Source organism: Manihot esculenta, chromosome 17 (genome assembly GCF_001659605.2).
Source record: "Manihot esculenta cultivar AM560-2 chromosome 17, M.esculenta_v8, whole genome shotgun sequence".
NCBI lineage: Eukaryota > Viridiplantae > Streptophyta > Magnoliopsida > Malpighiales > Euphorbiaceae > Manihot > Manihot esculenta.
In genome coordinates this window covers 19,458,297-19,530,385 of record NC_035177.2, presented here as the reverse complement: position 1 = coordinate 19,530,385, position 72,089 = coordinate 19,458,297, and the positions used below count along the sequence as shown (strand labels likewise).

General features: G+C 34.9%; 4 protein-coding genes and 1 long non-coding RNA gene across 7 annotated transcripts in view; all 5 read right to left on the bottom strand.

Annotated features, from left to right (window-relative positions):
• The window catches only part of LOC110605480 (plant UBX domain-containing protein 4), a 3,461-nt gene extending 1,508 nt beyond the window's left edge, over positions 1–1,953 (bottom strand). The window contains exons 1-2 of the mRNA XM_021744075.2: positions 1,702–1,953; positions 101–386 (exon numbers count right to left, since the gene is read on the bottom strand). Coding sequence (XP_021599767.1) covers positions 101–386; positions 1,702–1,850 — 435 coding nt within the window. The 5' untranslated portion in view covers positions 1,851–1,953. The remainder of the gene's footprint in view (positions 1–100; positions 387–1,701) is intronic.
• An 11,539-nt stretch (positions 1,954–13,492) lies between these two features.
• On the bottom strand, positions 13,493–17,580 carry LOC122722185. 3 transcript variants are annotated; one of them, XM_043952286.1, is made up of 4 exons: positions 17,312–17,580; positions 17,137–17,206; positions 15,941–16,014; positions 13,493–15,428 (listed from the first exon to the last, which is right to left on the bottom strand). In XM_043952286.1, exon 4 carries the CDS (start codon positions 14,864–14,866, stop codon positions 14,009–14,011), a length of 858 nt encoding a protein of 285 aa, XP_043808221.1. In that variant the 5' UTR covers positions 14,867–15,428; positions 15,941–16,014; positions 17,137–17,206; positions 17,312–17,580; the 3' UTR covers positions 13,493–14,008. The 3 variants fall into 3 exon arrangements, with proteins under 3 accessions (XP_043808221.1, XP_043808223.1, XP_043808222.1); XM_043952288.1 differs by having other exon boundaries at positions 13,493–15,389; XM_043952287.1 differs by having other exon boundaries at positions 13,493–16,014; positions 17,137–17,203.
• Positions 17,581–40,884: 23,304 nt separating this feature from the next.
• On the bottom strand, positions 40,885–44,906 carry LOC110604838. The gene is made up of 4 exons (XM_043952416.1): positions 43,938–44,906; positions 41,656–41,727; positions 41,080–41,250; positions 40,885–41,007 (listed from the first exon to the last, which is right to left on the bottom strand). The coding sequence occupies exons 1-4, from the start codon at positions 44,826–44,828 to the stop codon at positions 40,885–40,887; spliced, it is 1,257 nt and encodes a 418-aa protein (XP_043808351.1). The 5' UTR covers positions 44,829–44,906.
• A 15,167-nt stretch (positions 44,907–60,073) lies between these two features.
• LOC110605072 lies at positions 60,074–60,889 on the bottom strand. The gene is made up of 2 exons (XR_002486315.2): positions 60,487–60,889; positions 60,074–60,361 (listed from the first exon to the last, which is right to left on the bottom strand). It is a non-coding gene; the product is annotated as an uncharacterized LOC110605072 (long non-coding RNA).
• A 1,821-nt stretch (positions 60,890–62,710) lies between these two features.
• Positions 62,711–67,030, bottom strand: LOC110605071 (pyrophosphate--fructose 6-phosphate 1-phosphotransferase subunit beta). The gene is made up of 8 exons (XM_021743372.2): positions 66,509–67,030; positions 66,122–66,283; positions 65,892–66,013; positions 65,542–65,595; positions 65,353–65,459; positions 64,199–64,304; positions 63,482–63,545; positions 62,711–63,020 (listed from the first exon to the last, which is right to left on the bottom strand). The coding sequence occupies exons 1-8, from the start codon at positions 66,696–66,698 to the stop codon at positions 62,869–62,871; spliced, it is 957 nt and encodes a 318-aa protein (XP_021599064.1). The 5' UTR covers positions 66,699–67,030; the 3' UTR covers positions 62,711–62,868.
• Between the last annotated feature and the right edge of the window lie 5,059 nt (positions 67,031–72,089).

The window sequence follows — 72,089 nt, the reverse complement described above, 5'->3', positions numbered from 1 at the left end:
CTAGCTCCACTACACAAATCCAAATTATGTTTTTTGTTTTCTTTTGTTTCCCCTATAAAAATATTTCATTTTCCCTTCATTAAAACTAAAATCCATGTACCTCTAAGAAAGATGCATTTTCTGGATCATCCAATCTCCTCAAAGGGCCATCATTTACAGTGAAACCATTGGTCCAGAATACAATATTGTGAATCACAGCCTCAGGTTGCTGAGGAGCAGATGGTACAGTTTCCCCTGAGAGTAATCTACCAGTTCCAGTAAAGCTTCTTGAGCTTGAAGATGGTGGAAATTGATCAAGGGGACCTTCAACAGCTCCCAATTGCCTAGCTTGATTGAAAATAGCATCCACATCATTAGCTTTTGAAGGATCTTGAACAAGCATACCACTGCCATTACAAGTGTAAGCCCTTATTAATAAGTTAGTTTCCAAAGAATATTGAAAACATGAAAGAATGGTCAGGATCATCAAGTCAAGAATATATAGATTAACGATAGAAATATAGATAAGAAAATAATCTCCACCCAATCAAGTACATGTGACAGAAAATTGCACAAATATCAGGTACTGCAATTAAACTTGACATTTCTCATATGTGGCTAAGCAAATTGTAATAAGTGATGTTAATTGCTACAAGCAGTGTGCCATCACAATTTACAAATGCACATAATTTAACACTTGATTTCCGTTGATGCTTCACAACAACCTTAACTTATGCATTGCAACAGAGTTACTGAGGAAATATAAAGCACAAAGTATAACCATCTTTTTTCCCCTTTTTCCAGAGTTGGAAACAACTGCATCAGAGACACAATTTTCTCTTTTAGACAATAACTGATACAACAACTAACATGAAATTAAGGATCAACCACAAACTCCTTAGCTCCATAAAATTTAGAAAGGCAATCTTGAGATTTAATAAAAACTGCCCAAACTGTGAACATGCCCTGAAATATAAAACTCGACATCAAAATATGAAATTATGATGAGAAAGCAGCATATAAAGTTAACAATTTAAAGGTAAATAAAAATTTAACAGTGCACCAAAGAGCAGCCAAGCTTATTCATTGATCCTAAACCTTAACAGAATACCAGTCTGAGTCCCATTCCAAACTGTTATCTAGATTGCACATAGTCCCTTATCTCCAATTATCCAACTCCAATTTACATTACCTAATAATTGGGTCTTCAAAAGCACCGTAGCTTCCATATCCATTCACAGACGAGAGATAAAGTAAATTCAGCTTACCACCATACCACATAATTCAGACCTATCCAAGAACTCTTAAAGCAACTCTCCACCACCTCAAACGCTATTTCCTCCAACCTGTCAAGTGATAGAAATCTAATAGCCCATGCTAACACTAGCTTGCCTAGGAATATTGCACCCACAATTTCAAAATTAACGTCAATTCAAGAGCCTGTCCCTTTTGGATAAAATCGCCGTTTATTTCCTTTCAAAACTGCTCTCCGTTCAACTTCAATATCCTCAAATTTTTATCAACACCAAAAAGTCAACAAAATTGATGACATCGTGCCTTTGAACCTCTCTCTCTTTCTCTGTGTCTTTCCCTTTCCCATCAATACTAAAAAATAATCAATTAAATCCCAAATCAAATAATGAAATTGGCACTAATTTAAAACAAAAGAGCGGATATATAAAACATGAAAAGGAATTTAGAGCATAAAAAAAAAGAATGGACCTCTTCTCGCCACCGGCATAGTATTCTTGAGTAGTCTCATCATCGCTGTCGGGATCGGGGCCAGCGTGCCTGTTTAGATCGGAAAGAGTTCGAATACCCCCGGTGCGACTGGTGGATGGTTTGGCTGGTTTCTTGTCTCGCGATGCCATTAGATTCCTCAGATTGGATTGAAGGAGGAATAAGAAGAAAATGAAATACGCGAGCTCCAGCAGTACACTGTTCCTTTTTGTTTTTTTTTTAATGGATGCTATTTCCTTTGCAAGTATTAATTTATGAGAACTATGAGCACTGTAAAAGCGTGTCACCGGATTGTCATCATTTCCCACGCCAAAAATTATATAGGATTCAATTTCCGATTATTGAACAAAAATTCAAATAAATTTTTATAAAATTGTAAATTATTTTTTAAATTAAAAAATGAGTATTTTATTTTCAATAAAAAATTAACGAAAAAATAATTGAATTGAATTTTTTAGAATTATTAATTAAAATAAATAAGAGAATAGTGTTAATTAATGAAAATGTATTTTGCAAAATAAGTATTCCAATGAATTTTTTTATAATTATGAATAATTTATATTTTTAAAATATATAATTAAATTCTTTTATTTTATAAAACAAAATTAATAAAAATAATTAAATTAAAACTTTATTTTATATAATCATATAGTATTCCATGTAGAATAATATGTATGAAATAATAAATTAATAATTGGGTGCATTTTATCGGTTCGATTCAAAATTAATTTAATCTGAATGAATCGAAAATTTCTCAATTTAATCACTTAATTTTAATTTTTTAAAAATTTTAAATTTTAAGTTATTTTCATTAAACTTTTTTTACCTGTTATTACATATTTTTAAATTAACATAAATAAAAAATATATTTTTTTCTTTTTTATCATTCATTTTTTATTTTTCCCTCTCATTTATTTTTCATTTTATTTCTTTTTTTATATATTTTTCCACACAATTCATTAATCTATTATTTTATTTTATTAATTTAATTAATATTTTTATATTCTATTTTTAATCACACTAAAAAAATTATTAATAATAAAAATATTAATGAATAACTTTTAGATATTAATTTAAATAATTTTACAAGAAATTTTAGGTAACTATTATTATATTTTATATAAGATAAAATTTTAGTATTTAAGCAACTGTATTGTGTATATTATTTTTAATTTATTTTAAATATATAACATTTTTATATTTAAAATTATAATATAAAATTTTATTAAAAATAAATTATTTATTAATTATTATTTTATTTTAAAGGTTAATGAAAAAATTTCTAAATATTTATTTACATAATTTTATACATATTTATAACAAAATTAATTTTAGATAATTATTATTATATTCTTGTGGAAAAAGATTTTAATATTAAAAATATTAAAAATACTTTAAAATAATAAATTATAAAAAAATTAGAATAAAATAGAATCTATATATTATATATTTCTTTGATTCTATTAAAAAAATATAATAAATGATGATTATTAGAAATGTGATGTTATTTTACGCTTTTTTGTTTTTCATTAATGCATAAAGAGTATTGTTTTAAGAATAAAAAAAGTTATTATGATTATTTTTAATATTTTTGCTTTTTTATTATGGGTATCGGTAATAATTTTAGATAATTTTAATTTTTTTTTATATGTTGCAAAATAAATTTATGTAATCTTAAAAAAAAAAAAAAAAGAAGAGAATAGAAAAAATATATAATTTTTTTTAGAGAAAACGAAAATATAAAATAAATATAATAGAAGAAAGAGATTTTTTTAAAAATTCATATTAACCTAAAATTCTGCAATTATATGTAACAAAAAGTTTAATAAAAGTAAATTAAAATTGGACGAATTTTATGAAAAATATTAAAATTTAGTAACTAAATTGAAAAAAAATCGAGTATGGGGAGAATAATTTGATTTAACTATATAATATTTTTTCTTTTTGTGGGTTACACGTAGAATTATGAGATACTTCTTTATTACCTCAGACATGAAACTTAATGCATGATCTTATAATAACTTTATGTTTTTAATAAAATAAGGATTAAATAAACATAAACTGATAAAATATAAACAAAATATAAATTAAATACGTTAAAGATGATTTAATTGTAGAAAATATTTTTCTCATTTAATTTTCAGATGTGCAATTGTTGAAGTAGTTACGTTATCAAATGGCAATCAGGTAAGTACATAAATGAAATACATGATGAACCTAGGCCTAATCTTTTTGTAGCCAGCTGAGGATCTCTTTGGGTGGAAAGTAAAGCTTGTGGCTTCCTTTCGGGAACTGGGGACCTAAGCTTGCTATGCAGTTAGCACAAATGGTTTGCTTCTCTGAAGATGTGTGAGAACTGGAGAGACCAATCTTTTCTTCTCATTTCATTGATGGCACAAATGATAGGTTGTATGCTAACAGGGAGGTCGTTGGAACCATTTAAGCATCAGATAATTATATATCTCGTTGTCACTTTCTATGCAGATTGTCATAAGCCAGCTTACTAAGCTAGCTTGATGCCTTCGAGGATAGCTCAGCCTTTAACATTAAGGATGGATGTAGAGCCCAGGTTCATCACAAAACCTGCAATCCATAAACCTTTATCATCTCGAATACCTCTACAAAAGGCAGCTTCAGAATTTAGGTTCACCGCTCCATCTTTGTTCAGTTTGTACCAGCCGCTTCCAATTTATCATTAGTCTCCTTGAGGAATGGTCACCATGCACAATATCTCTATGCTTAACAAGGGTCAAGATGTAATTGATAGTGCGTTCAGCATGATATATCTCCTCCTGAAAAATTAACTTGTACCCATATTGTCCAGCATATTGTGCCAAAGATGGCATTCCACTCCAAAGCCTCCTGTGTAGACCTCAGTTGTAGAGATATTCTCCTCTAGCTAATCCTGCAAATGGGTATAATTATAGCGTGCACTTGCAGATACCACAAGAGAAGATACATGTGGAGGCGCTTTTTGCCGCGGATAGGGGCGGTCCTACACACATTTCCGGCGGTATCCAAAACTGCTTCAAAATCGCTTTTTTGACAGCGGCTCTACAATTTAACCACCCCTACGCACATCATGGACCCCTCCCCGCAGCAGAAGAAGGCAATTTGTAATGACGGTTAAAACACCCCTATAGCATCTAGCAGATTGTAAGGGCGATTTAAACCATTCCTATAATGTTTACCGCCAAAAGCAGTTGAGTGTAATCGCATACTGTAGGCGCAAATTAAACCATTTTATAATATTTACCACCAAAAGTAATTGAGTGTAATGGCATACTGTAGGAGTGATTATAACCGTGCTTATTTTATTTACGCTGTAGACGATTCATAGGGAAATTTCAAATACTAATATAAAGCATTTAAAACTTGGAAAAAAAACTGCAATCAAAATATTTACGATTAATCTGTAAAACATTTCATAATCCAATACTAATATCAAGTGGCTAATCTAAAAATAGAATAAGAAATTATAATGAGAATTACAATCCAACAAAATTATATGTCAAAATGTCTTGCTAACGTATTAGAAAACTTGAAATAATTCTCAATTTATCTGATCATTCTCTCGATCTGATTCATGGTTTGAATAATAAGAATAATTGTATAGAGAATGATAACCATCTTAATTTGCATTGTTGCTTATTTATTCAAAAAATAATCAAATTTAAAAAGTCATTACACAGACTCAAAACATAATTATATATTAGTACCAATAATTTCAAAATCACATGATAAAGCGTTATATATATATATATATATATATATGTAATTGTCAATCTTTAACTTTTCTTTGTAAATATAATTTATCTTCTCATAATAAAAGTAAATTTATACTTTAAGTACAAAAAAAATATTAATGAGTTACCTGAAATAGATTACAAAATTTGTTTGCAGCTGTTTAAGATATTTTTGAGATAAAAAGCCAAATAACATTTTCAATACTTCTTTTAGTTGAGTATTATCATTATTCAGTGTCTGCAAATTCACTTTCAACTCCTCTGTGTCTTGTGACTGATTCTCACCCATACCATAAACTCGACCATTATGCTCTGGACCATTATTTCTTGAAAAAAATGTTCACGTAATTATGATAAATGTATTTCAGAACTTTGATTTTGCTTCGCTATAAGAGTACGAGTTTTTTCTATAAATATTTAGAATATTTATAAATAAATATTGAATATAAAATTCATAAAGAATTAATAAATTAAGAGATAAGAATAAATATCATCAACTTCTTAATCTTATCATCAACGTATGTGCCATCTTTTCTTTTATGAGTTGCTTCAAAAAATTCAAGTTTATTCGGTACTTTTCTATTTGCCTTTTCTTATATGAGTATACATATTTATTATTTAATAAAAAAAAAGATGCACTTAGCTAATAAACATATACTATAACAAAAATCATACCATCTCCTTTCTTAATCTTGCATAACTTTTCCAGCCTAAAGTATGTGCATTCTTTTATTTTTTTTGCATTTGCAGTATTTATAGAATTCATTTTCTATAAAAATATCCAGACAATAAAAGAATTAATAATAAACCATCAAAATTTCAATCATGCATAATTACTGTCATTTAATAAATAATACCTAATTTTTCTCTGTGAACTATTCATCCACTGAGGAGCCAACACATCTTTTGGCACATTTCGCACTATTTGTTCCTTTATCTTTGATTGATCATAATATTTTGCTTTTAAATCGCTTTTATAATCTCTCCATTTCTTATTTATGGATTTTAAAATCCACGCTTCTGTTTCAGGTGGATAAACAAATTTTTTCTGCAGAACTTACAAATAATTATATATTTAAGATATTTGAAACAATTGCATTAACTATATAATTTATTAGGAAATAAAAAAAAATAGAGAGATGTACCTCAAGAAGTCTCAATATCTGGCTTTTGAATGTATTAAACTCTTTTTTATCCCATTTGGTAATATTCAAAGGTGCATAATTACCATTTATAGCAATGGTTCCAAGAAATTATCCAAGTGTGACTCCTTCTCTGGAACATGGGACCCCAAATTCATGAACTTCTACATATATCCTTTTATTGCTTTCCATATTCCAAATTGCAGCCATTGTAAAAAGATAACTCAATTTTAGGTTTACCAATCATTTCAGTCACATATTCATTGACTTGATGAGTTTGATTTTCAGGTTCAGATGACCTCCTTGCTTGGCATTGTTTTTGTTAACCTTTTGCTACAGATTGAGAACCATTACTCACAGCCCTCAAGTCTTGTAAACTTCGAGATCTTTGAGTCATACTTTCAACTATGTAATAATAAACTCATTAATGCAAAATTACCTTTCCAACAAACATAATTAAATAAATTAATGAAATATTAATATTTGAAAAACTATGATATAATTAAAAATAACTTAGTATACAAAATGAGCTTTAATTTGATCATTTTATGTTAAGACAACAAATAAAAAGTCAAATGCTTTAATTGTATAAAATATTTAATAGTTCAACATAGAGATAAATAAAATTAAACATAAATAATATCATCTTCACAAACATCTGACCTCATCCAATTAGGATAGTTATCTATCTGAGAAATATCGATACTAATTGACACTGTAAAATTTTCATAAGTTAGTACCTCATCATTAACCATATCAAATGAGTCTCAAGGTTTAACCTTTACAAATACATGCCAATTTACATTTTTGAGATCTGATACATAAAATATATGCTCCACTTGAGAAGAGAATACACATGGATCATCATCTACTTTCTCACCAGTGTGTATTAAGTGAGAAAAGTTTACTAGAGTGAATCCATATTCATCTTACGTAACACCAACATTATGATACACATCAAACCAATCACATTTAAAAATCACAACTTTAAAAGCATCATAGTAATTTAATTAAATGATATCTTCTACTCTTCCATAGTAGTTGACTCCTTCCAGTTCTAAAATATTCACCACATCACTGTTTTATGTCAATTTTTGTTCCTCTCGAACTATGGTATGTAATCAAATTCTGTTAATAACAAATCCATAAAATCTCTTAGCCACCTTATTAGGACCTATTCCAAGATTGACAATATTACTAGATACATTTGTCCTGTCCATCGTCATTACCTATTATAAGATAAATAGTCAACGAAATAAATAATAAACATATTTAAAAAACTCAAAATGGTGAAAATTTATGCTACTTACTCTGTCTTGAAACCAATTATGAGATTTTTCATTAATTAGTTTATTAATGTTATTATCATTAAGTCGAGCATGACGACGACATTTTCTTCTCTTTACTTCAATGAATTCTTTACGGTGCATGATATAATTATTCTGTTAATAATAATTTTTTAATAATAAATAAAAAATACAAATAACATATTATACTCACTAACGAAAACTCTCAATTTCATCACAATGGCGTAACACATATTGATGTGCTTGTATTAAATATTTTTCATCTAAAACAACACCTTCAGTTTTGCCAATAGGATGACCACTTGTACGAAATAAATGTCTAATGCATGCAGATGATGATGGTTCAGGATTTCGTAAAGGCCGATTAAACCGTGTCTCAACACATTCAAGATATCTTGAGCAGAATGTGAGACACCCATCAACTATATATTCTTCTAATATTAATCCTTCAGGATGTGCTCTATTACGTACTAATGACTTATAACAAACTAAAGACCTATTGAGATATAAAATAAAAACAATGAATTGAACGGATAATAAATAAATATTTGATAGTGATAGTGAATTAACTCAAATAACTTAGTTCATACCTTTCTACTGGATACATCCATCTATAATGTACTAAATGTAACACCCCCTACCCAGTTATTTAATTAATCGAGCAGGAGACATCACATTTTAAAATAATTCTCTTATTTTTACTTTAATATCATGCAAATCATGACCTTTTTTTTTTTTACTGAAAATCCGGCAGAGTTTCCTCTGAAATATGGACTTAATTCCACCTGTGAATAGTAATATCACACTTCTATAAACTTCAACCTTAACCCCCAAACTTCTTTTAACATCAACACAAATTCAATTCAGATCAAACACTTCATAACCATCTCATTAATCTCAACATAAAAACTTATACTAATAACCCATATTTACACCAAAATTAAAGTTTTCAAATATATTTAATTCAAATCATCTACAACTAAAACTTTATGTACATGCCAAAATTTACAAAATATACCCCAAAGATAGATAATGATATAACTCTGACTGGGTTGATGCAGATCTTGATCTACTGCTACTTGGGTCTACAACCTGCGCGAGGAAAAAAATAAATTCCTACGCACTAAGCAAATTGCTTAGTGGTGCTCAACCTTTTTTTTTATATATAAAATAACACATTTAAATAAAAATTCATTTAACCACAACAAGAAACTATATAGCAAATAATTTAAAATAAAACTAACTCATATTATTATTTCACATATATACATATTTTCATTTCATAGTCTTTTTCTTTTTCTTCATCATGTAAAAAGTTTTATTTTCTCTTAATACTTTTATTTATTTATTATTTTTCTGTTGGCCCCTATAAATTTAAATGGGACTGTTAAGTCAGATAAGGAAACTGTAACTGTAGGGCACAAAGTGCCAAATAACTGTATGGCTCAAAAGCCGAGCCTATAACTGTAGGATACCTCATTGTAACAAAAAAAAAAAATCAGTGTAACTGTAGTGCAGTACTGCAAGATCTGTATATGGCATGCCACACCCTTAAACTAACTCACAATTCCCACCAAACTTACTAGGGCCAGACTTTAAATAATTTATACATTTAATTATGGGAACAAAAACTTTCAATACAGCGTAACTTTCAATTGTGCAAACTATAATATTTTACCATATTACAATTCTGCTTTTAAACATTGTCATATCATGTAAATCTATTAATTTAATATAAGATATATATATTTTTTTCTACTTATCACAATATACCTTATTTCAATTTTCTTTTTCTTTGAATTTCTATTTTTATCTTATATTATTATTATTATTGTTAAACATCATATTTACACTGTATCTCCCTTTTCTTATTCCTTTCATTTCTTTTTTTTTTTTCATCTAATCTCATATCTCTCCTTTTTTTTTTTTGTTAGTCTACTAAATTTTTTTTATTGTCACTATGTCTAACCAAATTATATTTCTATTAGAGTCATTTCATTAGATCCATAACTTACATTTTGGTTAAATTACATATTAATTTTAAAATTTTCTATCTATTAAATCTATTAATTCTCACACTTTGATTAAACATTATAATTAAACTATTCTTCTCTTGGTCTATTTTTACTAGAGTAGTAAAATGTTCAAATAAAACATAATGAACAAATTCTTAAATTTATTCAAACAAAGTTGAGCACAAACCTTAAAATTTTCTAATCTTCCTTTTCTCTTCCTTTTCCTTTAGAACTTCCACTCTTCCCTTCCATTTCTTCTTCATGAAAAATAAACAAATAAATCACATTAATACAATATTTCTCATAGATATGATACATAAAAATGATAAGAAATATATTCCTACATCAAAACCCCTCACTTACCTTTAACTTTCCAAACCCTTGGTTACTATTCACTCTCCCTCAACCTTGAAATTTCTCTTTGATTTCCCTTCTTTTCTTCAAATTCTTCTTTGGAAAGGTGTTGGGAGAAGATGGGGAATTGAGTGGAGGTGAAATTTTAAAGCAATTTTGGTGTAGAGAAAAAAGATGAACAATGGGCATTCCCTTGGTAGTTCTCGGCAGAGAAAGAAAATAAACAAAATGAAGAACGGTTTTCTTCTTCTAGCATTTTCTTTTCTTTCTTCCTCTCTTTTTATTTTTCTTTTTTTTTTTATAAAATTTATTTGCTTGAGTGGTTACAAATGAGCCACTTGTCTTTACATTACAATTTAATTTATCTATCTTTTTTTTTCTTATTCTTTTTCTTTATTATTTCTTTATTTTTCTTTTATTATCCTTATTATTATTATTATTATTATTATTTTTAGGATGTTACAATTCTACCCCTCTTATAAAAATTTCATCTTCGAAATTTTACCTGTATTAAAGAGATGAGGATACTGTACTTTCATGACGTCTTCACTCTCCCAAGTCGCTTCTTCTACTTTGTGATTCCTCCACAGGACTTTAACAAGAGGAATTCTTTTGTTTCTCAATTCTTTTATTTCTCTTGCTAGAATTTTCACAGGTTCTTCTTCATATGACAAGTTTGGCTGTACATCCACAGATTCTGCTGGGAGGATATGAGAGGGATCTGACCTGTATCTTCTAAGCATGGAAACATGAAAGACATTGTGTATCTTGTCAAGTTCTGGTGGTAAGGCTAGCTTGTAGGCTACCGGTCCTACACGTTCCATAATTTCATAAGGACTGATAAACCTAGGACTCAGTTTGCCCTTTTTACCAAATCTCAGCACTTTCTTCCAAGGTGAAACTTTAAGGAATACTTTATCGCCCACTGCAAACTCTATATTCTTTCTTTTCTTATCTGCATATGACTTTTGTCTGTCTGATGCTGCCTTTAACCTCTCCTTGATGATCTTAACCTTTTCTTCTGTTTGTCTTATCAAGTCAGGACCCACAAGCTTATCTTCACTTAGCTCGGTCCAGTATAGAAGAGTCCTGCATTTCCTCCCATACAATGCTTCATAAGGTGCCATTTTAATACTGGACTGGTAGCTGTTGTTGTAAGCGAATTCCATTAATGAAAGATACTTTTCCCAGCTTCCTTCAAAGTCAATAACACAGCTCTTTAACATGTCTTCTAAGATCTGAATTACCCTCTCTGACTGTCCATCTGTTTGGGGATGAAAAGTTGTACTAAAGTTCAATCTGGTATCCAAATCTTCATGCAATTTCTCCCAAAATCTTGATGTAAACCTCGGGTCTCTGTCAGATATGATAGAGATGGGTACGCCATGCAGTCGTACTATCTCGTTTATGTACAATTCTGCTAATTTTTCAAGGGAATAATCTGTTCTGACAGGTAGAAAATGTGCAGACTTTGTCAATCTATCAACAATCACCCATACATCATCTTTCTTTCTTGGTGTGAGTGGCAGACCAGTGACAAAATCCATAGTAACTCGATCCCATTTCCATTCTGGTATAGAGATTAGTTGTAGCAACCCAGAAGGAACCTGGTGCTCTGCTTTTACCTGCTGACAGGTTAAGCATTTTGAAACAAACTCTGCTATGTCTCTTTTTATTCCTGGCCACCAATAGTTTTTCTTCAGATCTTGATACATTTTGGTACTACCAGGATGCATTGCATATGGACTACTATGAGCCTTTTCAAGTATACTCTTCCTTAACTCAGTTATGTTTGGCACACATATTCTGTTTTGGTAATATAAGCAACTATCGGCTTTAATTTCAAATCCATTATCCTTCCCTTCCTGTATTTGTCTTACCTTCGCTGCAATATCCCTATCTTCCTTCTGAGCTTCCTGGACTTGTTGAAGCAAAATGGGCCTAACTTTCAGTTCTGCAATAACAACTCCATCTCTAGCCAAAGTCAAGTGAGCATTCATAGCTTTGAGTGCAAGCAAATGTTTTCTGCTAAGAGCATCTGCCACCACATTTGCCTTGCCAGGGTAGTAGTCAATAATACAATCGTAGTCTTTTAACAGCTCCATCCATCTCCTTTGTCTCAAATTTAACTCTTTTTGAGTTGGCAAGTACTTTAGGCTTTTATGATCCGTATAAATGTAACACTTTTCACCATATAAGTAATGCCTCCAGATCTTTAATGCAAAGACTATTGCTGCTAATTCTAAATCATGAGTGGGATAATTTCTTTCATGTGACTTTAATTGTCTGGAAGCATAAGCAACAACTTTTCCATCTTGTATCAACACGCAACCAAGTCCATTGTGAGAGGCATCACTATAAATCACAAAATCCTTACTTGACACTGGTTATATAAGGACAGGTGCCTTTGTGAGCATAGCCTTTAATCGATCGAAACTGGCCTGACACTTGTCATTCCATTCAAACTTGACATTTTTCTGCAACAATCTTGTCAGTGGAGTAGCTATTTGAGAGAATCCTTTTACAAACCTTCTGCAATAACTAGCTAACCCCAAAAAGCTTCTGACCTCTGTAATGTTCTTGAGTGGCTTCCATGCAAGGATAGTCTCTATCTTTTTGGGATCGACCCTTATGCCTTCTGCAGATACTACATATGCCAGAAAAGATATTTCATTCAGCCAAAATTCACATTTGCTGAATTTAGCATAAAGTTGTTTCTCCCTTAGCGTTTGTAACACAATCCTCAAGTGCCTATCATGCTCTTCTTTTGTCTTTGAATAGACAAGAATGTCATCTATGAACACAACAACAAACTGATCCAAGAAAGGGTGAAAGATACGATTCATCAAGTCCATAAATGCAGCTGGAGCATTAGTCAATCCGAATGGCATGACAAGGAATTCATAATGCCCATATCGGGTCCTGAACGTAGTCTTTGGAATATCTGTATCCTTTACTCTAAGCTGATAATAACCTGATCTCAGGTCAATTTTAGAAAAGACACCGGCTCCCTTTAGCTGATCAAACAAGTCATCTATACGGGGCAGTGGATATTTATTTTTGACAGTCACCTTGTTGAGTTGTCTGTAATCCACGCATAATCGCAGCGAACCATCCTTCTTCTTAACAAATAGCACTGGTGCACCCCAGGGAGAGATACTGGGGCATATGAAACCCTTATCGAGTAATTCTTGTAGCTGCACTTTTAATTCTTTTAATTATGTGGGAGCCATCCTATAGGGAGCAATTGATATGGGTGTAGTGCCTGGTACAACTTCTATGGCAAATTCTACTTCTCTTTCTGGAGGTAATCCTGGTAATTCGTCTGGAAAGACGTCAGAGAAGTCACAAACAGTAGGTATATCTTGCACAATAGGTTTCTCCTTCTTAGCCTCCAAAACGCAGGCTAAGTATGCCTCACAACCCTTTCTTATCATTCTTCTGGCTGCAGTAGCAGAAATAACATTGGAGAGAAAATCTTATCTCTCGCCCACAACTACTACTTCTTCACCATCCAGTGTCTTTAGCGTGATTCTCTTCTTTCTACAATCAACTATAACTTGGTGTCTAACCAACCAATCCATTCCTAGAATCACATCAAACTCCCAAAAAGGTAATTCAATCAAATCTCCATAAAAAATGTGACCGTGAATCAAGATGGGACAATCTTTAAATACTTTACTGACAACTACACTGTGGCCAAGAGGATTAGTTACTACTATATCCTAGTCTAGTATGTCTGCTTGTAGTTCTTTTTTATTTGTGATGGGTAGGCAAATATAAGAGTGTGTAGAACCAGGATCTATTAAAGCATGAACAGACTGGCCAAAGATAGAAAATGTACCCATGATAACATCTGGGGAATCCTGATCCTCTCTAGCTTTGATGGCATAGGCTCTGGCAGGTGCTCTAGATTCCGATCTATCCACGGTCTCTGACACTTTTGGACTAGAGGTACCTGTCGGCTCACTTCTACCTTTGCTTCTGGTCTTTTGAGTTACTGGTGCAGTTCTTTCTATTGCTGGTGCTGAGGCTGTATGCTTCTTAGGACAATCCCTCATCATGTGATCCATAGACCCACATATGAAACAGGCTCCCGTCAACAGTCTACAAGAACCAGTGTGTCTCCTCCTGCAGTGGTTGCACTCTGGTGGAAGACTTCTTCCTGAGCCTCCTGAACTGGCCACAGAAGCAATCTGTTGAACAGATCCACTTGCTAAACTCTGAGCTGATTTTTGGCCTTGCCTTTGAGACTGGCTTGATATAGTAGGTTGAAAACTTTTCTGTCTCTTACTAGAGCCCTGTGAAGCTGTCATCTGTCCTTGACTCTGATTCTGACTGTGAGTCCTTTTTTCCTGACTCCTCTGTCTTCTACTCTGATCTTCTTCCCTCACTTTTTCTACATTTAAAGCTGCATTCACCAGTGCTGAAAAATCTCTGATTTGAAGAGCAACTAGAAGCATCTTGATCTCAGTGTTTAACCCTTGCTCAAAACTTTTACATTTTGCCTTCTCTGTAGGAATCATCTCCCTGGCATATCTGCTCAATCTAATAAACTCCCTTTCATACTCAGCTACTGCCATACATCCCTGCCTCAAATAGATAAACTCTCATTTTCTCTCCTCCATATATATGTCTCCTACATATCTCTTTCTGAACTCATTCAAGAAAAACTCCTATGTCCTCTGTCTTGGTTGCACCGTTTGTGCCACAGTATCCCACCATTGGTAGGCTTCTTCTTTCAGTAGTGACACTGCACATACGAGACTATCTTCTGGGGAACACTGTAGCTGCTGAAGCACCCTGTCTGTACTTTGCAACCAATATTTCTGCTGTGGATGCATTATCTTCCTTTAAATTCTGTAGCACCATACTTTCTCAGTTTATCAATAGGTGGCCTGGCTGGTACTGATGCAGGAGCCGGTGGTGGAACTATAGCTGGCTGAGCTACTCTGGCCACCTGCCTGAAAATCTCTGTTAATTGCTGTAATAAGACCTCCTGCTATGGCCTTCTAGCACCAGGAGGAGCCTGTGGCGGTGCATGGCCAGTGGCCTCAGTCGGTACATGACTTTCTACTTCCTCTCCGACTTGAAATTCTCTATGTTCTTCAGACATCATATAATATTAGGATTCATAAAATAGATCTGCATTAGAGTTACATCATATCTTTAATATATATGGCATGTACATATTTCTATACCTAACTATTTATCCACATATTACCTAGAGTCGACTAAACCTGGCTCTGATACCACTAAATGTAACACCCTCTACCCAATTATTTAATTAACCGAGCCGGAGACATCACATTTTAAAACAATTCTCTTATTTTTACTTTAATATCATGCAAATCATGACCCCTTTTTTTTTTTTTTTACTGAAAATCCGGCAGAGTTTCTTCTGAAATATGGACTTAATTCCACCTGTAAATAGTAATATCACACTTCTATAAACTTCAACCTTAACCCCCAAACTTCTTTTAACATTAACACAAATTCAATTCACATCAAACACTTCATAACCATCTCATTAATCTCAACATAAAAACTTATACTAATAACCCATATTTACACCAAAATTAAAGTTTTCAAATATATTTAATTCAAATCATCTACAACTAAAACTTTATGTACATGCCAAAATTTACAAAATATACCCCAAAGATAGATAATGATATAACTCTGACTGGGTTGATGCAGATCTTAATCTACTGCTACTTGGGTCTACAACCTGCACGAGGAAAAAAATAAATTTCTACGCGCTAAGCAAATTGCTTAGTGGTGCTCAACCTTTTTTTTTATATATAAAATAACACATTTAAATAAAAATTCATTTAACCACAGCAAATTAAACAAATAACAAGAAACTATATAGCAAATAATTTAAAATAAAACTAACTCATATTATTATTTCACATATATACATATTTTCATTTCATAGTCTTTTTCTTTTTCTTCATCATGTAAAAAGTTTTATTTTCTCTTAATACTTTTATTTATTTATTATTTTTCTGTTGGCCCCTATAAATTTAAATGGGATTGTTAAGTCAGATAAGGAAACTATAACTGTAGGGCACAAAGTGCCAAATAACTGTATGGCTTAAAAGCCGAGCCTATAACTGTAGGATACCTTATTATAACAAAAAAAAATCAGTGTAACTGTAGTGCAGTACTACAAGATCTGTATATGGCATGCCACATCCTTAAACTAACTCACAATTCCCACCAAACTTACTAGGGCCAGACTTTAAATAATTTATACATTTAACTATGGGAACAAAAACTTTCAATACAGCGTAACTTTCAATTGTGCAAACTATAATATTTTACCATATTACAACTCTACTTTTAAACATTGTCATATCATGTAAATCTATTAATTTAATATAAGATATATATATATTTTTTTCTACTTATCACAATATACCTTATTTCAATTTTCTTTTTCTTTGAATTTCTATTTTTATCTTATATTATTATTATTATTGTTAAACATCATATTTACATTGTATCTCCCTTTTCTTATTCCTTTCATTTCTTTTTTTTTTTCATCTAATCTTAGATCTCTCCTTTTTTTTTTGTTAGTCTACTAAATTTTTTTTATTGTCACTATATCTAACCAAATTATATTCCTATTAGAGTCATTTCATTAGATCCATAACTTACATTTTGGTTAAATTACATATTAATTTTAAAATTTTCTATCTATTAAATCTATTAATTCTCACACTTTGATTAAACATTATAATTAAACTATTCGTCTCTTGATCTATTTTTATTAGAGTAGTAAAATGTTCAAATAAAACATAATGAACAAATTCTTAAATTTATTCAAACAAAGTTGAGCACAAACCTTAAAATTTTTTAATCTTCCTTTTCTCTTCCTTTTCCTTTAGAACTTCCACTCTTCCCTTCCACTTCTTCTTCATGAAAAATAAACAAATAAATCACATTAATACAATATTTCTCATAGATATGATACATAAAAATGATAAGAAAATATTCCTACATCAAAACCCCTCACTTACCTTTAACTTTCCAAACCCTTGGTTACTATTCACTCTCCCTCAACCTTGAAATTTCTCTTTGATTTCCCTTGTTTTCTTCAAATTCTTCTTTGGAAAGGTGTTGTGAGAAGATGGGGAATTGATTGGAGGTGAAATTTTGAAGCAATTTTGGTGTAGAGAAAAAAGATGAACAATGGGCATTCCCTTGGTAGTTCTCGGCAGAGAAAGAAAATAAACAAAATGAAGAATGATTTTCTTCTTTCTAGCATTTTCTTTTCTTTCTTCCTCTCTTTTTCTTTTTCTTTTTTTTTTTTATAAAATTTATTTGCTTGAGTGGTTACAAATGAGCGACTTGTCTTTACATTACAATTTAATTTATCTATCTTTTTTTTTTCTTATTCTTTTTCTTTATTATTTCTTTATTTTTCTTTTATTATCCTTATTATTATTATTATTATTATTATTATTATTATTATTATTATTATTATTATTATTATTATTTTAGGATGTTACACTAGACCATCTAATATCACTTCCTCCACTAAATGAACTATCAAATGTACCATAATGGTGAAGAAAAATGAAAGAAACGCCATCTCCATACGACAAAGTATAGTCACAATACGACAAAGTATAGTCACAATACGATTTTGGAGTTTAACCAGCTCATTAATGTCCAACATCTTTGAGCCTATTGCTTTGAAAAATGCACCTAACTCAATTAGAATAGAAGTCACTTGTTGTGATGGACTGCATACCTGTAATGCTAATGGAAGGATAAACTCAATTAGTATGTGAGAATTATGACTTTTCAATCCACTAATCTTACGTTCCTTGATATTAACACATCTTGATATATTAGATGTATAACCATCTGGCATTTTCACATTCTTCACAACTTCACAAAGAATCTCTTTCTCTTTCTTCGTCATTGTAAATGATGCAGGAGGTAGTTTGCTCTTACCACCTTCACTTATTTGTGGATGCAACTCACTCCTAATACCTATATCCACCAAGTCAAGACGACCCTTAAGATTGTCCTTCGACTTACCCTCGATATTCAATAAAGTACCAACCACATTATCACACGTATTTTTCTCTATATGCATCACATCAAGATTATGTCGCAATAGATTATGTTCCTAATATGGCAAACTAAAGGAAATGCTTTTCTTTTTCCACAAATCATTCACATTATTAGAATCTTCAATCACATTCTCCATTGTTTCTTCAGTTAATTCATCAGTATCATCTCCTCTAATTTTTTTCTATTTTTTATTTTTCTTTTTTTGTTGTCCAATGTGAGATGTTTTTCCTAATGTGAATTCAATAGTATCTAATTGCTTTGACACATTAGAACCTGAAGCTCTTATAGGTGTTGCTCATAATTCCACGGTACCATCAAAGAAATATTTTTGGAAACAAAATTCATGCCTCTTAAGAAACCATCTCCTATGACCCATATAACAATGTTTCCACCTTTGTTTAACCATTTTGAAAATGTGAATTCAGCACAACAAGGACATGCAAAAATTTTCTTCATGCTCCAACCAGACAAATTTGCATACGTTGGAAAATCATTAATTATCCACATCAAAGCAGCTCTCATTAAGAAAATATGCTTACCGGAAGCATCATAGGTCTCCACATCTTCCCACAATTCATTTAACTCCTTAATTAAAGGTTGCAAACATATATCGATATCATTTCCAAGACTTTTCTCACCAGGGATAATCATTGATAAAATGAAAGAAGATTGTTTCATGCATGTCCAAGGAGGCATGTTATATGGCACTAATACAACAGGCCATGTACTATAAGTTGTGCTTAGGGTTCTAAATGGATTAAAACCGTCAGTAGCAAGACCAAGCCTTACATTGCATGGATTAGAGGAAAAATTTATAAATTTGGCATCAAATTCTTTCCATGCTGACGCGGAACCCTATGGCACAAGCCTCAAACCCACACGCACAAGTAGATATGGAATCCAAAGATTTGATAAACCCACCTTCTATGGCACCCCACATTTAGAGAAGCTGAAACACCAATGATCGAAGGATTTAGATGAGAATCTGACAAACGCAACAACGAATAGTTGATAAGTAAGCCAAGATTCCTGGTGCAATTGATGAAAGCAAATCCTCACTCTCACTCAAAGCATTACACGCCAAAGGCATGAAAAGAATTCTGAAATTTTGATTAAAAGCTGCCTCTTACAATTGTTTCTTATCCTTATATAGTAAGGAGAAAACAAATAAAACCCTAAGACACTCCTCTTGGACCTAACTTAAACACATAAGGCCCAAGCCCAATCACAGACTAAAATAACACATAAGTATTAAAACATAAGCCCAAAACATGGCCCAACACTCTAAAACTTAAAAGATAAAGTATGGCCAGAATACAAGCCCAAACAAAGCTAAAATAAAATAAGTGTTAAATAATAAAAATATAGCAAGCCCATCATAACAAAGCTGAATCTTCACAAAAGTCTTACTTGATCTTCACTTTAGGCTTCCCTTTGTGTAGTTTTAGCCCATAGGTTTGATTAGGCTCTCTAAGCCTATGATTGCAAGTGTTGCACCAAATCTGTCCCATATGAGTTGAAGCACGCCCCAAATATATATGGATCATATGAATATGATTTTGAACTCTTTTTAGATCCATTTGAATGACATAAGTTTGCTCCACACCATTGTTAGAAATTTGCCCTATTGGATCCGTATCATTCTCTCCTTCTTTGGAAAAGATTCGTCCTCGAATCTTGCTGATATTTATGTCAAAAATGGAAGCTTTAAGAACCCATGTATCTTCAAAGACCTCCTTTTAAATAGGTGGAAATAGGATAAAACTTTCGTCATGAATGTTTTCATCAACAACCTGCACATCAAGAACAAATGAACTAAGCATAAAAATATTAGTCATAGAAAGATCCTGTGAATGTGACCCATTCTGCTCTACAACTTCCAAAACAGTCTCATTTGCCTCCTCCACCTCATCAATCACGTGCTCCCCATGTCCCTCATCATTCACAACCTCTTCTATAAGTTCATTGATGGAATTCTCAACAACAACTACATTAGATTCATGCATTACAACTTCCTCTTCAATTTCAATCTCTATGGAAGTTGAGATTGGAACTTTAGCCTCTTCTTTCTCCTTTTCTTTCTCCACCTTCCCTCCTTGAACTAGTCTTGATTCTTTTCCAGCCTCTTTACCCTCAAACTCACTCTTTTCTCTCATCTTTTCTGCAGAATTCAAGCTCTCACTCCCCTTTGTGGCCAAGGTCGAAGCCTCCCTCGCCCTCTCCAGCATCTTTATTTGATCAACATATACCTCTTGAGGTGATAAAGGAGCGAGTATAACCTTCTGTCTTTCATGAGTGAAGGAGTACTTGTTATTGAACCCATCATGTTGCACCTTTCTATCATGTTGCCACGGCTACCCAACAACATATGGCTTGCCTGCATAGGTACCACATCACATAAGATCTCATCCTTGTACCTACCAATAGAAAATGGTATAACCACCTGGCGTGTAACCCTAACCTCTCCACAATCATTCAACCATTGCAATCTATATGGCTTAGGGTGTTTAATAGAAGCCAAGCCCAATTTTTCCACCATATACACACTAGCCACATTTGTGCAACTACCTCCATCAATAATGAGAGTACACACTTTTCCATTAACCAAACACCTAGTGTGAAATATGTTTTCCCGTTGTTCTAGGCTTTCTTCCTTAACCTGCATATTCAGAGCACGCCTAGCAACAAGCATCTCACAATGTGCAGCAAGCAACACATTATTAACCAACACATTAGAATCATCACAGTCATTATTGCAATTAGGAGTTTTTTGAGGTATTCTTGTAGAAGTGGAAGCTTGTGAGACATTCAAACTCTCCATAGTTTCAGTCAACCTCTCAAGAGTCTTATTGAGCCTTTGTAACTCACCACTGACTCACTTCTTAAAGAGCTTATAATCGTTACCCATATTCGATTCACTTCAATCAGTACGATCCACCACATTCTTGTCTTTACTTATCCTACCTTAAATCAACAAGGAACAAAAAGAACTAGCAAATATTGTGTTAAAAAAAGTACTTAAGTGTTTGTACTCTTACCATTCTTTTGCTGATTATTCAATTGCACTTCAGAAACTAAGGTCAACCAACCAACCACAAGGTACATTTAATGAAACAAAGAAGAAAACCTAAAGAAAGAAGGAAGCGTGCAAAAAAAAAAAAGAAAGAAGACACTGACAATTTGGAAAGTAACACACGAATTAGGCTTTGTGCTACTTGCAAAATATCACCTAGAGTATAGACCCAAGCAAACAATACTCCAGCAATGTCAAGGAAGCAAAAGCAAGTTTAAACAAAAAAAAAAGAAACTTAGAATTCAAATAAAAAAAACGAACCTGAATAAAAGTTTGAATTTAATTCACTTCAAAGCAATTTAAATATGGATCTATATAAATCTACCCAAAAAGGAAAGTATCAAAACCCCACAAATAGAATCAGAAAAGAAAAATGTAAATTTCACTCAGATCAGAAACATGGACGAAAATTCTGATTTTAAAAGAAGGATTTGACATCAAATCGATTTAGATGCAGTTGCCTTAAATGTGCACCTTAAGGAATAGGCAGATTTCTTTTGTCTCCTAATCTGGATTCAACCCAATTCAAAATTCAAACTTGATTCCCATAAACTACAGCAATCAATTGAAATAGGTAAGGAAATATAGATGGAAAAGGAAGCATATCACAATTTCGGCCAGATCAAGATAAATATGGCAAAGGCGATTTTTTTTTCGTTTTTTTTTTTGGATTTCGAATTTTTCTTCCAAAAGAGATTATGTGATAATTTATCAAGAAGGTGCAGCCATGAATACAAAAGTTTTCACCGTAATCAATAACAAAGAAAATAAAACTAAACAAAAAACTCTAGATCCTGAGATAAATAAGAATTTACCTCACTTTGGCTCTGATACCAACTTACGCGGAACCCTATGGTACAAGCCTCAAACCCACACGCACAAGTAGATATGGAATCCAAAGATTTGATAAACCCACCTCCTATGGCACCCCAGACTTAGAGAAGCTGAAACACCAATGATCGAATGATTTAGATGAGAACCTGACAAACGCCACAACGAATAGTTGATAAGTTAGCCAAGATTCCTGGTGCAATTGATGAAAGCAAATCCTCACTCTCACTCAAAGCAATAAACGCCAAAGACATGAAAAGAATTCTGAAATTTTGATTAAAAGCTCCTCTTACAATTTGACGCGGAACCCTATGGCACTTAATCCTCAAACCCCGTCGCACCTCTGATATAGATTCCAAGAACGTGGATAAACCACCCTCTATAGCACCCTAAGCTTAGCGAAGCTAGAACACTAATAACGGAAGGATTTTGTAGAACGGATCAGAAGAACGCCACAATCGAAATTGATAAGTTGGTCTGATTCGTGATGCAATCAATGAAAGAAGCAAACTCTCACTCTCTCAAAGAAGGCCGAAATTTGCATAAAGCAAATCTGAATTAAATTTGTCAAAAAAAAACAATAAGTGTCTGATATAAGAATTTAAGGCCTTATTTATAGTGTAAGGCAAAAACCTAAACCTAGTTGGAAAAGGAAAACAAATACTAAGTCAGAATTCCTATCCCAACAGGGAAACAAGCTAAATAACAAAAATAACTGCCAAGTCTTTAAAAACCAACCACATTCTCGTATGCCTCAATAGTTCCAGCAGAAACCACAACCTCAGGGACGAAACCACAACCTGCTTATGGTTCGGGCTGATTCTCCACTATCTTCCTCCATGATGTGCTCCAAAATTAACTTCCACAAAACACAAAAGTATCTTCGGCTAACTGAATGTCGCGAGCGCGACTTTGATAATGGTAGCGAGCGCTACAAATCTTCAATTTGCTTCTGCTTCATCCATGCATACACCCAGCAACGTAATCAGCTTCGAATGACCTTCAAGTTCCTTCTCGCACTTATCCCTAGCAATTTCAGTCATCTCTCTTGTAATAAATTCTTGAATATGCAATCCAAGAGTAACGCCGTACTTCCTTGCTTTATTCCTTGTCAATGGTCCTTGTTGTAGCTCCAAGGGATCCTTGCCTTGCTTCCCATGCTGGTTCACATCATTCTCCCCTTCTTTAAAAAGATTTGTCCTCAAATCTGCATCGTCATAAGGAGACAAATCAGAAACATTAAGAGTGGCACTAACACCATACTCACCAGGCAAGTCAATCTTATAAGCATTGTCATTGATCTTCTCCAAGACTTGAAATGGACCATCACCACGCGCATCCAGCTTATTCTTCCTTTGATTTGGAAACCTCTCCTTGCGAAAATGCACCCAAACCCACTCTCCAGGAGCAAACACCATCTTCTTGCGACCCCTATTCGCAATATCAGCATACGTCTTGGTCTTTTTCTCCATGTTAGCTCGTGCTTTCTCATGCAAAGCTTTCACCAAGTCAGCTTTCTTCTCTCCATCTAAACTTACAAGTTCATTAGAAGGTAATGGCAAAAGATCAAGAACAGTTAGTGGATTAAAGCCATAAACTAGCTCAAATGGCGAATAACCTGTAGAAGAATGAATAGAACGATTATAAGCAAATTCAATAAAAGGTAAACAATCTTCCCAAGTAGCCAAATTCTTACCCACTATAGATCGCAATAACGTACCAAGAGTACGATTCACAACTTCAGTTTGCCCATCTGTTTGTGGATGACAAGTAGTAGAGAATAAAAGCTTAGTTCCTAGTCTACTCCACAAAACACGCCAAAAATGGGACAAGAACTTTGTATCCCTATCAGAAACAATAGTCCGAGGCACTCCATGTAAGCGCACAACATTGCGAAAGAACAAATCAGCAACAACTTTCGCATCATCAGCTTTATGACATGCAATGAAATGTGCCATCTTACTAAACCTATCAACCACCACAAAAATACTATCTCTACCTCTCTTAGTTCTAGGCAAACCAAGCACAAAATCCATGCTAATATCAATCCAAGGAGAACTAGGTACAGGCAATGGCATATAAAGACCATGAGGCATAGACTTAGATTTCGCCTGTCTACATGCAATACAAGCAGAACATAACTTCCCAACATCCTTACGCATAGATGGCCAATAAAAATGTTCAAGCAGAATATCATAAGTCTTAGACACACCAAAATGCCCCATTAAACCACCACAATGAGATTCCAAAACAAGCAATTCACGCATGGAACATCTGGGCACACATAATTTATTTCCCTTAAATAAATATCCCTCATGCCTATAAAATGAATTAAAAGCTCCTTGTTCACATGCAACATAAACATTGCCAAAATCAACATCACCAACATACAAGTTCTTAATATACTCAAATCCAAGCAACTTAGAACTCAAAACAGAAAGTAATGTATATCTCCTAGACAACGCATCAGCAACAACGTTATCTTTACCTTGCTTGTACTTAATCACATATGGAAATCTCTCAATTCGTTCGATCCACTTACCATGCCGTTTGTTCAACTTACCTTGGCCCTTCAAATGCTTGAGGGATTCATGGTCAGTATAAATCACGAACTCCTTTGGCAGCAAGTAATGCTCCCACACGTCCAACGCCCTCACCAAAGCATGTAACTCCTTGTCATATGTAGAATAATTCAGTTGTGCACCATTGAGTTTTTCACTAAAATATGCTATTGGCTTCTTCTCTTGCATCAGCACAGCCCCAATACCTACACCAGAAGCATCACATTCAATCTCAAAAATTGAATCAAAATTAGGCAAAGCTAAGACAGGTGCAGATGTCAACTTCCCTTTCAAATTCTCAAACGCCTTTTGCTGCTCTTCTCCCCACTGAAATCCAACCTCCTTTTTGATAATGCTAGTGAGTGGTGCTGCAATGGTAGAAAAATCCTTCACGAATCTTCTATAGAAACTTGCTAGCCCATGGAAGCTCCTCACTTCAGTCACGTTCTTAGGAACAGGCCATTCCTGCATAGCTTTCACTTTCTCTTCATCAACTTCTAATCCCTGTGCACTCACAACAAAGCCAAGAAAAACAAGCCTATCCATGCAAAATGTGCATTTCTTAAGCTTGGCATATAAGTTTTCTGTTCTCAAAGCTTCCAACACTATCCTAACATGCTCTAAATGCTCATCTAATGTCTTACTATAGATCAGAATGTCATCAAAATAAACAACAACAAATCTGCCCAAATAAGCTCTCAAAACATGGTTCATTAATCTCATAAATGTACTCGGTGCATTAGACAACCCAAAAGGCATTACTAACCACTCATATAGGCCATATTTTGTTTTAAAAGCTGTTTTCCACTCATCCCCAGGTTTCATACGAATTTGATGATATCCACTCATAAGATCAATTTTAGTAAAATACCTTGCACCATGTAACTCGTCCAACATGTCGTCAAGTCGTGGAATGGGATGTCGATACTTCACCGTGATCTTATTTACAGCCCTACAATCGACACACATCCTCCACGTGCCATCTTTCTTTGGTACCAGCAAAACAGGAACGGCACAAGGGCTTAAGCTCTCTCTAATCAAGCCTTTCTCCAACAGCTCCTCCACTTGTCGTTGCATCTCCTTGGTCTCCATTGGGTTACTTCGATATGCTGGTCTATTTGGAATCGTCGAACCAGGTATGAAGTCGATTTGGTGTTCAACTCCCCTTAATGGCGGTAAACCACTAGGCAGCTCCTCTGGAAACACATCTTGAAAATCCTGCAACATAGACACAAAACTAGAAGGCAAATGGTCAAGTGAAACATCAACATTAGTAAACAAAGTTTCTTTATATCTAATGAGCAATAACGGCTGCTCGTTAGATATTGCAAATTTAAGCTCTCTTGGTTTCGCATAAAAAGTTTGTTTCACCTTTCCTTGGTTTTCTCTCACCAATGGGCCATTTATTTGATTATTTTCTTTTCTGGCCTCCTTTCCCAATTTCTTCTCACATTCACTCTCCTTATCATGTTCTCTTGTAGGGTGGCCATCATTCTTGCCATCTCTTCCATCTTCTCATTACTTTGCTGCATATATGTCTCAAAATTGCTAGAAATTGAAGCAACATCTTTACCATTCCCACTAGTCATGACCACAACAGAGAAACTCACAAGAAACAATTAGTAACTGAAAGAAAGAATTCACAAGTGTTTCGCTCTTACCTCACTATTGCCGATTCTTCGATTGCACTTCAGAACCAAGGTTCACTCACCAATCTGCCAAGTACGTTCAAAAAGGTAGGATCCTAATCCCTAGACACCTAGAAGACAACTTGACAAGTATCCGGAGGCAGCACAAGAACGTTTGCACTACACGATTGAAAACTAAGTATCGAAACAAACAAATGATACTCAGCAATGTAATGGAATTTCAACGCTAGCTCAAAAACAAAATAGAAACAAGAGGGCAATAAAATAGACAATTCTGGTCAGAATGTATCAAAACCAACTCGCTCTTGGTAAGCTGATTTATGGACCTAAATCTTCTACCCCAAACGCTGGTTTGAAAACACCCCAAGAATGCTACTATACTATGCAATTTGAAATAAAAGAACAGCAGCCCCTCAATGGTGGAAAAAAAAATCTGAAGCAAAATTTTCACTTAATTGTAACCCACCTAGAACTGATCCTTAATACTTAAATAGCAAGACTAAAAAGAAAATTTTTTTTTTTTGTTGGAGCAATTTTTTTTTTTTTTTTTTTTTTTTTTTTTTTTTATCCCCTTGCTTGGGTCTCAAACAACACCACACGAAATTCTTGAGTGTGTATCAAAAAAAAAAAAAAAAAAATTCACTAACAGATTCAGTTCGAAGGGAAATAATGGCTGCTAAAAGAAACCGAATTGCCAAATAACAAAATAGCAAGCAACACAATGATTTTGGATGGACAATCCAGGACCTAACAATTGGAATCGAATTGAACAGAAACGAATTGAAGACAATGAACCCTAACGAAATTCGAAACTAAGATACCAAAAAAACGAAAATATAACACAGCCCTAGAAAGACAGATAGATAAAGATTTACCTGTTGTTGGCTCTGATACCAAATGACGCGGAACCCTATGGCACTTAATCCTCAAACCCCGTCGCACCTCTGATATAGATTCCAAGAACGTGGATAAACCACCCTCTATAGCACCCTAAGCTTAGCGAAGCTAGAACACTAATAACGGAAGGATTTTGTAGAACGGATCAGAAGAACGCCACAATCGAAATTGATAAGTTGGTCTGATTCGTGATGCAATCAATGAAAGAAGCAAACTCTCACTCTCTCAAAGAAGGCCGAAATTTGCATAAAGCAAATCTGAATTAAATTTGTCAAAAAAAAACAATAAGTGTCTGATATAAGAATTTAATGCCTTATTTATAGTGTAAGGCAAAAACCTAAACCTAGTTGGAAAAGGAAAACAAATACTAAGTCAAAATTCCTATCCCAACAGGGAAACAAGCTAAATAACAAAAATAACTGCCAAGTCTTTAAAAACCAACCACATTCTCGTATGCCTCAATAGTTCCAGCAGAAACCACAACCTCAGGGACGAAACCACAACCTGCTTATGGTTCGGGCTGATTCTCCACTATCTTCCTCCATGATGTGCTCCAAAATTAACTTCCACAAAACACAAAAGTATCTTCGGCTAACTGAATGTCGCGAGCGCGACTTTGATAATGGTAGCGAGCGCTACAAATCTTCAATTTGCTTCTGCTTCATCCATGCATACACCCAGCAACGTAATCAGCTTCGAATAACCTTCAAGTTCCTTCTCGCACTTATCCCTAGCAATTTCAGTCATCTCTCTTGTAATAAATTCTTGAATATGCAATCCAAGAGTAACGCCGTACTTCCTTGCTTTATTCCTTGTCAATGGTCCTTGTTGTAGCTCCAAGGGATCCTTGCCTTGCTTCCCATGCTGGTTCACATCACAATTGTTTCTTATCCTTATATAGTAAGGAGAAAAACAAATAAAACCCTAAGACACTCTTCTTGGACCTGACTTAAACACATAAGGCCCAAGCCCAATCACACAATAAAATAACACATAAGTATTAAAACATGAGCCCAAAACATGGCCCAACACTCTAAAACTTAAAAGATAAAGTATGGCCAGAATACAAGTCCAAACAAAACTAAAATAAAACAAGTGTTAAATAATAAAAATATAGCAAGCCCATCATAACAAAGCTGAATCTTCACAAAATTCTTACTTGATCTTCACTTTAGACTTCCCTTTGTGTAGTTTTAGCCCATAGGTTTGATTAGGCTCCCTAAGCCTATGATTGCAAGTGTTGCACCAAATCTGTCCCATATGAGTTGAAGCACGCCCCAAATATATATGGATCATATGAATATGATTTTGAACTCCTTTTAGATCCATTTGAATGACATAAGTTTGCTCCACACCATTGTTAGAAATTTGCCCTATTGGATCCGTATCAAATAATTACAAGGTTGAGATCCAAGAGGTTGAAGGAAGCACTTCAAGGATTCATAAAGGAATATGTTGAAGCTTTGCAAGTTCATTTGAAAGTTGAAGAACAATCTGGCCATTCCAAGTCAATTAGGCTGAATGTGTTCTTATTGACAGTTCAAACTTTGTATTTATAATGGGTAGTTATTTAATAATGGGTAGTTATTTAGTAGTGAGTAGTTATTTAGCAGTTGGTAGTTAACCAGTAGTGGGTAGTTATCCAGTAGTGGATAGTTAACCAGTAGTGGGTAGTTATCCAGTAGTGGATAGTGGCATAGATCATGGATCGATGCAGTGGGTAATGGCATAGATCGTGGGTCCATGCATAGTAGTGGGAAGTGGCAAAGATCATGGGTCTTTATTTAGGTTATATAAAGCATTTCTTTTTCCATATTGTAGATATTTTATCAATTATTCAATGCAATTGCTTTATGCGATTCTTCTTTGAGAGCTTAAGAGAGATCTTGGTTCTTGACATTGCATTACGAATAAGGTTTGATACTAACTTGTATGTTTCTTATTCTTGCTGCTTTTAAAATCAATCAGTTATAAGTGTTCTTAATTGCATGTTAATTAAGGGTGCTTTAGATTGGGAAATTGTTTACTGAACTAAGTTCTTTTTACTAGAGTATGTGTCGTTTCAGTCTCTAATAGGCTGGGGTTCAGCATCACATTAAGAAGTTCAAGTTTGGCTCGTTTAGCAAACGAGCTTAGACGAGTTGAGCTTTTATCGAGTTTAGTCTCGAATAGTTCACAAGTAGTTCAATTTATTTACATGTATAATGAGTTTTAGTTTAAAACTAATAAGTTTAAAACTAAAATAATTTTAGTTAAATAAGTATATCTACAAATTAACTCGTAAACTTATAAAGATAAGCTTTTAAATCTTAACAATCCAAATATATGCAAGTTTAAGAGTGTAATTAAACTATATAGAGCTGAACTTTAGAAAATTTAGGTTTGGCTCATGAAAGTATATGCAGGGTTTGAGTTTATTTCTCTTATGATAATAATCTCAGCTTACTTAATGAGACTGTTCACGAGCATGTTCGCGAGGCTACTCATGAACTCGGAAATGAGCCGAGCTCACGAGTCTTAACAAGCCGAATATTATGGAGCTCAAGTTTGGTTCGTTTATTAAACGAGGCTAAAAATTAAGTTCGAGCTTGACTTGTTTAGAAATCGAGTCGTGCTTGGTCGAGCTTTTATCGAACTGAATCTCGAGTAGCTCACGAATAATTTGATTCATTTACACTCCTATTGATATGGAGCAATTAGCCTTGGACTTTACGGCAGACTTGAACCGGACCTAACTTTTGCTGCCGACGTCTGATAGAGACCCGCGATACCTTTTCGGAAAGGGAATTTCGAGACGCACGACTTTCAAAACTGTGAAAAATGTCACAAAGTTCGATATGGAAATTCCATCGTTTTGGAGGTCAATTTTGCATTTTAATTATTTTTTTGGATATTTTGGGTATTTTCATAATTTTGCATATTAGGGTTTTATTTCTGTTATAAATAGCCTCTCTTGGCTATTAGAAACTCACTTTTCAATCTTTGAGGAATTTCAATAAGACTTTTAGTCTTCTAACCTATCTTTTCTCTTATTTCGTCTTAGCCAAACGATATTGGTTAAAACTCCTGACGGAGTCTAAATAGTCCTTTATCATATTGGTATCAGAGCAAAGTTCGACCATGGTAGATAACCAAGAGGCACGACTTGCTGCGATTGAGGCATCTTTGGCAGAATTGAGGGAGATGATCGGACAACTGACCCTGCAGCAGGGAATCCACCAACCCGCCGCCACCGCATACCTCCAACTAGTCGCCAATCCTGTGGCCGCCAATCCTGTGGTTGCCAATCCTGTGCCTGCAAATCCCCAATAGAATTATCAGGAAGGTTACAAGATCAAGGTAGACCTTCAAAACTTTTCTAGTTCGTTAGATGTTGAATTTGTTCTTGATTGGCTGGCACAGGTTGAACATTTCTTTGAAGTTATGAATGTGGAAGAGGAGCACAAGTTTCCAATTGTGGCCTATAAGTTAAAAGGGGGTGCAGCAGCCTGGTGGAATTCGATTCAAAACGAACGCTATCGGAGGAGGCTGGAGCCCATACGAAACTGGGTGTTGATGAAGCAGATGTTTGAACAACGGTTCTTGCCTAGCGATCACGCTCAGATTTTGTATAACTGGTATCATGATTGTGTACAGGAGAACCGAAGGGTAGATGAATATATCGAGGAGTTTTTAAGGTTGTAGGTGAGGTGTGAAAACTGTGAGAACGAAGCCCAACATGTTGCTCATTATCAGAGGGGCCTGAATCACAAAATTCGTTGTATGATGGGAGTAGCTGCGATTTTCATCTTGGCAGACGCTATTGAGATGGCAAAAAGGGCAGAAGAGCGTGTTGATTGGCAGCCACGACAGCAGTACAACTGGAATTTCAATTATAGAAATTCTGGTTCAACAGGGACGCAACAGTATAGAGGCAATTATAGCGGTCAGCCTTCTAAGATTGTAAATTCTGGCAACCCTCAGAATACCATAGAAGAAAGGAGAGACAATAAGGGAAAGGCAGTCACCACTATAACAGACAAAGGAGGCAGAACCAATCCTTATCAGAAGCCAACGGGAGAGATATGTTACCGCTGCAGGCAATCTGGTCATCGATCAAATAATTGTCCAGAACGTAGAGGAGTTAATACTGACTGCCGACAGGTTAATATAGTTGAGTAGGTGGCTGAAACTGACGAGGAAGTGGATGACGATGACGGATCTATTGCTGGTTCTGAAGATGGAGAGGTCACCTATGTGGTGAAGACAATCTTATGCTCAACAAAACAGGAGGATGAGACACAAATGAGGAAGATTTTTCAGGCAAAGTGTCGAGTAGGAGAGACAATTTGCAGGCTAATTATAGATAGCTGCAGTTGTGAGAATTTGATAGCTAAGCAATTGGTAGAGAAATTGCAGTTGTCTACACAGCCTCACCCTTCACCATACAAAGTCGGATGGATTAAGGAAGGTTCGACAATTGAGGTCAACAGAATCTGCAGCGTGCCTATCTCGATCGGTAAATCTTATACTGAACCTGTTAATTGTGATGTTGTGGATATGGATTGCTGTGGCATTTTGCTAGGTCGCCCTTGGCAATTCGACGTTGATGCTTTGCATAAGGGGAAGGAGAATTCATACATGTTCACGTGGAATCAAAAAAAGATTACTATCTTGCCTTTCGGTTTTGCGAAACATTCTAAAGTGAAAGGGAAGCATGCTGTTGCTATTTCTACGGGAGTGCAGAAGCTATCAGGCGCAGTTGAGAAATCTGGAGGCACACTGGCTTTATTGGTGAGAGCAAAAAGTACAATAGAGGGTGCACAATCTTTACCACCATCCATCAAAGAGCTGTTGAAGGAGTTTCCTAAGATACTGGAGGAATCATCCAAGCTTCCACCTCTGCGGGATATCCAACATCAGATTGATCTCATTCCTGAATTAAAATTACCGAATCTGCCTCATTACAAGATGAGTCCAAAGGAGAGTGAAATCCTCTAAGAACAGGTGCAAGAATTATTGAAGAAGGGGCATAATCGGGAGAGCATTAGCCCCTATGGAGTACTTACCCTATTAGTTCCAAAGAAAAATGGGACTTGGAGAATGTGCGTGGATAGCAGGGCCATCAATAAAATTACAGTTCAATATCGATTTCCTATTCCACGATTGGATGACATGCTAGATCAGCTATCCGGGTTTAAAGTCTTTTCTAAAATCGACCTTAAAAGTGGCTATCACCAAGTTCGGATCAAGGAGGGAGATGAATGGAAGACTGCCTTCAAGACTAAGGAAAGCTTGTATGAATGGTTGGTTATGCCCTTTGATTTAACGAATGCATCTAGCACTTTTATGCGACTCATGAACCAGGTTTTGCATCCTTTCTTACACAAATTTGTGGTTGTTTATTTTGATGACATCTTGGTATTTAAACGCAGTGAGGAAGAACATCTACAACATCTTCGTCAAGTCATGACAGCCTTGCAAGAAAGTGAGCTGATTATTAATCTTAAGAAGTGCATCTATATGACATAGCGCGTTCTGTTCCTGAGATTCGTTGTTAGTGCAGAAGGGATACATGTTGATAAGAAGAAGGTAGAAGCAATACGGAATTGGCCTATTCCAAAACTATTTCTGAAGTTCGCAGTTTTCATGGCCTTGCTACTTTCTATCGACGGTTTATCAGAAATTTCAGCAGCATTGTTGCCCCTATCACAGATTGCTTGAAGAAAGAGAGAGTGCAGAAATTTGCATGGACTGAAGCTGCCAACAAGAGCTTTGAAGAGATTAAAGATAAGCTTACTTCTGCTCCTATTCTTGCTCTACCCGATTTTGATAAACTGTTTGAGGTTGAATGTGATGTTTGTGGAGTTGGAATTGGTGGAGTGTTGTCACAATCTAAAAGGCCTATTGGCTTCTTTAGTGAGAAACTGAATGAAGTTAGAAAGAAGTGGTCTACTTATGAGTAGGAGCTATATGCAGTATTCTGGGCTTTTAAAACTTGGGAGCAGTATTTGATGGGGCGAGAGTTTATTATTCACACAGATCATCAATTTTTGATCCATTTTAAAACTCAAAAACATGTGAATAAGATGCATGCTCGATGGGCAGCTTACTTTGGAGCCTTTCATTATGTCATCAAATATAAGGCTGGCCATAGTAATAAGGTGACAGATGCTTTGAGTAGGAAGGCTGCTTTGTTGATTACAGTCAATCAGGAGGTTGTAGGTTTTGAATTCCTGAAGGATTTGTATGCTACAGATGATGATTTTGCTGATATATGGGCTAGAGTCCAGACTCACCAGCCTACTGATGGGTTCTTGATACATGATGGCTTTCTTTTTAAGGAGAACAGGTTATGCATTCCTCGATCTTCTTTGCGGGAAAAGCTGATTCGCGAGATCCATGAAGGAGGTTTGAGTGGTTATTTAGGGCGTGACAAGACTATTGCTGGGTTGGAGGAGCGTTTTTACTGGCCACAATTAAAAAGGGATACAGGTCGGATGGTTCAGAAGTGCCCCAATGTGTCAAACTCAGAAAGGACATTCGCAGAATACAGGCTTATACACTCCACTGCCTATTCCAGCCCATCCTTGGAATGACTTATCTATGGATTTTGTTCTTGGTCTTCCACGTACTCAATGTGGATCTGATTCCATTTTTGTTGTTGTTGACAGGTTCTCCAAAATGGCGCATTTCATTCCCTGCAAGAAAACTAAGGATGCTTCTCGTGTGGCAAAACTGTTTTTCCAGGAGATTGTTCGCTTACATGGTGTCCCTAAGACCATTACTTCTGACAGAGATGTAAAGTTTCTAGCTCACTTCTGGGTGACTTTATGGAAACGTTTTGGAACTGAACTTCGATACAGCAGTGCTGCCCATCCCCAAACTGATGGACAAACTGAAGTGGTAAACTGCACGCTTGGCAATCTTCTATGCTGCATCTGCAGTAATAAAAAAACTGCTTGGGATCTTGCTCTTGCCCAAGCAGAATTTGCTTACAACAGTGCTGTTCACAGCTTCACAAAGATGTCACCGTTTGCTATTGTGTACAGAAAAACCTCAGCGCATACAGTTGATCTTATTGCACTTTCCATAGGTTCTCACAACAGTATTGCAGCAAGCAACTTGGCAAAGCAGCACGTGGATGTTTTCAAGCAAGTACAATAATGCCTTACAGAAGCCAATGATAAATATAAAGTTACAGCTGATAAACATAGGCATTTTAAATCCTTCAATGTCGGTGATCAAGTTATTGTGTATTTACGCAAGGAGTGTGGTGGAGGACAGAAAAAGCTTGACGCCAAGAAGATTGGTCCATTCCGGATCATTCAGAAGATTAATGACAATGCCTATATTCTTGACCTCCCACATGAGATGAAAATTTTCAAGACGTTTAACGTGGCAGATCTATTTCAGTACTACCCTGCTGATGACAACTCGAGGTCGAGTTCTTTACAAGTGGAAGGGAATGATATGGAGCAATTAGCCTTGGACTTTATGGCAGACTTAGACCGAGCCTAACTTTTGCTGCCGACGTCTGATAGAGACCCACAATAGCTTTTCGAAAAGGGAATTTTGAGACGCACGACTTTTAAAAATGTGACAATAGTCACAAAGTTTGATATGGAACTTCCATCGTTTAGGGGTCAATTTTGCATTTTAATTATTTTTTTGGATATTTTGGGTATTTTCATAATTTTGCATATTAAGGTTCTATTTCTATTATAAATAGCCTCCCTTGGCTATTAGAAACTCACTTTTCAATCTTTGAGGAATTTCAATAAGACTTTTAGTCTTATAGCCTATCTTTTCTCTTATTTCGTCTTAGCCAAACGATATTAGTTAAAACTCCTGACGGAATCTAAATAGTCCTTTATCACCTACTCGACCCTTTCATCTTCCCAACCTAACTCTTGGACATCTTCTCTAACTCTACAATTTTCTTCAATAGAACCACCTAATGCATCACGTAGTAACCCGATAATGTCATCTGACCTTCTTAGATTTAAGAGTGTATTGTCATGTTCTCATACATGTTCTGAAGTTTGAATATCAGTGTTTTGTTGTGAGGAAGTTGATTGATCAACATTAATGGTTTGATTCTCTCCATGACAAATCCATTCAATATATCCCCTTAAAAACCCATCATAGATAAGGTGTACTCTAGCATCATCATAACTTTGCTAAGAATAATTAACACAAAAAATGCATGGACACAATATCTTTCCAGAATAAGATACATTATGGAATGCAAATTGAAGAAATTCAGTAACTCCTTTTTTGTACCCATAAGTATTTCTAGGCTTGTTCATCCAACTCCTATCCATTTCAAAACTATACAGCTCCTATCTGTGAAAACTAGAAGATAAACAAATATGAAAATGACAAAATAACTGTTTTATTAGTAAGGTATGCAGGGACAATGACTGCTCATGTAATAATTAATAAAGTTCATAATTACAAATATAAACCATAATTTTAAAATCTAGTCTCGCTAAAAAAATAAAAGTATTACCTTTCTAAGTAACTGTAATACCCGGCTAGACTCCGGTATCGGAATTCCTACCGTCCGGTGGAATCTCGGATGTCGGAAACCTCTAGAAGGGTAAAACCATGTTTTCATAAAATGTTTTAATGTATTTTATGGTTTTAAACAAGAAAGGAAATGAGTTTTGTATGGAAATAACCTTGGAGGAAGACCCAGGTTCGGCAGCCGAACCTCAAGTTCGGCTGCCGAACATGCATTCATTTCGGGAGTGCTTTAGGCCCCCGAAGGCATGAGTGGGGGAAGTCCAGGTTCGGCCGCCGAACCTTATGTTCGGCCGCCGAACATGGCATGCATGCGGAGGCACGTTAGGCCCCCGAAAGTGGCCTGGCCAGCCACTTATAAAGGGGTCCCCATGTCCGAACGGGTGAGCTTTTCTCCCCGTTTTCGGCCAAGGTGAGTTCTCCGCCGTCCCTCATCGTTTTTGAGCTTCTTCCTTCGAATCTTCATGATTTTCTTATGAGTTTTCACTTGGTTTTGAAGATCTCGAGCTTAGATCGAAGTTGTGAAGCTTGGAGACCTCAGGAACCCATCCTCCCCAAATCTCCAAGTTAGGTCACACTCTCTCTCGATCTTCAAGAGGTAAGAGTCGATCTTGAGCTCATTCTATGTTTTAAACAAGTTTTTAAGAGGATTCATGGGGTAGAAATGCACGTATAGGTTTATGTTGAGTTTTTGGTTAAATGTGTGTTTTTGAGCAATGTATGTTGGATATGCATGTTTGAGGTGTTGTAGTTGGGGTTTAAGATAGTTTGAGGCCCCTAGGAGCTTATGTATGAATGTATGTATGTTGTAGACTAGGTAAATGCATGATGGAATGGATTGGGAGGCATTTGTGCATGAAAGAGGCTGAGTTCTGCCCTTTGGAAGAACTCAGGTTCGGCAGCCGAAGGAACTTTCGGCCGCCGAACCTGCCTGTGGAGGCCAACTTTCGGCTGCCAAACCATGCCCTCGAAAGTGGACTTTCGGCTTTGGAAGGGAGTTTCGGCCGCCGAAGGTGCCGCCGAACATGCATGAGTTTCGTCTCTGGAGGAAACCTTCGGCCGCTGAAAGTGCCGTCGAAGGTGCATGACTTTCGGCTCTGGAGGGACTTTCGGCCGCCGAACCTGCCGCCGAAAGTGCCCTGTTCAGCCCTCCTTTGCATGATTTCTATGATTGTTTTAAGGTGTTTTAGGGGGTTTTGGGGAGTATTTTAGAGTTATGTTTATGGATGTTTGGTCCCTCATTTGAGTCCACCTGTGTAGGTTTGGACCCGAGGAACCGAGGCCCTCAGCAGTGAGATAGCTGCTTCAGAGTCATTAGAGCTTCAGCCAGAGGTGAGTGGAATAACTCTTCACATTTCAAAGCAAATAAATAAAATTTAAGCATGATACATGCATCACGTATGCCATGAGATATACTAAGTTGTTTGCATTAGAATTCACGAATATGTTGCATTGCATAATATGTTGTTAACGTGGATGGATATTGGATGATCCATAGCCCTCGATCTATGATGCGATGATATGTTATGTACGGTACGGAATGAAAGACTAGTGGGACCCATTCTACGTTTGCTGGCACTATGTAAGAGAAAGACCAGGACCCATTCTACGTTCTGGCACTTTGGAACGTTATGTTTAAGTGAAAGACCAAGACCCATTCTACGTTCTGGCACTATGGAATTATGTAGAGGGCTATTGGTGACAAGTTCATCCTTTATGTGATATGTTTGTGAAGTTCGGCCGCCGAACATGGGTAAGTTTTGGGAGCGCTTTTGGCCTCCGAAAGCTTTGTTTAAACGAACCAAGGTTCGGCCGCCGAACATGCATGAGTTTAGGGGGCACGTTAGGCTGCCGAAAGTTGTTGACCAGGCCACCTATAAAGAGCCCTCAGATCGGAAATGGGAGAGTTATCTCTCAATTCTCGAGCTCAGGTGAGTTTATGCCCTCCTTTGGTCGTTTTTCATGTTTTCTCTACCCATCCCTCAAGTTTTCATGAGTTCTCCCCTTGTTTTGAAGTTTTGAAGCTTAAATAGGAGTTTTGGGAGCTTGGAGGCTTTTGGAGCTTGGATCCTCCACACCTCCGAGTTAGGGATCATACCACCCCTCGATCTTCAAGAGGATCAGACCCGAAGGACCGAGGAGGCCATCAGTGTTAGCAGTTGCAGAGTCAGTCCAGCGTCTGCCAGAGGTGAGTAGAACTAACTCAAATGTTTTAAGCATGTTACACACATCATGAATGCCATGTATATGTAATAGGTTGCTTGCATTAGAAATCACGAATATGACGCATTGCATTATTTTCTGTTGATGTGGATGGACCAAGGCGACCCCAATAGCCCTATTTATGATATGTTAATGAAGTCCTGAGGAGCCCCTTTGAGGGCCGGGCATAATGAAGTCCTGAAGAGCCCCTTTGAGGGCCGGGCATAATGAAGTCCTGAGGAGCCCGAAGGGCCGAGCATAATGAAGTCCTGAGGAGCCCAAAGGGCCGGGCATAATGAAGTCCTGAGGAGCCCGAAGGGCCGGGCACCATGTTATGTTTTAGACAGAGGGAGTTTTGGTGGTCATGTCCATCCGTTATATGAAATGTTTGTGCTGTGACGCATTCCATGATAGCATATGATTATTATTGTGCATTGTTTCTACTCACTGGGCTTTTTAGCTGACCCCTCTCCCCTAACCCCAGTGTTGCAGGTCTGAGGAAGATTGGGAAGTCTCAAGAGTTAAGGTTGTGGCTTTGTAATAGCTTAGTAGGTTAGTGTGGACATGATGTAATGTAAATTGTTATAATGAATTGTAAGATAATGTAATGTGAAGTATAGTAGAGTTGTGTTATGTATTAGTACTGTGCTTGGCCCTAAGACTTGGTTAGTCCCTTTTTAGTACATGATGTATGTAATGGTTTATTCTTGAGTTGTGTTGAACTAAACTTGTGGCATGTGTTGTTTACCACGCTATGGTATTTGATGAGGACCCTAGTGGAGGTTTTGTGTTTGTGGTTTGATGCATGCACAGGTTAGTTTTGGTTCTTTGGATGTGACTCCGGCTTGATGTATGTTGTGTAAACCCAGCTAGAATTTTGTTGAGGGCTCTAGTAGGGGGTTCTTTTATGTTTTCAGTGTTGCATACAGGTCAAGCTCGGTGTTTGCATCAGATGTTTAAGTTTTTATGTTAAAGTTCTGATCATGTATGGGATTTGACCAGGTGATAGGAGGTATGTTTGGCTTGCTACGGGTCCCGGCGGCCTTAAGCCGATCTGGATCCTAGCGCCTGTAGCGGTTCGGGCCGTTACAGAGGGGTATCGGTTACCGGGTCGTTACAGTATGTATGTTGTAGACTAGGTAAATGCATGATGGAATGGATTGGGAGTCATTTGTGCATGAAAGAGGCTGAGTTCTGCCCTTTAGAAGAACTCAGGTTCGGCAGCCGAAGGAACTCTCGGCCGCCGAACCTGCCTGTGGAGGCCAACTTTCGGCTGCCAAACCCTGCCCCCGAAAGTGGACTTTCGGCTCTAGAAGGGAGTTTCGGCCGCCGAAGGTGCCACCGAACATGCATGAGTTTCGTCTCTGGAGGGAACCTTCGGCCGCCGAAAGTGCCGCCGAAAGTGCCGCCGAAGGTGCATGACTTTCGGCCGCCGAACCTGCCGCCGAAAGTGCCCTGTTCAGCCCTCCTTTGCATGATTTCTATGATTGTTTTAAGGTGTTTTTAGGGGGTTTTTGGGGAGTATTTTAGAGTTATGTTTATGGATGTTTGGTCCCTCATTTGAGTCCACCTGTGTAGGTTTGGATCCGAGGAACCGAGGCTCTCAGCAGTGAGATAGCTGTTTCAGAGTCATTAGAGCTTCAGCCAGAGGTGAGTGGAATAACTCTTCACGTTTCAAAGCAAATAAATAAAATTTAAGCATGATACATGTATCACGTATGCCATGAGATATACTAAGTTGTTTGCATTAGAATTCACGAATATGTTGCATTGCATAATATGTTGTTAACGCGGATGGATATTGGATGATCCATAGCCCTCGATCTATGATGCGATGATATGTTATGTACGGTACGGAATGAAAGACCAATGGGACCCATTCTACGTTCGCTGGCACCATGTAAGAGAAAGACCAGGACCCATTCTACGTTCTGGCACTTTGGAACGTTATGTTTAAGTGAAAGACCAGGACCCATTCTACGTTCTGGCACTATGGAATTATGTAGAGGGCTATTGGTGACAAGTTCATCCTTTATGTGATATGTTTGTGATGTGATGCATTTCATGGAAGCATAGACTTTAAATTTAATGTTTATTTATTCTGCTCACTGGGCTCTAGTAGCTCACCCCACTCCCTTAATCCTCAGGTTTATAGGTACAGGGTAGACCAGGAGGTTAGCAGGAGTAGAGTCATGTTTTATGTAATAGCTAGATGTGGACATGATTATGATGTAATGTAAAAGTATAGTATAGAAATGTAATGTATTGATGCTTATGGAAGTTTAGAGTTGTGCTTGACCATTGTAATATGTTAATCCCTTTCTAGTACATGATCTCAAATGTTTAATAATGATTATATATATGAGCTTGTGCATGCACAGGTTAAGCGGAATGAATGAAAGAATGAATGAAAGAATGAATGAATGAATGAAAGAACGAATGAATGATTAAATGAGAAAGTTTTAAATTTTTATGTAATTGTTGATCATGTATGGGATTAAACAGGTATTCAGGATGAATGTTTGGCTTGCTACGGGTCCCGGCGGCCTTAAGCCTATCTGGATCCTAGCGCTGGTAGCGGTCCGATTTTCAGGTCGTTACAGTAACTTAAGTTCTCGTCCAACTAGCTCCAAAAATTTTAGGTCAATATCTACAGGCTGCACCTGAAGAAGTTAGGAAACATGATTATGTAATAACGCAAACAATATCATGACAATGAGCAAAAGTTAAAAACAAAGCTAGATTTTTAAAAAATGATTGTGTAATAAGGCAAACGATCAATTTGCTCACACAGCAGCAGCACACAGCAGCATGAGCAATCTGCTCGTACTGCTGCACACAGCAATAACAGCACGTAGATTGCCCTTGCTGCTGTGTGCAGAAGCAACATGAGCAATCTGCTTGTGCTGCTGCAAATAGCAGAAGCAACACGCACATAGCAATCTGCTATGGTGCTATGCTGCGCAGCATGAGCAAATTGCTCTTGCTGCTGCAGCACGACTTGTTGCTGCACAGAGCAGCAACATGAGCACATTGCTCATACTGCTGTGTGCAGCAGCAGCACACACAACAATATGCTCATTCTGCTGTTGTGTGCATGCTGCTGCTGCACACAACAATATGCTCATTTTGCTGATGTGTGCTTGCTGCTGCTGCAAACAGCAACATGAGAAAATTGATCTTGCTACTGATGAAACCCTACAAGTTTTAAGTATTTTTAGTATGGCATTTGAGACCTAAATAAGGCTGTAGAGCTTGATTAGTTAGCTAGTGTGTGACTGCTGAAGCTTTTATTGTGGTTAGAGCAATAACTATAGGCATATGCATGAAGAGATCGAGTTGCTAATTCTGTGTCATTGTTTATGCTTAAGAATAAATGATATAGCATTATTTTAAGTTTTAAAGAGGATTCTCTAGCCTAAGTCTTACATTTTATTTATTCTTCCTTAATACTATATTTATTATTTTCAACCTTACCTTTCTTATTGCAATTTGTTATTGAGGACCAATTATTATTGCATTCTCAAAATTTTATTCAACTACTTTTTTTAATTTACCATACTATATTTCAAGAAGACAAATTGCACCCATAATTCACCAAAATTTTTCTTATAATTTTTATTAGGTCCCTAAATAACAACATTTAAACAGAGAGCAATTTACAGCAAACAATTACTTTTCTAATAGAGAGAATATTAAAATTACAAAAGCATGCCCCACAACTCTAGAATGTTAAATAAAATTTCATGGCAACTTAGTAGAATTCTGCAACATGAGCAAATTGCTCATGTTGCTGTGTGCAGCAGCAGCATTATTTGCTCATGTTGCTATGTGCAGCAGCAGCATGAGCAATATGCTCTTGCTGCTGCATACAACAGCAGATCATTTGTTAAACTCATCAACAAGAAATCTAATGGAAGAAGACATTCAATAAGTAACAATATATTACAAGAAGAAACAAACATCCTCATCAGCTAGTAAGTACCAATGTATGTATTTTTTATGCTAATTAATGCCACTTTGTTTCAGGTTAATGGTTGAAAGTGTTTGAAAGTATCAAATATCCATGGAAAATAAATGCATAGCGATATTTTCTGTTTGCCTAATTTTTGGATTTCTAGTTTTTGCAAGGCTATTGGTAGATGTATGGTTTAGTGTTTATAAGGCAATTTGTGTTCAGAGAACAGAGAAGTCTAGAAAATTATGTTGGATGAATTCTTCCTATCTCTTGTTATTATTTAGTTGTAGTATTATTTTGTTAATGTTATCATTATAATTTTGCAATATCTTCTTGTCTATGCATCTACTAAATTATTTTTATTTTTAGAGGGATAAATATTTGTAAGGTTCTTCATGTTTAGATTTGTGAATGTGAAGAGAGAATATTAGAAAATGGAGATAAGTAAAAGCTACTTTATGTCTTCTTCTATTTATTTTATGGTACAGTAATCTAAATTTATCTCTTGAAAAAATCTAAATTTATTAGAAAATTATCCAAATGAAAAAAATACAAAGGAAATTGTAGAACTAGAGAGTATTAACTGAAATAATATGATTTATGGGAAAAGAATTGGAATTAAACTTCAGCTCAATTAATTTCAGTTCAAAGGTTCAATTCCCTTATTCAACTTTATTGATTCTGATTAAGAAAAATTTTATCAATTTTCTCTAATTAATTTTAGTTTAAAGGTCCAATAATAACAAAAAAAAAAAAAAAAAAAAAAAACTTATTGTCAACTATCTATGTAAAATGGTTTTAAAAAAACTATAATCAATAATGGAATTGACATGCCATATTGCAGGTTCTATTGACAAATAAAAAATTTAAATTGACTTGAATTTTTAACAATTGAGAATTTAAATAGGACCAAAATCTAATCTGGATCAGTCAAATATCACGATCAACCATAAAACTTTGCAGAAATAGCTCTAATAGGAGGAGAAAATCAAATATAGTGCCTTATAAATGACCTAAATCTCAGAAGTTTTATCTTTTAATATACAAGTAGTCATGATACGCACAATTAAAGGGAAAGAAAAATATAGGTAGAGATGGTATATTGATAATAGGAAATAAATCTTTCTTTGTATGCATCAAATATGAAGTTTGGACCTTGCAAGATATGTGATTGAAAAAGTGTAGAGGCGTTTTTTTCTATCACCTTTTCTGAACGCTGCAAACAAAAGTATTTAGTATTTATGAGAAAGAGAGGCGTTTATTTAGGACTGCCTCTTGTAAAATGCCAGTATTGCTCATTATTTTTGTAGTGACACTATTTGTTAACATTATAATCATAAGTAAGAACAACATATATCATCATTGTTGAATAATTGATTTAATCTCTAAATCTAAGATGATAGTTGTTAGGCTAAATCTAAATAATTAAGTTTTAAATTATTTTTTTTATTTTTTTAGTTATTATGTATATGTATAAATAGTAAGTAAATGAATAAAATCAGTAATGTTAATTCTATGTAACTGGAGTTTCTTATTCTCTTCACCTCCCAAAGATCAACAATCAAAGTGCATCATCTTAACCGCCCATTAATCCACCTTTGGTCTCAGGCATTATGATGTTCCTGTTAGACATGATATTTTAGTGATAAACAACTGTTGATAAAATCTAACTGCAATGAGACTGGTTTGTAGATAAGGCAAATAAAAATAGCACAGGCTGAATACTCACAAAGAAAATTATTTTTGGGTATTTCACTAGGATGCTAGTGGATAATATTTTCATTGGTGTCTTCATGAAACTATTTTTAGATATGAATTTTAAATAAAAGAAATATATTATTACGGGGCTTTAAGAAATTTATTTTTGCATTCTCAAATTAATTTGATAATAAATATATTTAAATAAATTTTGGAGATCTGCAAAAACGTGCTTAAATTAGAATGATTACCACTACTCCCAACATTACTATTTTCATTGGATCCGATACACATTGGCACTTCCGTATTTACAACTTTGCCACCCCCCGTCGTCGTTTTACTTTTACTCTTCATCTTTTCACTGCTTCGATTCACCCACTCTGAGCCACAATTCTTTCCCCCTGAACCTCGCCGCACCTGCCAGACCGGGCTGCTTCGACCCAAGTGTACTCCACCCCTACCCGGACTACTACTGGTACTCGGCCACTTCCGTAACTTTGACTCCCCCGCCGAATTACTCCTTGAACAAGGTGCACTATTCACCTTTCGGCTTCCTGGGGCTCCGGGAAACATCCTGGCTCGGCCTCCACTGTTCCCCGCTGATCTACTGCGAGAAAATGGCCATATATTGATATTCAACTCGGCTGGACTTGCTCCACCTTGACTCTTTTTCTCTTTCTTCTTCTTTTTATCTTGTTGGTTCTTAGAGGTTGAAGTTTTCTTGTCACCTTTCTTGAAGATGTCTCTCCATCTCTTTGAAGCAGTTACAGGGATGAGCCACTCTGCTTCTACGGCCCTAGGGGATACTTGGGGCTCCGCATCAGGATGCAAGTTGGGAGGTGGGGAATCTGCTAGGTCCGAGCAAGGGCAGTGGTTGTGGAGGTGGAGTAAATGGAGAGGAAGGAGGACGCCGTTAACAAAGAGTTCATCCGCAGATAGTAGATCGGGTTTTAGGAAGAATGGATTACGGACCATCCAAAACTCGAATTCGGGAGAGGTGGAAGTGCTGCTTCTTCTTCCACTGCTGCATGGGGAGAGTGGTGGTTGGCTGGATACATTTCTCGAACTGTCCATGGTTGGTGTAGAGAGAGACGAAGTAAGCGGAGAAGTTTCTTAGTTTACCTAAAAATTGTGAGGTTAAGAGTCCCATTATCCAATCCATGAAGGTGTGCAAGAAGCCAAAACAAATAACTATCTTATAAAGGATAATGTTATATCTAATCACTTGAATTATTTCCAAAAAAACAAACACTGGCAATTAGGGATAACGTGAAAGGTGAAAGTGACCATCATTATTCTTATTATTACTTTTTATTTCAACTTCACATTAACAAAAAAATATCGAGTATTGTCACTTTCACCACTTAAAACGGCACATGCAAAACCGTACGGACAGTGTAGTGAATCGAAGTGAGTTTTTTTTTAGAAGAATCTTAGGCATCTGATGGACCCTTGAACCTGGGAACAATTCAGCTTCAGTGGTATCCGGGAAAGAAATTGAAGATATGATAAAAAGAAAAATAGTAATAGTAATAGGAATAGTAATTTGGAAATATATACAGTATGTGCGGAGTGGAGACCACATCCTCAAAGAAGAGGGAGTGGTGGGCAGATTAAAGCAAATGGATGGAGCTCACATTGTTCATTAAAGATAGTGTAAAATGGAAAGGTTACGAGAGAGCGTTGACATGACATCTTCTAACAATATCTATCATGTTCGTTCTGCTTTGTTGTTATTTGGTGAGAAGTGTCCGAAAAAATAGAATAAAATAATAAAATTTGAGTTATGTTAGATATTATTTTCAAAAATTTATTTTATAATTTTCAGGATTAAACATATCCTTTTGAAATTTAATATCCAAGATTAGGATAATAAATATTTATTTATAATTTATAAGCCAACAGAAAATATAGAGAAGATAAAGAATAAAATAGGAAAATGAGAGTATTTCTTTGTAAAGATGGAGACTATTTATAGTGGAAAAAATGGTTGTTGTAAACAGTTATAAAAATTTTGAGATAATATAATAAAATCATAATGATCAGATTTAATATTAGATTTAAATATCAAACCTGTAACAATAAAAAAATCTCATAAATAAAATTTTCAACGACTATAAAATATTTAACGATAATAAAATCTTTGACTAAAAAATCTTCAACGACCATAAAATCTTTAATGACCATAAAATCTTTTGAAATCTAAACTAATTTTACAACAATACCCCACATATTTCAAAAGATTTTTCATTGCTGAATTTAGAAATTGAGTATATATATTTCGAATATGGTGTCTTTTGGACTATGAACCAAACCTAGATTAATAAAATTTAACATATAGAGTAATCGGTGAAACTTTTGTTTCAATGAACCAAAAACTCTTTTTTGTATGCTAATATCACATTAATCTCATAACACTCCACAAATCTTGTTGTCAATGATATTTTGCGCTAATAGACTATGCGCGTGCCTGGTAGTTCATAAGTACTCTAGAGATTATGCCACAATTTCATAGAAGCGGCCCCACTCTACACTTATATAGGTGATATCATCAAGTGTATACTGCAATTTATACATCACCCATAAGGGATATGAATATCATTAAGAGCTTTCATCTCATCCTCTCATTAATGCAGTCTAGCACTTCTCACATCATAGGAAGGGATAACGACATATAGTGCTAATAGAACTAACAAGTGACTTATTATTACCCATATGAACTTTTTTCATGGGATCTCTAATCACAAAGGTTGAGTTTCTATTACTATTAATTTCAAATTGACTCAAGTCTCATTTCCCTTGATGTTTCATCTATTAGTTTTCTCCCTAAAAGTTTAGTCAGAGGATCGGCCAAATTCACTTCTTACTTCACATAATCAATGGAAATAGTTCCATCTTTCAGCAACTGCTTAATAACATTATGTCTCAAACGAATATGTCTATTCATACCATTGAAAGTTTTATTCTTTGCAATAGCTATTGCCGCTTGGTTATTATAATGCATTGATACAGATGGTGTTGGTTTTATTCCTAACGAAATATTTGCTAAGAAGTTTCTTAGCCACTCAGCTTCAGTTCCAACTAATTCCAAAGTAATAAACTCTGACTCCATAGTGGATTTAGCAATGATATTTTGTTTGGTTGATTTCCATGTAATTGCACCATCTCTCAGAGTAAATACATAACCACTAATAGATTTTATCTCATCTGAATTTGAAATCCAGTTAGCATAATTGTATCCTTCTAATACAGTGGGAAATACACTATATAAGATACCATAGTTCATGGTACCTCTCAAATATTTCATTAGCCTAACTAATGCAGCCCAATGATCGTTATTGGAATTATGTGTATACCTACTCAATCTACATACAACATAAGCTATATCAGGTTGTGAAAATTTTATTAAATGTAACAGACTCCTAATGATCTGTGCATATTCAGATTGAGCAATAGAGTCACCTCTATTTTTCTTTAATTGACAGTTAGGATCATAAAGGATACTCACTGATTTAACATTGAAATGTCCAAACTTTCTTAGAAGCTTCTCAACATAATACTCTTGTTATAGCATTAGACTATCATTATTCCTTATGATTCTAACTCCCAAAATCACATTTGTCTCTCCCATATCTTTCATATCAAATTTAGAGGCAAGGAAAACTTTTGATTTACAAACTATATCGTAACTCGTATAAAAAATAAGCATATCATTCATATATAAATAAATAATCACAAATTCATCATTTATACATTTTGTATATACACACTTATCAACTTCAACAGAGGTAAAACCATCATTCAACAAAACTTGATTAAATTTCTCATGCCACTGTTTAGAGGCTTGTTTTAAACCATATAAAAATTTAAGAAGTTTACAAACTTTATTTTCTTGACCAGAAACAATACAACCATCAGGTTGTACCATATAAATTTCTTCTTCCAAGTCTCCATTTAAAAAAACTATTTTAACATCCATTTGATGATGACAAGTGAAAAGTTTATGTATAGAAACTAAAGCAATTAATACTTTAATAAAAGAAATTCTAGCTACAGGGGCAAATGTGTCAAAATAATCTATATTTTATTTTTGAAAAAAACCTTTTGCTACTAGTCTTACTTTATAGTTTTTACTTGACCCATTTGAGTTATATTTCTTTTTGAAAATCCATTTACAACCAATAGGTTTAGCTCCTAGAGGCAAGTCTACTAAAGTCCAGGTACTATTTTGAGTAATAGAATCAATTTCAGTTTTAATTGTTTTTTTCCAAAAAGGAGTTTTGGAAGATTTAATAGTTTCAAAAAAACTTAAAGGTTCATTTTCAACAAGATAAGTGTATCTTGCTTTATATTTTTCACTTGACCCATCTGGGTTATATTTCATTTTGAAAATCCATTTACAACCAATAGATTTAGCTCCTAGAGGCAAGTCTACTAAAGTCCAAGTACTATTTTGAGTAATAGAATCAATTTCAGCTTTAATTGCTTCTTTTCAAAAAGGAGTTTTGAAATATTTAATAGTTTCAGAAAAACTTAAAGGTTCATTTTCACAAGATAAGTGTATCTTGCTTTATACTTTTCACTTGACCCATCTGGGTTATATTTCCTTTTGAAAATCCATTTATAACTAATAGGTTTAGTTTCTAGAAGCAAGTCTACTAAAGTCCAAGTAATATTTTGAGTAATAGAATTAATTTTAGCTTTAATTACTTCTTTCCAAAAAGGAGTTTTGGAATATTTAATAGTTTCATAAAAACTTAAAAGTTCATTTTCAACAAGATAAGTGTAAAAGTCACTTACAAAAGAAGTCTCTTTTATTTGTCTTTTACTTCTTCTTAAATCTTCATTATTATTTTCAAAATCATTTTTCTAAATATCTTCATTAAGTGCATGGAAAATTTCTGAACTTTTAAAGGAAAAATATGTTTAAAAAACTTAGCATTTTTTTCAATTATAGTGTTACAATCAAGCACATCACTTTTAAAAACAAGAAATTTATATGCAGGACTATGTTTAACATAACCTATAAATATGCAATCAGAAATTTTTAAACCTATTTTTCGTTTCTTAGAATCAGGAAGAATTATTTTAACAAAACACTCCCACACTTTTAAATATTTTAAATTAGGTGTATAACCTTTCCAAAGTTCATAGGGTGTTTTATCAGTTTTCTTATAGGGTATCCTATTTTGTAGATGACAAGCAGATAGTAAAACTTTACCCCAAAAGTTATTAAGTGAAGAAAAACTTATTAATAAAACATTCATAATTTCTTTTAATGTTCTATTTTTTCTTTCCGCTACTCCATTAGATTCAGGTGAATAAGGTGGAGTAAATTCATGAATTATTCCTTCTTTTTCACAAAAGTCATTAAATAAGGTATATTCTCCACCTCTATCTGATCTAATCCTTTTTATTTTTCTATTTAATTGATTTTCTGCTTCAGCTTTATATAATTGAAACATATCAAATGCTTCATCTTTGTTTCTAATCAAATATACTTTCGTATATCTAGAATAGTTATCAATAAAAGTTATATAATCTTTTTTACCACCTCTAGTCATAGTTTGTTTTAAATCCCCCAAGTCTGTGTATTAAACTAAGCAATTCAAATTCTCTATGTATAGTTGAACATGATTTTTTGGTTGAATTAGATTCTGCACAAATCTCACATCTATTTAAACATGTATTACCAGTGTCAAATATTGTACCAAGATATTGCATTTTTTTAATATAAGAAGCACTAACATGTCCTAATCTAGCATGCCATAAATCAAAAGAATCAAACAAGTAAGCAGAAGAAAATGCATTTTCATTTATTATTGCAGAAATATTGAGAACAAAGAGTCCTTAATTACAATAACATTTTCCAACAAAGATGTCATTTTTAGTCAGTACAATTTTGTCTGACTCAAAAGATACCTTAATCCCAGATTTTTCCAATAAAGCTACAGAAATTAAATTAGCTCTCATATTAGGTACATGAAATACTTCATTAAGTGCTAAGGTCTTGCCAGATGTGAGTTTGAAAAGAACTTTCCCTTTGTCAAGGACACTTGCAGTCCTAGAATCACCTAAATACGCATGTTCTTCTCCTTCCCCTATTGTAGTATAGGAGGTAAACGCATTTCTATTTGTACAGATATGCCTAGTAGCACCAGAGTCTACTACCCATTCTTGCACATTAGTTATAAGAAAAGTTTGAGAAATGACCGCAACAATAATATAATCTCCTTCAACTAAATTCCCTTTTGGTTTAGGAGAATTGTCATTTATCACTATTTTCCTGTACTGAGGTGCATGATGACCCCATTTACCACATACAAAATAATGTCCTTTCTTTTTAAAAGTGAGATTATTAAACTTAAGTTTGTAATCAGATTTCTTATTTTCGTACCTGTTATTTGATTTCTGCACTTTTCCTTATACAAGATTTGCTCTTGTAGCCAGCTCTTTACTTTTTGTAGCTTTCAGTTCCCTCCAATTTGTATCTTCAATGATGATATGGGCGATGAGATCTGACAGTGTCAACTACTTGTGCTTGTGTTTCAATTGTTACTTGTAGTCACTCTAGGAATTTGATAATTTTTCTATTAGCAGTCCAGCCACAAATTCATCTTGTAGAGTGATGTTTTCTGCTCTAAAATCTTCTAGAAGTTTATGGTACTCATTGATTTGCATTTTGATGTCTTTTTCTTCAATTATTTCCCATTTATAAAAATTGCCAATTACAAATTTTTATTTTCCAACATCCTCAGCAGTATATTTCAGGTTCATTGAATCCTATATTTCCTTGGCTTCCTTGTAGGAACAGTAGACATCAAAGACATCGTTAGAAAGAGTACTGATAATTGTATGTCTACATACCTTATTAGAATAGGCCCAGATTTCATACAACTTTGGATCAGCAGTAGGTGCAGGTCTTGATTCTATGAGTGTTGAAGCAACGCCATGCATGTCAAGTATTGAAAAAAATTCTCTCTTGCCATCTTTTAAAATTCTGACTCGAAAAAATTTCAATATTCGAGATGTCAAGAAAATGTTTGGCGTATGGAACAGCAGATAGAAGATACCCATCATTTGCAACAGCAGGAAGCGTGGCAACAGGAAGCACAGTAGAAGCAGAGTAGAAGCAGAGGCAGTGATAATGTTATTCGAAGCAAGCAGTGCAGAAGCAGAGATAGTGACAACATTTGGTTCCATTTGTTTAAAATTTCTTAAACCCTTAAAATTGTTGGAAAAATAGGATAAAATAATAAAATCTTAGTCGTGTTGGACACTGTTCTTAAAGATTTATTTTGTAATCCCCCAGGATTAAACAGGTCTTTCTGAAATTTAATTTTCAGGATCAGGACAATAAGAATTTATCTTTAATTTATAACCCAGCAAAAAACATAGAGAAGAGAAAGGATAAAATAGAAAAATAGAAGTACATTTCTTTGTAAAGATAGAGACTATTTATAGGGAAAAAAATGACCATTGTAAACAGTTATAAAAATTTGGAGATAATATAATAAAATTATAATGGTCAAATTTAATATTAAATTTAAATATCAAACTTGCAATAGTAAAAAAATCTCATAAATAAAATTTTTAATAAATATAAAAACTTTAATTAAGGATCATAAAATTTTGAACCCCTATGAAATTTTTAATAATTATAAAATTTTTTGAAATATAAACTAAATTGAACATATTGGAGTTTAAATATTAAAAGATATACGTGATGGGCTCCACATTCCACGGTAAACCGGGAATTGCTAGCAAGTGAAAGGGATAAAGAGAAAATGGTGGTGGAGCCTCTAGGGAATCAATGTTAATGCTTATTTGTTTCTAGGCAAAATGATAAGACCGCAACACCATACATGTTGGGTCCCATTTTCCTTGGTTATCCATAATAGAGCAACTGACTCTTCCCTTCTTTATATGCTTCCCAGTTTACCTCTCTGACACTGCCCTACCATAAGCAATATTAATTATATGTCACACGTAATCTGCTTCATTTCCACTATTAAAATTCCAACATTAGCCCATCTTTGAAGTTTGCTACATGTGAGAAGAACCAAGAACATGCGTCTTCTACTTCTGTAAAGACAAAAACACACCATCACCATCAGTGAGTTGTAAAATGAGGACAAAGCTTGTACCAAATATATGAATATGAAATATAAATAAAGAGCAACTGGAACTGGAAATTATGTTTCATTAATTGGGGAGGTAGATTTAATCAATAAATAAATGAAAGGGCAGAGACTACGGAATCTTAGAAAATGGAACAAAACGAAACCAAACTAAACATTGCCCAATACCCAACATGGCAACAGCCAACGGGTACAGGTCATCAATGAGAAGTGAGAAAGGGGCCTTGGAAATGGCAAGGGGCTCAGAGAACTAGGCCCTGCCCTTCCCCAATTTCTATCCTATCACTACTAATTAATTTTTAGTGGAATTATACAGTATAGAATTTATACAAAGCTGCTATTTTATAAGCAACAGTGGTTATTTTGCGAAGAATGATATGTTATTGGTGGAGTCTAATGTCTAGAAATGTGTTTTCTGGTTGGTCCAGGGTCTCTTTCATTCCACAAACTATAAGCTACCCATTAAAGCTATGATGAATGGACAATAGCGAATTTCATATTCAAAACCGTACAATAATACTGTCTTTAAAATTATTTTTATTATTATAATAAGATTGATATCACAATGAATGAGTTTTTATCGGTTGTTCCAGACACTTTTTCTATAAATCAGATTAAGAATTTGTTTCTACTAAATTGAGCAAATAATTATTGAAAGTATTTTATTTTTTAGTATCCTGATAAATTGAGATTCGGTAGGGTTTCCAAATATGGACACTGGACAATGAGCAAATAATTATTGAAAGCATTTTATTCTCTAGTATACTTATAAATTGAGATTCGATAGGGTCTCAAAATACGGACACTGGACAATGGCTCGATTCGAAGGGTTGATCATTGATCCGCGTCTTGTTTGATGAGGGGATACTTTAGAGATTTCGTTTAGATCACTCCATATCCAGTCTTGAGGAAGGGAACCTGCAAAATTTGAGAGATAGTTAGGGGCCTGCCAGGTATGCCCCGGTGGAGACCCTCTGACACTCAAGTTAAATTAAGAATTATCTGAGATCTATTAATACAAAGATAAAATAAATAATAATAAAACATTGAAGAGAGAAGAGGAAGTTTCTAGATTAAGAGGAGAGAGAGTCTCCGAGATAGATTCTTCCATAAGTGTATGAGAGAGAGAGAGATTAACCCTCTGGTTAGTCATTCTGATAGCTCCCACCATTAAGTCCCATCAGATCGGATGTGGACAGCCTTTGATAGGTGTATCAGGCGGCTCATAAATGCGGAGCAGGTTTAGCCCATATCCTGTCTATCGTATACGTCACGCTAGTCAATTTTACTGTCCGCGCATTTAAGACTTCGGAGGAGGCTGGTCGATCATCGTGTTGGAGGTTGGTGCCCTACTCTGATTTCATTAGGTTGTGCCTGGCTCACTCGATATTTATAAAGGTGAGTTCCTTCCGGTCACTAAAGTTGGTTGCTCTGTATTCAATGCCCCGCTGTAGTACGAGCTTTGAAGAGATTTGCCCGTTCTCTCCAAGCTTTGAAGAGGTTGATCAGGATTTGTATTTTTTTCCAGACTATATCAGATCGTGTTCAGTTTGCTCGGCCTTTACTGAGGTCGGTAGTCTCCATATTCAATTTTCATTTGTGGTATGAATCTTAAAGTGGTCAGCCTTTTCATTTCGAGCATTGGTAAAGTCAGCGGTGCTGGTGGTCTGATCTTCGTATTTCATAGATTGGGCTTTCTACTGCCCGGTCGGACCGAATGGAAAGGTTCGCATGTCCCTTATAAGTCTCATGTATACGTGCCACGATCTTAATGGGCCCTATTTTTTTTTTATATGTTATCAGATGTCATTTCGCTTCTCCAAAAATTATTTATGACAGTCGGAGGAGAGAATTGTGTTCAGCACTTTATTGCCAAATGTGAAGCCATTAATTCTTTTAAAGTTACGATGAGTCATAATAAGTACACATGGCACATGCGCACGACGTTCCAAGTATGCTTTGACGACTACCGTCGCTTCGGGTTACCGAAACGCGATGATGTAAATACTCATTAATGCCTCAGGTATAAATATAGGGTTTGCCTTTTCTTTCCCACTTTTGCTGCTTCTATCGCGCTTGTTCCCTATTCTAGAGTCACCCTCATTTCTTTCTTTTCTTTCGAACTTTTCGAATTATAGGTAAGCATTCCTTCTTCAATGGCTCCTGTGTTGTATCCTTGGGTTGAGAAAATAGTTTCTAGAGTTACCCCTACTTCTCTTTTGGAATTTTTCTCCCGAGCTTTCTTTTCTATGGAGACTCATTACATTCATGCTCTAAATTCCAATGAGCGGATCACCTTATTCTCCTTCACTCCTCCTCCTGACCCAGTAGACGCTCAGTCCGAGAGGAAACTTGTCTTTTGTTTGAAGCAAATTGACTGTGGCCTTTCCTTCCCCTTTTCCGGGTTCATTCATTCTGTCTTTAGGTTTTTCCAAGTCATGCCTCGAACGTTGACTCCAAATTCGATTTTGTTCATGAGTGCCTTCGAGGCGATGTGTCGGAGTTGAGGCTTTGCTCCCTTTTTAGGTCTGATCCGGGCCTTCTTTAAGATTGTAAAGGCAAACAATGGCTTCTTGAGCTTTTGCAGTAGGTATGGCTTGTCCATTTTCACTGGTCACAAAGACTCCATCAAACACTGGATGGAGCATTTTGCTACAGTCGGAGCCAAGAGGAGCTTCGACTGGGGTTTAGAGCTAAGATGAGGGGTCGTTGAACCTTCTACAATTCTTTTCCTTTTCTCTCCGAGTGGGAACATCACTCGGATAACTTTCCTGCCTTTTAAATACGATGTCTTCAAATGTTTGGATATCTGTCTGGGGGAGGATTGTTATTCTGCCGGTACCGATCATCTTTTTGCTATTGCTTTATTTATTGTCTTTACCAATCTGTGTTTTTTATTTGTTTTTTTGGTTTTTTTTTCCAGCTTCTATAATTCCTATGGACAAAATCTCAACACCCTAAAACTTCTTCCTCAATCGGGATGCTACTCGGGTAGCCATTGAGCCTTTTAAGACTAGGAAGACTACGGACGTCATGGTGGAGATGCTGGGGGTGGAGCCTACTCCAACCTCGTACCTCCTTCATCTTCTGTTGGGGCTAACATGGAGTTGGCCTTAGTCAGCTTCGACCAAACTGGGGCCGCACCTACCATGGCTGAGTACATTTCGACTTTTGGGGGTAGCTTAGAGGTAGCTATCATGAGAGTAGTGGTAAGCCCAGACTGGTCTTCTTCATCCAAGGAGGTTTTTGAGAGCTTAAAATGGAAGAATTCTCGGATGGATCAGGAGATGACCATTGTCGTTGTAAGGATGACCAGCAAAATGAGGAGGCTGGTAAAGGAGTATGAGCTGGTTCCTTTGCGAAAAGGACCTTCGTCTTTTTTGCCTCCAAAGAAGTTCTCATCGAATAAAGCGAGTAAAGGAAAAAGGTAAGGAGAGCTCATCTCAGAGGGCTAACGACGATCTTCCCACCACCTTGATTCCCAACGAGTCAAGGTTACATTTTCAGCTGAACCCTGACTCCATGCCTACTTCTATTGCTGAGCTGCTCAACAACCATGTCTTCGGGGCGTCCCCGAATCTGACTGATCCTCAGATGGTGAGCACAATTTGTCACATAGTTCATTCCATTGAGTAGTCGATTTCTTTTGTTTTTCAGACAAAAATGGACTTTTCAAAACTTCTAAAAGACAAGTCTTTCTTATGAGTTTTTCTTGCTCTGTTTCTTGCTTTGAGATTTTCAGTTATTTGCTAACTTATATCTTTTGCGTTGTAGCTTCTTAGTACTCTAGTGGAGTTGGAGGGCAAGATGGCCAGTTCTCGGGAGACTACCCACCATGACATTGAGAAGGCTAAAGAAGAGGAGACTGCACGGGTGACCATCACACTAAAAAATCAATATGAAGGGGAGATGAGTTAGCTAGAAGGGCTTCTCCGAGACAACCAAGCTCAGAGTGAGAAAATTACTCTCCTAGAAGCACAACTTGTTAAAGAAAGGTCTGCCGTAGAAGTCAGGCTTCACATTTCCAATGAATACAAATATTAATTTTGACTAACCATATCATCTCATACGATTCAAAGAATCCAATAAACAGTGTTTCACATGTGTGAATTATTTCACAGATTTTCAATCACATAGCAGCATGATTTAAACAAATAATCATTTTCTCAATGAATTCATGCTAATATTAATCACCGATGAGAGCTTTTAGGCTACTTCAGTATACTAACATGTTTGGATGCATATACACAAGGCTTTCATTTAAGAATTTAAATTTTGTAACTAGCATGATAACGAAAAAAATACTTTGAACTAAAGAAATAACAATGCAGCTTAGTTAACTTGCGCATGACACCTCTCCTCCACGATTGATGGCTCACCCTTTTGTTGCACTTTCTTCTCACATCAGCATCTTCTACTTTCTGAATTTCACCGTGTGGCTTTTAGATGTAGCTGATGATTCTCGGGTCTTTCCACAATCTCTCTTACCTCTGATCTTTTTTGTTGCTGATTATTAGCTTTTTTTAGTTTTTCACGTAAATTTCAATGGTTTTATTTGGAAACTCCGGCGACAGGATAGTCTTCTTTGTTTCTCACATATGGCGCTAATTGATAGACTGAGATCGGATGGGATCTCCAGATGCAAACACCTGGACAATGGCTCAATTCGAAGGGTTGATCATTCATCCACATCTAGTTTGATGATGGGAAGATGATTTAGAGATTTCGTTTAGGTCCCACAATATCCGATCTTGAGGAAAGAGACCTGCAAAATATAAGAGGATGGTCAGGGGCCTACCGGATATGCCCCGGTGGAAACCCTCTGATACTCAAGTTAGATTAAAAATTATCTGAGATTTATTAATGCGAAGACAAAGTAAAAAATAATAAAGCATTGAAGAGAAAAGAGGAAGTTCCTAGAGCTCAAGGAGAGAGAGTCTCCGAGAGAGATTCTTCTGTAAGTGTGTGAGAGAGAAAGAGAGATTAACTCCCCTTTTGGACTAGATCAGTGATATATATACTGATTGGTCATTTTGATAGCCCCCAATATCAAGTCCCTTCAGATCGGACGTGGACAGTCTTTAGTAGGTGTATCAGGCAGCTCATAAATGCAGAGTAGGTTTAGCCCATACCTTGTCTATCGCGTACGTCACGCTAGTCAGTTTCACCGCATGCGCATTTAAGACTTTGGAGGAGGCTAGAGGGGTCGACTATCGTGTTGGAGGTCGATGCCCTACCCTGGTTTCATCAGGTCGTGCTCGACTTACCCAACCTTTATAGAGGTAAGTTTCTTCTAGTCACTGAGGTCGGCCGCGCCTACATTCAATGCCTCGCTGTAATACGAGCTTTGAAGAGATTTGCTCGTTCGCTCCGGGTTTTGAAGAGGTCGGTCAGTATTTGTATTTATTTTCAGACTTTATCAGATTTTGCTCGGTCTGCTCGGCATTTACTAAAGTCAGTAGTCTCTATGTTTAATTTTCGTTTGTGGTACAAATCTTAAAGTGGTCGGTCTTTTTGTTCCGGGCGTTAGTAAAGTTAGAAGTGCTGATAATCGAACTTCATATTCCATAGATCGAGTTTTCTATTATCCGATTGGACTGGATGAAAAAGTTTATATGTTTCTTTCAAATCATGTATATATATATGTCACAATCTTAACGGATCCTAATTTTTATATATTATCATAGGTTAACCCAAAATTTTAAGTGAGTGAGCCAGTTAAACGGAACTATCTTATAAATGATAAAAGGAGAGTAATTTATAATATAATCACTAAAATTTAATAACTCATAATTTTTAATTTCAATTTTTTTTAAAGAGAAATAATTTACTCTTTAAAATTTCATTCAGAAAATAATTTTTCTATTAAAGATCATTGTTAAACTATAATATTTTGAATTTCACTATTAATAATAGTTTTTTTTTTTTTAAGTTTTAATACTTATAACAGTTTAAGACTTAAAATGTATAACAATTTAGTTGCTTTAATTTGAATTTACTTTTTTAATTTATAATCAATTAATAATAAATTTAATGGAATGATGTTTTACTAGAAAATTTTAGAAATCCAACAACAAATTATTTGCTATTAAATAAAAAAAAAAAAGCAAACGTCAAATTGTGAATTTCACCGAATCTTATAAACTACACAGTAATTAGGCAATATGCTCCATTTAGGACTGTGCGTTGCTCATGTTTTCACATACAAAAGAAGGTAGAGATTGTATACGTGAGATTGTAGTGCTTCCCTTCTGCTTTTGAAAATTTTGGTTCGCTACCCACTCCCACCTACTACCCAAAGTGAGCTAAATTCCTGTTCTTTCTTCCCGAAAAAGAATCTCTAGGCCCTCGTTTTCTACTGCTTTTCTGTCTCGCTGGAAGGGGAAGGCCACCCTTCATCTTGGGATTATGGTATAAATAGTTTTCTTTTTCAGTTATGTTTTGGTAGTGAATCTTATATATGGGAGGTTTTCAGTCGGGTTAAATTGATTTAAAAATTCAACATTTCCATGTATTTATATTTTAATTTAAATATTTTAATTTTAATTTAATTTACTAATTTTTATATTTTAGTACAATTTTAATTAAATCTATAAACGGCTAAATTTAGTAGATTATATGATAATTTAATTATTCAATTTACATGTTAAATATATTATTATAATTATTTTTTAATTGACTAAAAAAACTTAATATTTGTATAATTTTACATTTGTATAATTTTATATTTTAATTTAAATATTTAAATTTTAAATAAATTGATCCAATATTAATATTGAAGTAATTTTGACTAATTTTTAAAATTAAAATTAAAGATAAATAATTTAATTTTTAAATAAATAAAATAACAACATATATAAAATTTGGAGTCGACAATCACAAAATTTTAAATAAATCCAAAATAACATATATAAAATAATTAAAAATAATATATCTATTATAAAATTTTTATAATTATTAATGTAAAAAAATATTTATAATTGAATTTTTAAAATTAAATATATCATTTAAATATAATTAAGTATAAGTTAATATTATTTTTATATATACAATTAATTTATATTTAAAAAATAATAAAATATTACATTTAAAATTCTACCTGAATTCTTATATTTTAATTTTTAAAAATTAAATAAAATTACACTTAAATACAAACATTAAATCAATTAAATAAAAATTTAAACGTCTCAATTAAAATATAATATTAAATTTTTTCAATTATTTAATCATGAATTAATAATAATAATAATAATAATAATAATAATATATACATCACCCGTCAACTATACTATCAAATTGTTTATTAAATTTAAAAATTTATAGATGAATTAAAATTACACTAAAATTTAAAGATGGAGTATATTAAATCAAAATAAAAAAATTTAAATTAAAATATAAATATACAAAAATATTGAAATTTTTTAATCAATTAAGCAGCAGATTTACGAGGCTGCCTTTTGCCGTTCGAAAAAGAAGTTTCAAACTATATGATAGTGAACGTTCCATAGATTTAAGGTGACATTTACTTTCTTGTATATTTCTTATGTGAGATTCTCAACATTCCTCCGTTAAGTACAATTACATGATTAGCACTTAATAATTAATTTTTAATAATTTAATTGTAGTTAAAACTCACGAATCCAATTATAATACCATATTAAATTTAAATTAAATATAATTCACATAGGAAAATGTATTTAAACTCTTATAAAACATATATTGTCTCCATTTTGAACAGATATGCTAAAAGCCTTTTGTCTGGTTTTCATCTCCACAAGGCTAGTAGATTTTGTAATTTGCAAATGATCCAATCAAATTATTTTATCTTTGGACAGAAAAAGAAAAAAGAAAAAAAAAAAGGTTAAAAACGGAGCTGTATAGCTGAATGAATGCACCCTTTCCACCAATATATCTATCCCAAAACTCATGGAACTTTTGCGAATTTTAATAAATTTTCCTCCCTCCTCCAGGTATTTGCATCATGCTTGTGTCAAAAAGCATAAAGAACTTCGGTATCCCGAGAAGTTACATAGGTTACTTGATCCTCAATTTCATGAAGAGGCATATGGTCTTGATACCAGTAGGGTGCAGCGACATCCGTAGAAGACTTGAAAATTTTGGATCCACTATGAAAATCGTCAGTATTATATATTTTGATTTTTCTAATTATTAATTCAATGACACAAAAGAAGACTTGTATTAGAAACTTCAATAAAGAAGTCCAGCTAATGGGGTGTAAATTGTAAAGCTAAACTACCGTGAATTGCAGAATCATACACTCAGAAAACAGCAACAATAACAGGGAAATGGAGGATATGAAAGGAGCAACAAGAATCAGATATGCACCGGTAGAGCGTGAATTTCCACCTACCCACAATCCCATGCACACCTAAGCGTCAGCGCCCAATTCCGACAATAAGGTGTGACTAACGGCATCGCATCCTGGCCCCATAAATTGGATGGGACCTGAGATTAAAGCAATAGACTATCAGTAAACTCTCGATCATCCAAGAACTTCATGTTTACAATAGAATTTTGTAAAATAATGCCAAGTCATCATCGACTATTCAGTTTGATGGATTATAAATTACCAGGACTAATGTATCGACTCTTGAGTGCCCACTCATCCCGCATGGATGCAAATTTTTTGAACGGTGCACCTGAAATTCCATTCATGGTAATTAATTTTCTGCTTAAGATTTGTCTGCAGAATCCAGATAAGATCAATGCAACTAAATGTATGCTACTGAATGTGGGTAATTTTTACTCACGTCGCTAATTCATTCTAATTACTAAACTTCAATTTGTTTGGAAAAAATCATTAACTTTTAAATGCTCACCTAACACAACCACCCAATTGAGATTCCTATGATTTGTCCGATGAAATATATATGCGTGGCTTCAAACAATACAAAAATTCCTTTGTCACATAATTTGGATTGGTTTCATTTCCTTCTCCTTTATTTTCTTTCAAAAACAAAAATAAGATTCTTCTCCATTTGATACGGATCCAATAGGACAAATTTCTAACAATGGTGTGGAGCAAACTTATATCATTCCAATGGATCCAGAAGTAGTTCAAAATCATATTCATATGATCCATATATATTTGGGGCGTGCTTCAACTCATATGGGACAGATTTGGTGCAACACTTACAATCATAGGCTGAGGGAGTCTAATCAAACCTATGGGCTAAAACTACATAAAGGAAAGCCTAAAGTGAAGATCAAGCAAGGCTTTTGTGAAGATCAAGCAAGGCTTTTGTGAAGATTCAACTTTGTTATGATGGGCTTGCTAGTTTTATTATTTAAACACTTGTTTTATTTTAGTTTTGTTTGGGCTTGTATTCTGGCCATATTTTATCTTTTAAGTTTTAGAGTGTTGGGCCATGTTGTGGGCTTATATTTTAATACTTATGTGTTATTTTAGTGTGTGATTGGGTTTGGATCTTATGTGTTTAAGTCAGGCCCAAGAAGAGTGTCTTAGGGTTTTATTTGTTTGTCTCCTTACTATATAAGGATAAGAAACAATTGTAAGAGGGAGATTTTAATCAAACTTTTCAAAATTTCTTTCATGCCTTTGGCGTGTATTGCTTTGAGTGAGAGTGAGGATTTGCTTTCATCAATTGCACCAGGAATCTTGGCTAACTTATCAACTATTCGTTGTGGCGTTTGTCGAATTCTCATCTAAATCCTTCGATCATTGGTGTTTCAGCTTCTCTAAGTTTGGGGTGCAATAGGAGGTGGGTTTATCAGATCTTTGGATTCCGTATCTACTTGTGCGTGTGAGTTTGAGGTTTGTGCCATAGGGTTCCGCGTCAGTTGGTATCAGAGCCAAAGTGAGGTAAATTCTTATTTATCTTAGGATCTAGGGGTTTTTGAGTTTTTCTTTATTTTCGGTGAAACCTTATGTGTCCATGGCTGCACCATCTTGATTATTAGTCATAAAAAAAATAAAAAATCGAAATAAAAAAAAAAAAAAGAAAATCAAAAACAAAAACAAAAAGAAAAAGAATTGCCTTTGCTATAGTTATCTTGATCTGGCCGAAATTGTGATATCCTTCCTTTTTCATCTATATTTTCTTACCTATCATAATTGATTGCTGTAGTTTATGGGAATCAATTTTGAATTTTGAATTTTGAATTGGGTTGAACCCAAATTAGGAGACAAAAGAAATCTGTCTAATTCTTTAAGGTGCACATTTAAGGAAACTGGATCTAAATCGATTTGGTGTCAAATCCTTTTTTTTTAATGCCCATTTTCGTCCATGTTTCTGATCTGAGAGAAATTTATATTTTTTTTTCTGATTCTATTTGTGGTGTTTTGATACTTGCCTTTTTGGGTAGATTTAATTAGATCCATATTTAATTTGCGTTGAAGTGAATTAAATTCAAACTTTTGTCCAGATTCGTCTTTATTTCAATTCAAAGTTTCTTTTTGGTTTAAGCTTGCTTTTACTTCCTTGACATTGCTGGAGTATTCTTTGCTTGTGTCTATACTCTAGGTAATATTTTTCAAGTAGCACAAAACCTAGTTCATGTGTTACTTTCCAAATTGTCAGTGTCTTCTTTCTAGTTTTTGCGCGCTTCATTCTTTCTTTAGGTTTTCTTTTTTGTTTCATTAAACGCACCTTGTGGTTAGTTGGTTGACCTTAGTTTCTGAAGTGCAATTGAAGAATCAGCAAAAGAGTGGTAAGTGTGCAAACACTTGAGTTCTTTCTTTTCTAACACAATATTTGCTAGTTCTCTTTGTTCTTTGTTGATTTAAGGTAGGATGAGTAAAGATCAGAATGTCTCACCAGCGTCCACTTCTACAAATATCAACTCTGAGCATAACTAGGTTAAATCAAAAGGGAAATTTTAATACCAACAATAGAACTAGCTTCTAGTGTCTCAACCAAAAGAACTATTAGTTATCTCTTCTCATCTCATCGTTACAATTCTGATGACTCGTAGTAGTATGCTGACAATTATCAGTAACCATAAACAACTGAATCAACCAATAATTTTAAACTAACACAAATAAAAGGAGACACCTCTTCTCCAATGATTGTAATATTGGGATGAGTTTGCAAAGCACATTCTAAGGTAATGTGTGAAGCCGCACGCCCCATAAGCCGTACAACTGCAGTGAAGACACAGAAGAACCAATAAGTAAAACTTTATCTCCACAATTTGTTCAGTACATATATATCGGTGTTTCCATTCTATATATGTTAAAGTGTGCTGAGAAACAGTAAAGAAAATCAAAGAGGTTGAAGATTATAGAATCTAGGGTGCAAACAATATGTTGATTCTTAAAAAAATTGGATTTTAGGTTTTTTAGATATGCCTTTTGGTGAAGGACATGCTAGCACAATTTCGAAAAGCCAAAAGTCAGTTTCCCCGTTTCTATACAGAAATTCAGACAATGAAGGACATCATTAAGGCAATTGACAATCAAGAATAGTTCATCTAAATGACTGTACAGAAAGGACTGGTTGTCAAAATGCTTAGCAACTATTCCTAATATTAGCTTAGCTTCCAATTAATCAAGCAGATAAAATAGAACTTTATGTACAAGTTGTACTCAACCTATGCACTTACAGTGATAATATTTTCCCGTTGATCGAGCATCAACCATTACATTTCCAAGCATTTCAGAATATATCTGCAAAGCACCAAAAACATTACAGTTATTTGCAACATGTATAGGTAACACTTGCAGATCAGACTACTGAAGCATTGTGATTATTGTAACCTAATCCTCAGAGTAACCAATTCTCAGTACAACAATAACAGAAACCAATAGCACCAAAGATGGATAGATTCTGACAGGCAAAGAATAGCCAGACAAAATGGTTTCGAGTAATAATACCAGGAAATAGTTTTATGAGTACTGCTTTAAAAATCACATGAGCACAAAGATGTTTGTGAAATGAAAAAGTCTGGAATTGTCTGCAACCCAGATAATTTGTTCAATGACAGAGACAGAAGTACATAATGCAGAAATAAAAATGACTTGGGATAAAGCAAAATATGTAGCTGAAGACTATCAGTGATGAAAGCATTAAATCAATTAGAAGCACATGTACCAGGGACTTCATATTCGGCACAATGAAGTTCATAAACAATCCATTAAAAATACTACAAGAGACTGCTTAAAGTAAACAACTTTTCACATGAACTAACTTGAAATAATTTTTCTCTCGCAAAAAAAGAGTCCAGTCACAAAATTTCACATATAATATAAATTTTTGTACATAAAATATTAGAATGCAAAAAAATCTATATATAGCATGAAAAGTACATGATTATAATCACCTTGCATGCAGTATCAAATCCAAAACTGGTTGGGACCTCTTTGCATTTCAGATCACCATCAATGGTCTTTGGGCATCCAATGACCCTAGTTTTCATATTTTTACTCCTGAAAGAACAAGTGAAGGATTTCTAAGTTTTATTGACTGGGATCTTCATTGCTTAAAAAAGAAGAAAAACTTTTATTTCTAATCACTACAGCAACAATAACCCATTTCAAAACATTTTTACAATTACAAATTTCTGTGGCCGCGGATGGACTTATTCATGGGCCAATCAGGGCAACGAGTCCCCCGGAATTTTCAAATTTTTTAGGGAGTATAGTGGTATTTTTTTTAATGAAAAAAACGATAGTCTTTTTTATTATTGTCTATTAGATTTTGACGGGCATTCAACCCCCTAAAATTTTAAAAGTTTCTAGAGGTATAGTAATAATTTCTCAACATTAGTATTTTTTTTACTACGGTCTACTAGATTTCAATGGGGCATTAGGCCTATGTTTTAGAAGTTTTTAATAATTTATTAATAATTTTGTACAATAATTCCAATTCTTTTGCTGCCCAACTGAAAGAATGATATCAGCAGTGAAAAATATATCTTTTTTGAGAAAAAAAAAAAAAAAAAAAAGCTCTCAGTGCTTTCTGGCCTTTTCTTATCCATCAACTATATTTTACATTTTACTCTTCCACAAGTCCGCAAACACCAAAATATATTCTTTGAATTTCAAATTATTAGACAAGGTCATCAAAGGGAAGTCTGAAATAATACTCTTATAGTCTTTTCATCACCTTGAAATGCGCTGTTGCTAGAATTTCATCGTACTCATATTATTCATAAAATATAACCATGTCATTTGTTTTATTTAATCTATAATTTTAGTTGAATTTTTTTTTTCACAATTATTTAAAAACAATGTGGGTAAATTGGATATTTTTAATTTTAAGCATCAATATATTTTAAGTTTTAGAAATTCATATAATTTTAAGTATTCATTATGTTTTTGAATTAACCACAATTCTATTTAATTTTTAGCAAGCTATTTTCATTTTTTTAAAATTATCTTGTTAACTTTTATTTATTTTATATATGTTATTTTTATAAATTACATGTTTTAATTGACCCTGAGTTGATTTCTCCGGCTGTGGGTCGTGGCATACCTGAAGTTTTCAGCAAGAAGGCAAGCATTAGTGTTTGAGTCATCCCCACCAATAACGACAAGCCCATCCAAATCAAGCTTCATTACTGTCTCTTCAGCTTGTTTAAACTACTATGCACAGAGCATATATAATTAATTTTAACAAGTGTTGCAAGAACAAAACTGTAAAGAAGAAAATAAAGAGGCCCACCTGCTCAGGTGTTTCAATTTTGTCCCTTCCACTACAGATCATATCAAAGCCACCCTGAAATTTTGGATTAAGAACAACATGTACGGCCCTTCAAAGAAACATGACTACGTGCCAAAAAAAAAAAGCTAAACAGATGTACATACCTAAACTTATTGAATGCTGAGTCTAGTTAAATTTCGAAAGGAAACAACATTCAAATTAAAATGTGAAAAGCTAACTTTTCATAATAGGAGTCAAAAGTAAACTAACAACTATTTAGTGCTTCAAACATTCCCTTTAGTGCAATTACCATTACATCAATTGCTAAATTTACGCCGCCGACGCACATTCACTTTGCTAGGAAAAATTACCTGACTTCTGTAGGGATAAATATAATCAGCAGTCAATTCTACATATTTGCACTTCATGATGCCAGCAGGACCACCTCTAAACCCGTATAATATGCTTCCCTTTGCACGGTCCTGCAAGTAGTCTACTACCAGTACCACCATACCCCAAAGATTGCGTTCAGAAATACAGCAAGACAGGAAAAGAAATGCTTGCATTAACATTCAAATAGTCATAAGAATAATATACTCACCGAAGATTCCAGAGATCACATTGTGTCCGCCAGGTGCCTGACCTCCAGATAAAACAACACCAATCTTCAACTTCTGATCCGAAGGCACCGTATCAGCCCCAAATGGAACCAATATTGACGATGGTTGTCCAAACAGATTTGCAAATAACTTCGCAATCTCATCTAAAAAGCACCAGTAATACATTTAATTTTTTTTTAAAAAAACCATGAATAGCAAAGCACCGTTGTCGTTTCACTTCTAGAGAAAAAAAAAAATTCAAAACCCAGCAGTCCCCTTGATTTTCCCGGCAAAAAAAGTGAGAGAGACTGAGATATTGTTGAGTTTAATTCACCCGAATCAATTGATCGACAGAGGATCGCTATTCAACATGAAACGATAAATAAGACCTGGATTGCCAGCAGCGGAGCTTTGGGGGCCTTCGACGATTTTGAATGGGTTTTTGAGGACAGAAGGGAGAGGAAGCGTATGGTTGATTCGACTCGCTTGCACTTCGCTATAAACAGAAGCGACACGACCCGTCGCCGGAGAGGACTTGACGGTGGAAATTCCGCCATTAATCACAACAGAAGGAGCCATGGAGTTGGTGGTTGTTGGTTACACCTAACACTCGTTTGTCAGGTTTTTAGCTCCAGGGAAGAGTGTGAGTGTACGAGTGAGTGATGTGAGTAATAAAAACAGGTCCTTGTAGCATACGAGAAATTAAAGCTTGCATCGATTCACAGCATTGAAAGGGTAAGATATACATTTCAACTTCCGAATAAACGGACTCTCCGCTCTGGGAAAAAGGCGCTTAGCAGATGGCTGGCTTGATGAGAGTTTCCGAAAAATAAAGTGAGAATATATTATACGTGGTGGAAAGTGGAGCTCAGTTCGGTAGGAATCGGACGGCTGTAGATTTGGTGATTGGGATGGGCAGCAATTCTCACCCAAACTCCAACTGATTGGCGGGAGCGCGTTAATTCTAAATACCGGTGGATATTGTAATCGGCACGAAAAGGATACTGGATTGGGCAGCGTATTATTAGGCCAGTTTGATCGCGGGCTGCTAACGCAACAAATGGTTTTTTTTTTCAAACAACAAATGGTGTTTATCCTGTACGCGTTTGTTTGAAAATAAATAATTAATTTTTTTATAAAATTTTATTAGGTAATTTACAAGAGTCTGTGTCTGAAATTTCACAACCCACAAAATAATCATTTGTCACCTCCCTATAATTTAGTTTAGGCTAAAAAAAACTCTTAAAATCTATTCCAGACTAAAGTCCTACCGAGATTTTATTTTTTTATTTTATTAAAATTCAATCACAAAATCTAAATTTTATTAGGATAAGATTATCATAAACTATTAAAAGGAGCAATTTTAGATATATTATTTATTTAATTTTTTTCTTTAAATTCGCCTTAAATCTCTTATTGATTTAGGTAGGGAAAATTACTTTTTAGTTCCTGAGGTTTAACGTAATTAACACTTCTGTCCCTCTATGACGCGGAACCCTATGGCACAAGTCTCAAACCCACACGCACAAGTAGATACAGAATCCAAAGATTTGATAAACCCACCTCCTATGGCACCCCAAACTTAGAGAAGCTGAAACACCAATAATCGAATGATACGGATCCAATAGGGCAAATTTCTAACAATGGTGTGGAGCAAACTTATGTCATTGAAATGGATCTAAAAGGAGTTCAAAATCATATTCATATGATCCATATATATTTGGGGCGTGCTTTAACTCATATGGGACAGATTTGGTGCAACACTTGCAATCATAGGCTGAGGGAGTCTAATCAAACCTATGGGCTAAAACTACATAAAGGAAAGCCTAAAGTGAAGATCAAGCAAGGCTTTTGTGAAGATTCAACTTTGTTATGATGGGGCTTGCTAGTTTTATTATTTAAACACTTGTTTTATTTTAGTTTTTTTTTGGGCTTGTATTCTGGCCATATTTTATCTTTTAAGTTTTAGAGTGTTGGGCCATGTTGTGGGCTTATATTTTAATACTTATGTGTTATTTTAGTGTGTGATTGGGCTTGGGTCTTATGTGTTTAAGTCAGGCCCAAGAAGAGTGTCTTAGGGTTTTATTTGTTTTTCTCCTTACTATATAAGGATAAGAAACAATTGTAAGAGGGAGCTTTTAATCAAAATTTCAGAATTATTTTCATGCCTTTGGCGTGTATTGTTTTGAGTGAGAGTGAGGATTTGCTTTCATCAATTGCACCAGGAATCTTGGCTTACTTATCAACTATTCGTTGTGGCGTTTGTCAGATTCTCATCTAAATCCTTCGATCATTGGTGTTTCAGCTTCTCTAAGTTTGGGGTGCCATAGGAGGTGGGTTTATCAAATCTTTGGATTCCGTATCTACTTGTGCGTGTGGGTTTGAGGCTTATGCCATAGGGTTCCGCGTCAGTTGGTATCAGAGCCAAAAGTGAGGTAAATTCTTATTTATCTTAGGATCTAGGGTTTTTGAGTTTTCCTTTGTCTTTCTTGTTGATTTCGGTGAAAACTTTTGTATCCATGGCTGCACCTTCTTGATTATTAATCTAAAAAAAAAATTGAAAAAAAAAAAATCGCCTTTGCATTATTTACCTTGATCTGGCCGAAATTGCGATATACTTCCTTTTTCGTCCATATTGCCTTACCTATTTCAATTGATTGCAGTAAATTATAGGAATCAATTTTGAATTTTGAATTTTGAATTGGGTTGAATCCAGATTATGAGATAAAAGAAATTCTGCCTATTGCCTAAAGTGCACATTTAATGCAATTGCATCTACATTGATTTGATGTCAAATCCTTCTTTTAACACCAGAATTTTCGTCCATGTCTCTGATCTGAGAGAAATTTACATTTTTTTTTTTCTGATTCTATTTGCAGTGTTTTGATACTTTCCTTTTTGGGTAGATTTAATTAGATCCATATTTAATTTGCTTTGAAGTGAATTAATTTCAAACTTTTGTCCAGGTTCGTTTTTATTTGAATTCAAAGTTTCTTTTTTTGATTTAAACTTGCTTTTGCTTCCTTGACATTGCTGGAGTATTGTTTGCTTGGGTCTATACTCTAGGTGATATTTTCAAGTAGCACAAAACCTAGTTCGTGTGTTACTTTCCAAATTGTCAGTGTCTTCTTTCTTTCTTTAGGTTTTCTTCTTTCTTTCATTAAACACACCTTGTGGTTGGTTGGTTGACCTTAGTTTCTGAAGTGCAATTGAAGAATAAGCAAAAGAATGGTAAGAGTGCAAACACTTGAGTACTTTCTTTTTTTAACACAATATTTGCTAGTTCTTTTTGTTCTTTGTTGATTTAAGGTAGGATGACTAAAGACAAGAATGTGGTGGATCGTACTGATGGAAGTGAATCGAATATGGGTAACGATTATAAGCTCTTTAAGAAGTCAGTCAGTGGTGAGTTACAAAGGCTCAATAAAACTCTTGAAAGGTTGACTGAAACTATGGAGAGTTTGAATGTCTCACAAGCTTCTACTTCTACAAGAATACCTCAAAAAACTCCTAATTGCAATAATGACTGTGATGATTTGGATGTGTTGGTTAATAATGCGTTGCTTGCTGCACATTGTGAGATGCTTGTTGCTAGGCGTGCTCTGAATATGCAGGTTAAGAAAGAAAGCCTAGAACAATGGGAAAACATATTTCACACTAGGTGTTTGGTTAATGGAAAAGTGTGTACTCTCATTATTGATGGAGGTAGTTGCACAAATGTGGCAAGTGTGTATATGGTGGAGAAATTGGGCTTGGCTTCTATTGACCACCCTAAGCCATACAGATTGCAATGGTTGAATGATTGTGGTGAGGTTAGGGTTACACGCCAGGTGGTTATACCATTTTCTATTGGTAGGTACAAGGATGAGATCTTATGTGATGTGGTACCTATGCAGGCAAGCCATATGTTGTTGGGTAGACCGTGGCAACATGATAGAAAGGTGCAACATGATGGGTTCAATAACAAGTACTCCTTCACTCATGAAGGACAGAAGGTTATACTCGCTCCTTTATCACCTCAAGAGGTATATGTTGATCACATAAAGATGCTGGAGAGGGAGAGGGAGGCTTCGGCCTTGGCCACAAAGGGGAGTGAGAGCTTGAATTCTACGGAAAAGATAAGAGAAAAGAGTGAGTTTGAGGGTAAACAGCCTGGAAAAGAATGAAGACTAGTTCAAGGAGTGAAGGTGGAGAAAGAAAAGGAGAAAGAAGAGGCTAAAGTTCCAATCTCAACTTCCATAGAGATTGAAATTGAAGAGGAAGTTGTAATGCATGAATCTAATATAGTTGTTGTTGAGAATTCCATCAATGAACTTATTATAGAAGAGGTTGTGAATGATGAGGGACATGGGGAGCACGTGATTGATGAGGTGGAGGAGGTGAATGAGACTGTTTTGGAAGTTGTAGAGGAGAATGGGTCACATCCACAAGATATTTCTATGACTAATATTTTTATGCCTAGTTCAGTTGTTCTTGATGTGCAGGTTGTTGATGAAAACATTCATGACGAAAGTTTTATCCTATTTCCACCTATTCAAAAGGAGGTCTTTGAAGATACATGGTTCCTAAAGCTTCCCTGTTTGACATAAATATCAGCAAGATTCGAGGACGAATCTTTTCTAAAGAAGGAGAGAATGATACGGATCCAATAGGGCAAATTTGGTGTGGAGCAAACTTATGTCATTCAAATGGATCTAAAAGGAGTTCAAAATCATATTCATATGATCCATATATATTTGGGGCGTGCTTCAACTCATATGGGACAGATTTGGTACAGCACTTGCAATCATAGGCTTAGGAAGTCTAATCAAACCTATGTGCTAAAACTACACAAAGGAAAGCCTAAAGTGAAGATCAAGTAAGGTTTTTGTGAAGATTCAGCTTTGTTATGATGGGCTTGCGATATTTTATTATTTGAACACTTATTTTATTTTAGCTTTGTTTGGGCTTGTATTCTGGCCATATTTTATCTTTTAAGTTTTAGAGTGTTGGGCCATGTTTTGGGCTTATGTTTTAATACTTATATGTTATTTTAGTGTGTGACCAAGCTTGGGCCTTAGGTGTTTAAGTTAGACCCAAGAAGAGTGTCTTAGGGTTTTATTTGTTTTTCTCCTTACTATATAAGGATAAGAAACAATTGTAAGAGGCAGCTTTTAATCAAAATTTTCATAATTTCTTTAATGCCTTTGGCGTGTATTGCTTTGAGTGAGAGTGAGAATTTGCTTTCATCAATTGCACCAGAAATCTTGGCTAACTTATCAACTATTCGTTGTGGCGTTTGTCAGATTCTCATCTAAATCCTTCGATCATTGGTGTTTCAGCTTCTCTAAGTTTGGGGTGCCATAGGAGGTGGGTTTATCAAATCTTTGGATTCCGTATCTACTTGTGCGTGTGGGTTTGAGGCTTATGCCATAGGGTTCCGCATCATCGAAGGATTTAGATGAGAATCCGACAAACGCCACAACGAATAGTTAATAAGTTAGCCAAGATTCCTGGTGCAATTGATGAAAGCAAATTCTCACTCTCACTCAAAGCAATACACGCCAAAGGCATTAAAGAAATTATGAAAATTTTGATTAAAAGCTGCCTCTTACAATTGTTTCTTATCCTTATATAGTAAGGAGAAAAACAAATAAAACCCTAAGACACTCTTCTTGGGTCTAACTTAAACACCTAAGGCCCAAGCTTGGTCACACACTAAAATAACATATAAGTATTAAAACATAAGCCCAAAACATGGCCCAACACTCTAAAACTTAAAAGATAAAATATGGCCAGAATACAAGCCCAAACAAAGCTAAAATAAAATAAGTGTTCAAATAATAAAATATCGCAAGCCCATCATAACAAAGCTGAATCTTCACAAAAACCTTACTTGATCTTCACTTTAGGCTTTCCTTTGTGTAGTTTTAGCACATAGGTTTGATTAGACTTCCTAAGCCTATGATTGCAAGTGCTGTACCAAATCTG

Coding starts and splice junctions, on each gene's coding strand:
- LOC110604838 (XM_043952416.1), bottom strand. CDS start 44,828: ATGGACAGTTCGAGAAATGTATCCAGCCAACCACCACTCTCCCCATGC. Junction 41,251..41,655: donor TCTTCTTGAAATATAGTATG/GTAAATTAAAAA, acceptor TGCTGTTTGCAG/CAGCAGCAAGCACACATCAG. Junction 41,008..41,079: donor GTCGTGCTGCAGCAGCAAGA/GCAATTTGCTCA, acceptor TGCTATTTGCAG/CAGCACAAGCAGATTGCTCA.
- LOC122722185 (XM_043952286.1), bottom strand. CDS start 14,866: ATGGCAGTAGCTGAGTATGAAAGGGAGTTTATTAGATTGAGCAGATAT.
- LOC110605071 (XM_021743372.2), bottom strand. CDS start 66,698: ATGGCTCCTTCTGTTGTGATTAATGGCGGAATTTCCACCGTCAAGTCC. Junction 66,284..66,508: donor CTCCGCTGCTGGCAATCCAG/GTCTTATTTATC, acceptor GGTGCTTTTTAG/ATGAGATTGCGAAGTTATTT. Junction 66,014..66,121: donor TGTGATCTCTGGAATCTTCG/GTGAGTATATTA, acceptor TACTGGTAGTAG/ACTACTTGCAGGACCGTGCA.